The sequence below is a fragment of the Phaethon aethereus genome (assembly GCF_964289735.1).
Source record: "Phaethon aethereus genome assembly, contig: HAP1_SCAFFOLD_433, whole genome shotgun sequence".
Classification (NCBI taxonomy): domain Eukaryota; kingdom Metazoa; phylum Chordata; class Aves; order Phaethontiformes; family Phaethontidae; genus Phaethon; species Phaethon aethereus.
This window is the reverse complement of record NW_028114077.1, coordinates 1-64,769: the sequence shown is the minus strand read 5'-3', so window position 1 is coordinate 64,769 and position 64,769 is coordinate 1. Positions and strand designations below refer to the sequence as shown.

The 64,769-nt window shown below is 56.3% G+C and overlaps 11 protein-coding genes across 11 annotated transcripts; 5 read left to right on the top strand and 6 right to left on the bottom strand.

Moving 5' to 3' along the window:
• Window positions 1–10: 10 nt before the first annotated feature.
• LOC309416299 (feather keratin Cos2-3-like) lies at window positions 11–5,282 on the bottom strand. The gene has a single exon (XM_082015867.1). The coding sequence runs from the start codon at window positions 4,636–4,638 to the stop codon at window positions 4,306–4,308; it is 333 nt and encodes a 110-aa protein (XP_081871993.1). The 5' UTR covers window positions 4,639–5,282; the 3' UTR covers window positions 11–4,305.
• Window positions 5,283–9,880: 4,598 nt separating this feature from the next.
• LOC309416301 (feather keratin Cos2-3-like) lies at window positions 9,881–10,825 on the bottom strand. Its single transcript, XM_082015869.1, has one exon. The coding sequence runs from the start codon at window positions 10,406–10,408 to the stop codon at window positions 10,076–10,078; it is 333 nt and encodes a 110-aa protein (XP_081871995.1). The 5' UTR covers window positions 10,409–10,825; the 3' UTR covers window positions 9,881–10,075.
• A 3,085-nt stretch (window positions 10,826–13,910) lies between these two features.
• On the top strand, window positions 13,911–15,577 carry LOC309416291 (feather keratin Cos2-3-like). Its single transcript, XM_082015860.1, has one exon. The coding sequence runs from the start codon at window positions 14,498–14,500 to the stop codon at window positions 14,828–14,830; it is 333 nt and encodes a 110-aa protein (XP_081871986.1). The 5' UTR covers window positions 13,911–14,497; the 3' UTR covers window positions 14,831–15,577.
• A 15,147-nt stretch (window positions 15,578–30,724) lies between these two features.
• Window positions 30,725–31,405, bottom strand: LOC309416293 (feather keratin 1-like). The gene has a single exon (XM_082015862.1). It carries the CDS (start codon window positions 31,202–31,204, stop codon window positions 30,827–30,829), a length of 378 nt encoding a protein of 125 aa, XP_081871988.1. The 5' UTR covers window positions 31,205–31,405; the 3' UTR covers window positions 30,725–30,826.
• Window positions 31,406–35,459: 4,054 nt separating this feature from the next.
• Window positions 35,460–36,422, top strand: LOC309416294 (feather keratin 1-like). Its single transcript, XM_082015863.1, has one exon. The coding sequence runs from the start codon at window positions 36,000–36,002 to the stop codon at window positions 36,312–36,314; it is 315 nt and encodes a 104-aa protein (XP_081871989.1). The 5' UTR covers window positions 35,460–35,999; the 3' UTR covers window positions 36,315–36,422.
• Window positions 36,423–40,063: 3,641 nt separating this feature from the next.
• Window positions 40,064–40,564, bottom strand: LOC309416302 (feather keratin 1-like). The gene has a single exon (XM_082015870.1). The coding sequence runs from the start codon at window positions 40,484–40,486 to the stop codon at window positions 40,172–40,174; it is 315 nt and encodes a 104-aa protein (XP_081871996.1). The 5' UTR covers window positions 40,487–40,564; the 3' UTR covers window positions 40,064–40,171.
• A 4,516-nt stretch (window positions 40,565–45,080) lies between these two features.
• Window positions 45,081–45,761, top strand: LOC309416297 (feather keratin 1-like). Its single transcript, XM_082015865.1, has one exon. The coding sequence runs from the start codon at window positions 45,282–45,284 to the stop codon at window positions 45,657–45,659; it is 378 nt and encodes a 125-aa protein (XP_081871991.1). The 5' UTR covers window positions 45,081–45,281; the 3' UTR covers window positions 45,660–45,761.
• Window positions 45,762–49,197: 3,436 nt separating this feature from the next.
• On the bottom strand, window positions 49,198–50,038 carry LOC309416300 (feather keratin 1-like). The gene has a single exon (XM_082015868.1). It carries the CDS (start codon window positions 49,539–49,541, stop codon window positions 49,227–49,229), a length of 315 nt encoding a protein of 104 aa, XP_081871994.1. The 5' UTR covers window positions 49,542–50,038; the 3' UTR covers window positions 49,198–49,226.
• A 4,097-nt stretch (window positions 50,039–54,135) lies between these two features.
• On the top strand, window positions 54,136–54,714 carry LOC309416298 (feather keratin 1-like; the record flags this gene model as incomplete). Its single annotated transcript, XM_082015866.1, has 1 exon — window positions 54,136–54,714. The coding sequence occupies exon 1, from the start codon at window positions 54,337–54,339 to the stop codon at window positions 54,712–54,714; it is 378 nt and encodes a 125-aa protein (XP_081871992.1). The 5' UTR covers window positions 54,136–54,336.
• A 3,458-nt stretch (window positions 54,715–58,172) lies between these two features.
• Window positions 58,173–59,432, bottom strand: LOC309416292 (feather keratin 1-like). The gene has a single exon (XM_082015861.1). It carries the CDS (start codon window positions 58,593–58,595, stop codon window positions 58,281–58,283), a length of 315 nt encoding a protein of 104 aa, XP_081871987.1. The 5' UTR covers window positions 58,596–59,432; the 3' UTR covers window positions 58,173–58,280.
• A 3,757-nt stretch (window positions 59,433–63,189) lies between these two features.
• Window positions 63,190–63,870, top strand: LOC309416296 (feather keratin 1-like). The gene has a single exon (XM_082015864.1). It carries the CDS (start codon window positions 63,391–63,393, stop codon window positions 63,766–63,768), a length of 378 nt encoding a protein of 125 aa, XP_081871990.1. The 5' UTR covers window positions 63,190–63,390; the 3' UTR covers window positions 63,769–63,870.
• The last annotated feature ends 899 nt before the right edge of the window (window positions 63,871–64,769 follow it).

Sequence of the window (64,769 nt, the reverse complement as noted above, 5' to 3'; positions counted from 1 at the left end):
ATGAGGGACAACTCCTCTACTCCGAGGCTGGCCGAGCCCGGCAGACGTTGCCCAGGCAGTCTGTGGAGTCTCCGTCCTTGGAGATATTCAGAACCACACCAGGCAGTGTCCTGACATCAACCTGCTCTGCTTGACCCTGCGCTGAGCAGGAGGGCTGGCCCTGACTAGCTCCAGAGGCGCCTTCCAGCCCCATCGATTCTTGGATTCTGGGCCTCGGTGATCGGCCCCTCATTGATCCTGATGCTCAAGATGCCACTGGGCTTCCTACCTGTGGAGGAGATGATACGCTCCTTTGTCAGCCGTGTGGCCCGGCTCTTCTTGCTTCCACCAGAGCGCCTGCGCTGAGATCTTCCTGCTCGCACTCGTGGCCTACGACTGATCTGTGGCCATGTGCCAGCCCCGGGGATCCCCAGTGTCACGCGAGAAGGTCAGTGCCACTGTGGCGGCAGGCCGGAGGGCTGGGGCCACTCTCCCCTTCTTGGCACACCAGTGCCCGTTTGCCCAGCCTCCGCCCCAATGTCAGTCACTCCTGCTTCTGGGAGGTGCTGCCGGAGCTGGCCTGTGCTCAGAGCTGCTGGACTGGTGCGCTCCTTGTCTCCAACAGTGGCACCAATTCCCTGCTCTGCTACCTGGCCTTGTGGGGCTCCTGTGGGGTGATTCAGCTCTCCACCTGGCAGCTCATACCAGAAGAGAGACGCGAGGCACTTGCCACTTGGCTGTGGTTGTGCTGTTCCTTGGGCCATGGTCCCTGATCTTCACCCGCCCCACTACCAGCCTCTCCCGGGACAGGGGAATGTCCGTCTTCCCACAGTGCTGGTGCTGCCTCTGCTCAACGCACTGATCTGGAGCCCAAAAAAGCCGGAGGTGAAGGAAGCAGTAAGAAAGCTGGGAAGCAGAGAGGTATTTGCCAGGATGTACAAGGCTGGTGGAAGGACTGGGAGTGTGCCATCGGGGCAAGTTGCTTCCAGGAGCAGGGGCGGTGGGATGGAGAAGGAGGGGTTGCAGCGACAGTGGAGAAGGATCTACACACTGGATGGGAAACATGCATAGGATAAAAGGAAGGGCAGGGCAGTGCAGGGCAGGGAGGGGCAGGGCAGGGAAGGGCAGGGCAGGGAAGGGCAGGGAAGGGCAGCGCAGGGAAGGCAAGGCAAGGCAAGGCAAGGCGAGGCAAGGCAAGGCAAAGCGAGGCAAGGCAAAGCGAGGAAAAGTCAATCGAGGCAAGGCAACGCAGGGCAAGCGGAGACGTAGAGCTCTTTTGATGGATGTCGTTCATGAGTCGTTCTCCGTCTGCAGGGATTGCTTGGCTTTTCCTGGCACAATGCCCATGTGTAACACCTATACGTGGAATGACTCTGATGAAACAAGTAATTTGCAGGCAGTATGTGCGATTGCCTTGATCACAGCGTACATGGCTTCCGTGGCAAAGAGATGGCTGCTCTGCATGGGTAGGGTGGTGCAACCCAGCTTGGGCTTCCTTGGGACGTGATTGTCAGTGGTGGGGCTGTGTGGGCACCTCACGCTTACAGTCAGTGGGACCACTTGGTGAGCAATGTCCATCCCACTCTAAAGGACTGCTCCCAAGGCACGAGAGCTGTGAAGGTGCTTGCCAGCTGCTGTCCAGAGACAGGGCGCTCTGCTTGAAATGGCAGCCCCTCCAATTTGTGGGGGTGGCAACTGGGTAGTTATGGTATGAAAAGGCATGGAGAGGTCACAAAGAGGAGGCGCTATTCTGTTGGGGGATCGTTGCTAAAATCCATGGCTGATCAGTTATGCGGAACAGACAGCTGTTCCCTGTGGGACATGGTTGACAATCTTTCTACCACTCGCAGTGTGCTGCCTTCTCCTCCTCCACACAAAATGTACCCGGTGCCATGAGTGGTGGCTTGCGCCCAGTGGCCTTCTCTCAGGTAAGAAAGACAGGCTTACCGTGTGGGCACAAAGCCCTGGGAGGATGGAAGCAGAGCTGAATGTGCCGAGAAGTGCTGGATGGAGAGGGCGAGGTGAGGATTGGGATTGGCGTCACCACGCAGGGGAAAAGCAGCACTGCTCGGCGTGAATGTGTGCTCTGACAAAGACGCCGCCCTGTCGCTGGCTGTGCGCGGGCTGGCCAGAGAAGTTGCCCGGGGAGCCTTTGGCCCTGCTGGCGATGGCTGCGAGGGTTGTGTCCCCGTCCGCCTCCTTTGTCTCCTTCTGCCTGAGCACTGCAGTTCCAGTTCTGGGAACTGCCAGCAGGTTCCTACCTGCCTGTCTTAGGTGCACGGCCCCCCTTGGGCAGCCTGGCCTGGAGTTTTACAAGCGGCAGCAGTCTACGAGCGCGTGTGGGTGCCTGCGAGGATGTTCAGGGCCCTTGGCACCCAGAGGATTTTGAAAGGCCGAGCTGCGGCTTGGCTGCCCCAGTTGGAGGCTCAGAGCGCTGGAAAACCTGGTTCTGGCACCGGGGAGCCTGGCGCCCAGCAGAGGGGGCCGCTTGATTCCCTGAGTTTGGCCCGGCCAGTGCTTTAACCGCCAGGCAGTGTGAGTAGAAAGGCTCCCTGGGGCAGAGGTGTGGGATCCCAGACAGCCCTCAGAGCGTTTTGTTGCACCCTTTGGAACCTTGAGGTTTGGAGGCGGCTTTGAGCTGGCAGCGGGAGGAGAGCACACGAGCTGGCAAGCTTCAGCTCCCACTTGCCTGGGAGCTCCCTGGGCACTCTGTTGAGCGGAGAGCGTGACACAGTCCAGGTTTTCCCAGCGGCAGCCTTGGTGGGACTGGCGGAGGCTGGTGACGCAGGGGTGTCAGGCTGGGCAGGAGCAGGGTGGCGGGTCGGTGGGACTGGCAGCGCTGGAGGGGGAAGAGGAGAGTCCTGACCCTCTGGCAAAACCAGGAGCTCTCCTTCCTGGGGGGTGGAGGCCGCAGATGGCACGTGGCAGAGGATGGGAGATGTGTTGTGAGCAACGGGCGTGAAACGGGGAGCAAGACTCCACACATCTCTCTTGCAGACAACGCAAATCCTCCTGTGTACTGTTTCTGCATGCATGCCTAGAGAGACTCAGAGAGTGAGCTGTTCAGGAAACAGACCACACCTGCACTTAGAAACTCCGCCTCTTCCAGCTGTGCTGGACGAAATGCTGGCAGCCTGACTGGGGATAGACCAGATCCCCACAAGACCGAAGAAGAAGGTTAAGTCAGCGCAGGGAGAGCTGAAACGCTGCGGGAGCAACAGCTTGTAGTAGGAAGCCACAAAGGGAGGTGGGCGAGGCATAGCCCTCCTCTCCTCCTCGGCTGAGGGAGAGAGAGGTTGTAGCTGGAGGTGTCTTGTTGCCAGAGGTGTCTTGTTGCCAGAGGTGCACCCGGGAGAGATGGCAGGGAGGAGCACAGGGGCGTGTGAGGAGCAACCTGTCATGCAACCACCAGCACCACCAGCACCACTACCCCTGCGACAGAGACAGGGGCCCTCCTGAAGCAAGAGCCGCCTGCCAGGGAGAGCGCACGGGTGCGGCTGGGTGCAGCAGCAGCTCCCAGTGCCGCTGCCATCCCCAGCGCAGCTGGGGAGATGGACTCCTCACGCGGGCACTGGTTGGGCTCCTCATCACCTGCAGGACGTGCTGCAAGGCTGAGCAGGGCGTTTGTGTGCGGGGATGCAGCGAGGCAGGCCCTGACGGCTGCTGGCTCTGCGGGAGCCGGGGACATGTTCCTCAGCTGCAAGGGACAGCGTCTTGAAAGGAGCCCACCGGCTGTGTCTCAGCCTGCCCTTCCTGCGGGAATGCCGATGGCTCTCCTTTGTGCCTGCAAGATGTCCCCAGAGCGACACCTTTCTCTCTGGCAGCTGGGGAGAGCGTCCCGAGAGAGAAGGACCACGCAGAGGCCCAGGCTGGGATGCAGCAGAACTTTAATGAGTGGAAAGAGGGAAAGGAGGCCCTCTGCGTGGGGGCCATGGGGCAGGGAGCACCAGGGGTACCTAGGAGTCTTTGCCCCTTGGCCAGGGTGCAGTTTGCACCGGGCGTCTGCCGGCCTGGCTGCCCGCCCGCCCGCCCCTGAGAGGGAGAGCAGCAGCGGGTCCTTCCTCGGCTGGGGCTTAGCAGGGGCTCACAGCCCAGGGGAGCAGCAGACAACAGAGAGAGGAGAGAGAAAGAAGAGAGGGAGAAACAGGCAAGTTAGACAAGGGCCATGTCTTCAGAGAGCCCAGGCGCGCCTCTTCCTGCCTTCCTTTGCAGGTGGAGCCATGGATGCTCAGCCCCCCTGAAAGCGATTGCCAGGAGCTCCGTGCTCAGTCCGTTAGCGTCTTCCGGGTTCCTGGGGGTCCTTCTGTGGGGCCGCCTGCGGCAGCTTTAGCAGGGGAGGCATGTTCTGCCGCAGTAGCGGCTGCCGATGCAGGAGAGGTCACAGCAGCCGGAGTTGATGGGCACTCCCTGACAGCTGAGGATGCTGCCAACGGCAGCGGAGGTGGACGATCCCACAACGGTGTTCTGCGGGAAGGAGCTGAGGATGGGGCCGGGCAGGGTCACCACCACGGGGGAGGGCTCGATGACGACGGTGGAGTTCTGGCACTGCCTGACACAGGGCTCGTTGCAGCTGTTGGCCAGCGGCGTCGGGCAGCAGGGCTGGCAGGGCTGGCAGGGCTGGCAGGGCTGGCAGGGCAGGCACTGGTTGTAGCAGGACATGTCTCGGGGCTGGAGGTGCACCTGGGGGAGAGGGCAGGGAGGAGCACGGGGGCACGTGAGGAGCAGCGTGTCCACCCGCCTCGAGGGAGCCAAGGCACAGGCTGTGCAGGGAGGCCCACGCGCCTCTTTGCCTGTCCCCCCGGGCACCGAGCACAGCGAGGCAGGCCCAGGAGAGCTCTTTCCTAGCCAAGAGCCCAAGAGTCCCCTCAGCCCAGACCCAGCCCCTCTCCACGCCAGACCTTCTCCCCGCTCCCCCTGACAGGACAGGCAGCCCCAAGCCCCAGTATAGCGCAGAGCTTCCAACTCACTTGCTTCCGCAGGAGAAGGAGAAGAAGGGGCGCGAAGCGGATGGGAGAGTGAAGAGCTGCAATGGCTTTTATACTGGTGCTGCACTGCCCCAGGTCCAGAGGAAGCCTCTGTGGAAGCAATAATTTTCCGAGAAGCTCATCTGAAATGCAAAACATGCCAGCTAATGATACGGGCTGTGTGTTGGTTTCCTGCACGGCTGCCTTTTCATTTCCTTGTTTGGCCGTACCCGCTCCCCCTTGAAGGCTCCTTTTCGGTGCTGGGGTGGGAGGCCCAAGGATTTCTGGGACAGGAGCGCATCGGTGCCAGCAGAGGATGAGTCCCAAGTGCCGGAGGGATTGCGTGCAGGCTGGGGACATTGGCCTGGGGCACTCGAGTGGGCTGGTTTGCAGCCCCATTGGCAGGAAGGGCCCTGATGCTCCTGGCCCTGCTATCCTCGCCTGGGTGCCAAGGGGCTCCCGAGTGGGATGATGTGCCACGTTGTCCCCTTTCTCCCACCCTCCAAGCTCTCTGATGGTCACTGGCCGTTGCCTCTGCCGGCAGGTGGTCAGAGCTGCCGCTTTTGACACTCTTCCTCCTAAGGCCGCTCTGAGGAGGCCTTGGTGCGCCTGTTGGGCCTCCTCCACCCTCTGGGCTCTCTGTGCCGGTCCCCTGCTGATGCCAACATTACCAGTGTGTCTGGGGCCTTGTGCTGCCCCAGGGTGCTCCAGTCCTGCCCCGCAAAGGGGCTTCCCCGTGCCTTCTGGGGCGAGTCCACCGTTGCCCATGCGTAGGCAGGGGTGCTTGCTGACTTGCCCTTGCGTGCATACTGGGGCAGTGCAAAAGGAAATTCCACACGGGCATGAGGGACAACTCCTCTACTCCGAGGCTGGCCGAGCCCGGCAGACGTTGCCCAGGCAGTCTGTGGAGTCTCCGTCCTTGGAGATATTCAGAACCACACCAGGCAGTGTCCTGACATCAACCTGCTCTGCTTGACCCTGCGCTGAGCAGGAGGGCTGGCCCTGACTAGCTCCAGAGGCGCCTTCCAGCCCCATCGATTCTTGGATTCTGGGCCTCGGTGATCGGCCCCTCATTGATCCTGATGCTCAAGATGCCACTGGGCTTCCTACCTGTGGAGGAGATGATACGCTCCTTTGTCAGCCGTGTGGCCCGGCTCTTCTTGCTTCCACCAGAGCGCCTGCGCTGAGATCTTCCTGCTCGCACTCGTGGCCTACGACTGATCTGTGGCCATGTGCCAGCCCCGGGGATCCCCAGTGTCACGCGAGAAGGTCAGTGCCACTGTGGCGGCAGGCTGGAGGGCTGGGGCCACTCTCCCCTTCTTGGCACACCAGTGCCCGTTTGCCCAGCCTCCGCCCCAATGTCAGTCACTCCTGCTTCTGGGAGGTGCTGCCGGAGCTGGCCTGTGCTCAGAGCTGCTGGACTGGTGCGCTCCTTGTCTCCAACAGTGGCACCAATTCCCTGCTCTGCTACCTGGCCTTGTGGGGCTCCTGTGGGGTGATTCAGCTCTCCACCTGGCAGCTCATACCAGAAGAGAGACGCGAGGCACTTGCCACTTGGCTGTGGTTGTGCTGTTCCTTGGGCCATGGTCCCTGATCTTCACCCGCCCCACTACCAGCCTCTCCCGGGACAGGGGAATGTCCGTCTTCCCACAGTGCTGGTGCTGCCTCTGCTCAACGCACTGATCTGGAGCCCAAAAAAGCCGGAGGTGAAGGAAGCAGTAAGAAAGCTGGGAAGCAGAGAGGTATTTGCCAGGATGTACAAGGCTGGTGGAAGGACTGGGAGTGTGCCATCGGGGCAAGTTGCTTCCAGGAGCAGGGGCGGTGGGATGGAGAAGGAGGGGTTGCAGCGACAGTGGAGAAGGATCTACACACTGGATGGGAAACATGCATAGGATAAAAGGAAGGGCAGGGCAGGGCAGGGCAGGGAGGGGCAGGGCAGGGCAGGGAAGGGCAGGGAAGGGCAGCGCAGGGAAGGCAAGGCAAGGCAAGGCGAGGCAAGGCAAGGCAAAGCGAGGCAAGGCAAAGCGAGGAAAAGTCAATCGAGGCAAGGCAACGCAGGGCAAGCGGAGACGTAGAGCTCTTTTGATGGATGTCGTTCATGAGTCGTTCTCCGTCTGCAGGGATTGCTTGGCTTTTCCTGACACAATGCCCATGTGTAACACCTATACGTGGAATGACTCTGATGAAACAAGTAATTTGCAGGCAGTATGTGCGATTGCCTTGATCACAGCGTACATGGCTTCCGTGGCAAAGAGATGGCTGCTCTGCATGGGTAGGGTGGTGCAACCCAGCTTGGGCTTCCTTGGGACGTGATTGTCAGTGGTGGGGCTGTGTGGGCACCTCACGCTTACAGTCAGTGGGACCACTTGGTGAGCAATGTCCATCCCACTCTAAAGGACTGTTCCCAAGGCACGAGAGCTGTGAAGGTGCTTGCCAGCTGCTGTCCAGAGACAGGGCGCTCTGCTTGAAATGGCAGCCCCTCCAATTTGTGGGGGTGGCAACTGGGTAGTTATGGTATGAAAAGGCATGGAGAGGTCACAAAGAGGAGGCGCTATTCTGTTGGGGGATCGTTGCTAAAATCCATGGCTGATCAGTTATGCGGAACAGACAGCTGTTCCCTGTGGGACATGGTTGACAATCTTTCTACCACTCGCAGTGTGCTGCCTTCTCCTCCTCCACACAAAATGTACCCGGTGCCATGAGTGGTGGCTTGCGCCCAGTGGCCTTCTCTCAGGTAAGAAAGACAGGCTTACCGTGTGGGCACAAAGCCCTGGGAGGATGGAAGCAGAGCTGAATGTGCCGAGAAGTGCTGGATGGAGAGGGCGAGGTGAGGATTGGGATTGGCGTCACCACGCAGGGGAAAAGCAGCACTGCTCGGCGTGAATGTGTGCTCTGACAAAGACGCCGCCCTGTCGCTGGCTGTGCGCGGGCTGGCCAGAGAAGTTGCCCGGGGAGCCTTTGGCCCTGCTGGCGATGGCTGCGAGGGTTGTGTCCCCGTCCGCCTCCTTTGTCTCCTTCTGCCTGAGCACTGCAGTTCCAGTTCTGGGAACTGCCAGCAGGTTCCTACCTGCCTGTCTTAGGTGCACGGCCCCCCTTGGGCAGCCTGGCCTGGAGTTTTACAAGCGGCAGCAGTCTACGAGCGCGTGTGGGTGCCTGCGAGGATGTTCAGGGCCCTTGGCACCCAGAGGATTTTGAAAGGCCGAGCTGCGGCTTGGCTGCCCCAGTTGGAGGCTCAGAGCGCTGGAAAACCTGGTTCTGGCACCGGGGAGCCTGGCGCCCAGCAGAGGGGGCCGCTTGATTCCCTGAGTTTGGCCCGGCCAGTGCTTTAACCGCCAGGCAGTGTGAGTAGAAAGGCTCCCTGGGGCAGAGGTGTGGGATCCCAGACAGCCCTCAGAGCGTTTTGTTGCACCCTTTGGAACCTTGAGGTTTGGAGGCGGCTTTGAGCTGGCAGCGGGAGGAGAGCACACGAGCTGGCAAGCTTCAGCTCCCACTTGCCTGGGAGCTCCCTGGGCACTCTGTTGAGCGGAGAGCGTGACACAGTCCAGGTTTTCCCAGCGGCAGCCTTGGTGGGACTGGCGGAGGCTGGTGACGCAGGGGTGTCAGGCTGGGCAGGAGCAGGGTGGCGGGTCGGTGGGACTGGCAGCGCTGGAGGGGGAAGAGGAGAGTCCTGACCCTCTGGCAAAACCAGGAGCTCTCCTTCCTGGGGGGTGGAGGCCGCAGATGGCACGTGGCAGAGGATGGGAGATGTGTTGTGAGCAACGGGCGTGAAACGGGGAGCAAGACTCCACACATCTCTCTTGCAGACAACGCAAATCCTCCTGTGTACTGTTTCTGCATGCATGCCTAGAGAGACTCAGAGAGTGAGCTGTTCAGGAAACAGACCACACCTGCACTTAGAAACTCCGCCTCTTCCAGCTGTGCTGGACGAAATGCTGGCAGCCTGACTGGGGATAGACCAGATCCCCACAAGACCGAAGAAGAAGGTTAAGTCAGCGCAGGGAGAGCTGAAACGCTGCGGGAGCAACAGCTTGTAGTAGGAAGCCACAAAGGGAGGTGGGCGAGGCATAGCCCTCCTCTCCTCCTCGGCTGAGGGAGAGAGAGGTTGTAGCTGGAGGTGTCTTGTTGCCAGAGGTGTCTTGTTGCCAGAGGTGCACCCGGGAGAGATGGCAGGGAGGAGCACAGGGGCGTGTGAGGAGCAACCTGTCATGCAACCACCAGCACCACCAGCACCACTACCCCTGCGACAGAGACAGGGGCCCTCCTGAAGCAAGAGCCGCCTGCCAGGGAGAGCGCACGGGTGCGGCTGGGTGCAGCAGCAGCTCCCAGTGCCGCTGCCATCCCCAGCGCAGCTGGGGAGATGGACTCCTCACGCGGGCACTGGTTGGGCTCCTCATCACCTGCAGGACGTGCTGCAAGGCTGAGCAGGGCGTTTGTGTGCGGGGATGCAGCGAGGCAGGCCCTGACAGCTGCTGGCTCTGCGGGAGCCGGGGACATGTTCCTCAGCTGCAAGGGACAGCGTCTTGAAAGGAGCCCACCGGCTGTGTCTCAGCCTGCCCTTCCTGCGGGAATGCCGATGGCTCTCCTTTGTGCCTGCAAGATGTCCCCAGAGCGACACCTTTCTCTCTGGCAGCTGGGGAGAGCGTCCCGAGAGAGAAGGACCACGCAGAGGCCCAGGCTGGGATGCAGCAGAACTTTAATGAGTGGAAAGAGGGAAAGGAGGCCCTCTGCGTGGGGGCCATGGGGCAGGGAGCACCAGGGGTACCTAGGAGTCTTTGCCCCTTGGCCAGGGTGCAGTTTGCACCGGGCGTCTGCCGGCCTGGCTGCCCGCCCGCCCGCCCCTGAGAGGGAGAGCAGCAGCAGGTCCTTCCTCGGCTGGGGCTTAGCAGGGACTCACAGCCCAGGGGAGCAGCAGACAACAGAGAGAGGAGAGAGAAAGAAGAGAGGGAGAAACAGGCAAGTTAGACAAGGGCCATGTCTTCAGAGAGCCCAGGCGCGCCTCTTCCTGCCTTCCTTTGCAGGTGGAGCCATGGATGCTCAGCCCCCCTGAAAGCGATTGCCAGGAGCTCCGTGCTCAGTCCGTTAGCGTCTTCCGGGTTCCTGGGGGTCCTTCTGTGGGGCCGCCTGCGGCAGCTTTAGCAGGGGAGGCATGTTCTGCCGCAGTAGCGGCTGCCGATGCAGGAGAGGTCACAGCAGCCGGAGTTGATGGGCACTCCCTGACAGCTGAGGATGCTGCCAACGGCAGCGGAGGTGGACGATCCCACAACGGTGTTCTGCGGGAAGGAGCTGAGGATGGGGCCGGGCAGGGTCACCACCACGGGGGAGGGCTCGATGACGACGGTGGAGTTCTGGCACTGCCTGACACAGGGCTCGTTGCAGCTGTTGGCCAGCGGCGTCGGGCAGCAGGGCTGGCAGGGCTGGCAGGGCTGGCAGGGCTGGCAGGGCAGGCACTGGTTGTAGCAGGACATGTCTCGGGGCTGGAGGTGCACCTGGGGGAGAGGGCAGGGAGGAGCACGGGGGCACGTGAGGAGCAGCGTGTCCACCCGCCTCGAGGGAGCCAAGGCACAGGCTGTGCAGGGAGGCCCACGCGCCTCTTTGCCTGTCCCCCCGGGCACCGAGCACAGCGAGGCAGGCCCAGGAGAGCTCTTTCCTAGCCAAGAGCCCAAGAGTCCCCTCAGCCCAGACTCAGCCCCTCTCCACGCCAGACCTTCTCCCCGCTCCCCCTGACAGGACAGGCAGCCCCAAGCCCCAGTATAGCGCAGAGCTTCCAACTCACTTGCTTCCGCAGGAGAAGGAGAAGAAGGGGCGCGAAGCGGATGGGAGAGTGAAGAGCTGCAATGGCTTTTATACTGGTGCTGCACTGCCCCAGGTCCAGAGGAAGCCTCTGTGGAAGCAATAATTTTCCGAGAAGCTCATCTGAAATGCAAAACATGCCAGCTAATGATACGGGCTGTGTGTTGGTTTCCTGCATGGCTGCCTTTTCATTTCCTTGTTTGGCCGTACCCGCTCCCCCTTGAAGGCTCCTTTTCGGTGCTGGGGTGGGAGGCCCAAGGATTTTTGGGACAGGAGCGCATCGGTGCCAGCAGAGGACGAGTCCCAAGTGCCGGAGGGATTGCGTGCAGGCTGGGGACATTGGCCTGGGGCACTCGAGTGGGCTGGTTTGCAGCCCCATTGGCAGGAAGGGCCCTGATGCTCCTGGCCCTGCTATCCTCGCCTGGGTGCCAAGGGGCTCCCGAGTGGGATGATGTGCCACGTTGTCCCCTTTCTCCCACCCTCCAAGCTCTCTGATGGTCACTGGCCGTTGCCTCTGCCGGCGGGTGGTCAGAGCTGCCGCTTTTGACACTCTTCCTCCTAAGGCCGCTCTGAGGAGGCCTTGGTGCACCTGTTGGGCCTCCTCCACCCTCTGGGCTCTCTGTGCCGGTCCCCTGCTGATGCCAACACCACCAGTGTGTCTGGGGCCTTGTGCTGCCCCAGGGTGCTCCAGTCCTGCCCCGCAAAGGGGCTTCCCCGTGCCTTCTGGGGCGAGTCCACCGTTGCCCATGCGTAGGCAGGGGTGCTTGCTGACTTGCCCTTGCGTGCATACTGGGGCAGTGCAAAAGGAAATTCCACACGGGCATGAGGGACAACTCCTCTACTCCGAGGCTGGCCGAGCCCGGCAGACGTTGCCCAGGCAGTCTGTGGAGTCTCCGTCCTTGGAGATATTCAGAACCACACCGGGCAGTGTCCTGAGATCAACCTGCTCTGCTTGACCCTGCGCTGAGCAGGAGGGCTGGCCCTGACTAGCTCCAGAGGCGCCTTCCAGCCCCATCGATTCTTGGATTCTGGGCCTCGGTGATCGGCCCCTCATTGATCCTGATGCTCAAGATGCCACTGGGCTTCCTACCTGTGGAGGAGATGATACGCTCCTTTGTCAGCCGTGTGGCCCGGCTCTTCTTGCTTCCACCAGAGCGCCTGCGCTGAGATCTTCCTGCTCGCACTCGTGGCCTACGACTGATCTGTGGCCATGTGCCAGCCCCGGGGATCCCCAGTGTCACGCGAGAAGGTCAGTGCCACTGTGGCGGCAGGCCGGAGGGCTGGGGCCACTCTCCCCTTCTTGGCACACCAGTGCCCGTTTGCCCAGCCTCCGCCCCAATGTCAGTCACTCCTGCTTCTGGGAGGTGCTGCCGGAGCTGGCCTGTGCTCAGAGCTGCTGGACTGGTGCGCTCCTTGTCTCCAACAGTGGCACCAATTCCCTGCTCTGCTACCTGGCCTTGTGGGGCTCCTGTGGGGTGATTCAGCTCTCCACCTGGCAGCTCATACCAGAAGAGAGACGCGAGGCACTTGCCACTTGGCTGTGGTTGTGCTGTTCCTTGGGCCATGGTCCCTGATCTTCACCCGCCCCACTACCAGCCTCTCCCGGGACAGGGGAATGTCCGTCTTCCCACAGTGCTGGTGCTGCCTCTGCTCAACGCACTGATCTGGAGCCCAAAAAAGCCGGAGGTGAAGGAAGCAGTAAGAAAGCTGGGAAGCAGAGAGGTATTTGCCAGGATGTACAAGGCTGGTGGAAGGACTGGGAGTGTGCCATCGGGGCAAGTTGCTTCCAGGAGCAGGGGCGGTGGGATGGAGAAGGAGGGGTTGCAGCGACAGTGGAGAAGGATCTACACACTGGATGGGAAACATGCATAGGATAAAAGGAAGGGCAGGGCAGGGCAGGGCAGGGCAGGGCAGGGCAGGGAGGGGCAGGGTAGGGAAGGGCAGGGCAGGGAAGGGCAGGGAAGGGCAGCGCAGGGAAGGCAAGGCAAGGCAAGGCAAGGCGAGGCAAGGCAAGGCAAAGCGAGGCAAGGCAAAGCGAGGAAAAGTCAATCGAGGCAAGGCAACGCAGGGCAAGCGGAGACGTAGAGCTCTTTTGATGGATGTCGTTCATGAGTCGTTCTCCGTCTGCAGGGATTGCTTGGCTTTTCCTGGCACAATGCCCATGTGTAACACCTATACGTGGAATGACTCTGATGAAACAAGTAATTTGCAGGCAGTATGTGCGATTGCCTTGATCACAGCGTACATGGCTTCCGTGGCAAAGAGATGGCTGCTCTGCATGGGTAGGGTGGTGCAACCCAGCTTGGGCTTCCTTGGGACGTGATTGTCAGTGGTGGGGCTGTGTGGGCACCTCACGCTTACAGTCAGTGGGACCACTTGGTGAGCAATGTCCATCCCACTCTAAAGGACTGCTCCCAAGGCACGAGAGCTGTGAAGGTGCTTGCCAGCTGCTGCACAGAGACAGGGCGCTCTGCTTGAAATGGCAGCCCCTCCAATTTGTGGGGGTGGCAACTGGGTAGTTATGGTATGAAAAGGCATGGAGAGGTCACGAAGAGGAGGAGCTATTCTTACCTGAGAGAAGGCGACTGGGCGCAAGCCACCACTCATGGCACGGGGTGCATTTTGTGTGGAGGAGGAAAAGGCAGCACACTGCGAGTGGTAGAAAGATTGTCAACCATGTCCCACAGGGAACAGCTGTCTGTACTGCATAACTGATCAGCCATGGATTTTAGCAATGATCCCCCAACAGAATAGCACGTGGGGAGCACCCTGGGGCAGCACAAGGCCCCAGACACACTGGTGGTGTTGGCATCAGCAGGGGACCGGCACAGAGAGCCCAGAGGGTGGAGGAGGCCCAACAGGTGCACCAAGGCCTCCTCAGAGCGGCCTTAGGCGGAAGAGTGTCAAAAGCGGCAGCTCTGACCTGGCAGATGGTCAGTGACCATCAGAGAGCTTGGAGGGTGGGAGAAAGGGGACAACGTGGCACATCATCCCACTCGGGAGCCCCTTGGCACCCAGGCGAGGATAGCAGGGCCAGGAGCATCAGGGCCCTTCCTGCCAATGGGGCTGCAAACCAGCCCACTCGAGTGCCCCAGGCCAATGTCCCCAGCCGGCACGCAATCCCTCCGGCACTTGGGGCTCGTCCTCTGCTGGCACCGATGCGCTCCTGTCCCAAAAATCCTTGGGCCTCCCACCCCAGCACCGAAAAGGAGCCTTCAAGGGGGAGCGGGTACGGCCAAACAAGGAAATGAAAAGGCAGCCGTGCAGGAAACCAACACACAGCCCGTATCATTAGCTGGCATGTTTTGCATTTCAGATGAGCTTCTCGGAAAATTATTGCTTCCACAGAGGCTTCCTCTGGACCTGGGGCAGTGCAGCACCAGTATAAAAGCCATTGCAGCTCTTCACTCTCCCATCCGCTTCGCGCCCCTTCTTCTCCTTCTCCTGCGGAAGCAAGTGAGTTGGAAGCTCTGCGCTATACTGGGGCTTGGGGCTGCCTGTCCTGTCAGGGGGAGCGGGGAGAAGGTCTGGCGTGGAGAGGGGCTGAGTCTGGGCTGAGGGGACTCTTGGGCTCTTGGCTAGGAAAGAGCTCTCCTGGGCCTGCCTCGCTGTGCTCGGTGCCCGGGGGGACAGGCAAAGAGGCGCGTGGGCCTCCCTGCACAGCCTGTGCCTTGGCTCCCTCGAGGCGGGTGGACACGCTGCTCCTCACGTGCCCCCGTGCTCCTCCCTGCCCTCTCCCCCAGGTGCACCTCCAGCCCCGAGACATGTCCTGCTACAACCAGTGCCTGCCCTGCCAGCCCTGCCAGCCCTGCCAGCCCTGCCAGCCCTGCTGCCCGACGCCGCTGGCCAACAGCTGCAACGAGCCCTGTGTCAGGCAGTGCCAGAACTCCACCGTCGTCATCGAGCCCTCCCCCGTGGTGGTGACCCTGCCCGGCCCCATCCTCAGCTCCTTCCCGCAGAACACCGTTGTGGGATCGTCCACCTCCGCTGCCGTTGGCAGCATCCTCAGCTGTCAGGGAGTTCCCATCAACTCCGGCTGCTGTGACCTCTCCTGCATCGGCAGCCGCTACTGCGGCAGAACATGCCTCCCCTGCTAAAGCTGCCGCAGGCGGCCCCACAGAAGGACCCCCAGGAACCCGGAAGACGCTAACGGACTGAGCACGGAGCTCCTGGCAATCGCTTTCAGGGGGGCTGAGCATCCATGGCTCCACCTGCAAAGGAAGGCAGGAAGAGGCGCGCCTGGGCTCTCTGAAGACATGGCCCTTGTCTAACTTGCCTGTTTCTCCCTCTCTTCTTTCTCTCTCCTCTCTCTGTTGTCTGCTGCTCCCCTGGGCTGTGAGCCCCTGCTAAGCCCCAGCCGAGGAAGGACCCGCTGCTGCTCTCCCTCTCAGGGGCGGGCGGGCGGGCAGCCAGGCCGGCAGACGCCCGGTGCAAACTGCACCCTGGCCAAGGGGCAAAGACTCCTAGGTACCCCTGGTGCTCCCTGCCCCATGGCCCCCACGCAGAGGGCCTCCTTTCCCTCTTTCCACTCATTAAAGTTCTGCTGCATCCCAGCCTGGGCCTCTGCGTGGTCCTTCTCTCTCGGGACGCTCTCCCCAGCTGCCAGAGAGAAAGGTGTCGCTCTGGGGACATCTTGCAGGCACAAAGGAGAGCCATCGGCATTCCCGCAGGAAGGGCAGGCTGAGACACAGCCGGTGGGCTCCTTTCAAGACGCTGTCCCTTGCAGCTGAGGAACATGTCCCCGGCTCCCGCAGAGCCAGCAGCCGTCAGGGCCTGCCTCGCTGCATCCCCGCACACAAACGCCCTGCTCAGCCTTGCAGCACGTCCTGCAGGTGATGAGGAGCCCAACCAGTGCCCGCGTGAGGTGTCCATCTCCCCAGCTGCGCTGGGGATGGCAGCAGCACTGGGAGCTGCTGCTGCACCCAGCCGCACCCGTGCGCTCTCCCTGGCAGGCGGCTCTTGCTTCAGGAGGGCCCCTGTCTCTGTCGCAGGGGTAGTGGTGCTGGTGGTGCTGGTGGTTGCATGGCAGGTTGCTCCTCACACGCCCCTGTGCTCTTCCCTGCCATCTCCCTGCTCTTTCCTCACAAGGTTTCTCTCACTGTCGCTTCCATGCCCCAGCATTTCAACTTCCTTTCTCAGGAAACCCCCCAGATGGATAATGCAGCCAACCAGATCTTCAGGTCTGGAAATTACTTTCCCCCAGTTGTTAATTCACTGGATGCTAAGGTCAGGCGAGAGGTTCAGCCCATCCTTAGCCTCCATGCTCTCACGTAATCTGCGGTGATGTGACTTCTTGTGTTTTACTCAAAAACTTCTTTGCCTCAGTCTTTACCTGCAATCTCTCTTCCCAAAGTTTTCAAGTCTATGTACTGCAAGACAGGGACTGTAGGAGCAAAGTCGCTCCCCTGCACGAGAAGATCAGTTCTGAGACCCTCTTAGGAACTGAATATACATAAGTCTATGGGACTTGATGAGAAGGATCTGAGAGTCCTGAGGGTATTGGCTGATTTAGTTGCCGAGCCACTCTCCATGATATCTGAAAAATCATGGAAGTCAGGTTGTGGTCCCAAATATGGTTTCTTTCACTCAGTGTGCAGAGAGGCAAAAAACACACAGAGTCAGCATATTTGTTTTTATTCCAAATCTGTGCGTACTTGGGTGCTAGGTTGCAGGTCCACAGAGCTAGCGCACTTTGGTTAACACATGGAAAATATTTATACATTTTAGGAACAGTTATCAATATTTTTTAAAAGTTGGCTCAGTCACCCTTTTTCCCATTGGTTCTTGCAAGCCTCTTCTCCACTTAAATTCACGGCGTCCTTTTTTACTGTGCATGCTCAGTGAGGATGGGGCTTCCGTGAGTAGGAGGCTTTCCCTACCCAAGGTCGGGTTTCTATTATGTTAATACTATGTTTATTAGATGTTAATATAGCTCACTCAAAGTTCAGTAACTGTGTTCCCTTTATGGTTATCTTGTTCCTTCCCTCAAGGTTGTGCCTCACTAACTACTCACAGAGACTAAACAATACCCCTAGCTTCATTCCTCACATACTTTCAAGAAAGTGAAGTCCCTGGTGACTGGAAAAAGGGAAACATTGCACCCATTTTTAAAAAGGGTAGCAAGGAGGACCTTGGGAACAACCGACCTGTCAATCTCACCTCAATGCTGATCATGGAACAGATCCTCCTAGAAGTTATGCGAAGGTACATGGAGGACAGGGAGGTGATTCAAGACAGCCCCATGGCTTCAACAAGGGCAAGTCCTGCCTGAGCAACTAAGTGGCCTTCTGTGGTGGAAGTGACCACACCAATGGACAAGGGAAGAGCTACCGATGTCATCTATCTGCAATTCTGCAAGGCCTTTGACACAGTCCCCCACAACATCCTTCTCTCTAAATTGGAGAGATATGGATTTGATGGGTGGACTGTTCGGTGGATGAGGAATTGGTTGTATGGTTGCATCCAGAGACTAGCGATCAATGGCTCAACATCCAGATGGAGATTGGTGACAAGTGGTGTCCCTCAGGAATCCATACAGGAACCAGTACTGTTTCATATCTTCCACAATGACATAGACAGTGGGATCAAATGCACCCTCAGCAAGTTTGCTGATGACACCAACCTGAGTGGTGCGGTTGACATGCCTGAGGGACAGGATGTCATCCAGGGGGACCTGGACAACCTCAAGGAATGGGCCCATGTGAACCTCATGAGGTTCAACAAGGACAAGTGCAGGCTCCTGCACCTGGGTTGGGGAAACCCCCAGTATCAGCACAGGCTGAGGAATGAAGGGATGGAGAGCAACCCTGCTGAGAAGGACCTAGATGAACGAAAAGCTGGACATGAGCCAGCAATGTGTGCTCACACCCCAGAAGGCCAACCGTTATCCTGGGCTATATCCAAAGAAACGTGGCCAGCAGGGCAAGGGAGGGGATTCTGTCTCTCTGCCCCACTCTGGTGAGACCCCTCCTGCAATGCTGCATCCAGCTCTGGAGCCTTCAGCACAGGAAAGACTTGGACCTGTTATAAAGCAACCAAGATTTAATCTGTATATGCGTATATGTGGATGTAGCTGAGGTACATTCTTTGCCTGGGAACAAGCTGGACGTCCTTCAGTTAGTCAGGACTGGATAATGAAGGAATTTCTAATCTTGATTTTGCCTCAGATTTGTGCTTCAAGGTGGGAACATCCCAAAGCATGAGCAAACTAACTGTGTGGTTAAACAGTATGTTTAGAATAGTCAGCCAAAAGCATGCTGAACCTTGAGTGAACTATCCTAATTAACATATAATTAACATATAGTTGGCATCATAGAAACCTGTCCTTGGCAGGGAAAGCCCCCTACTCACAAAAGCCCCTTCCTCACTCAGCATGTGTATTAAAAAAGGACACTGTGACTTTAAGTGGAGACAAGGCTTACAAGATCCAATGGGAACAAGCCAATTTTAAAAAATACTGATAACTGTTGGTAGAAATGTATAAATATTTTACATGTGTTAATCAAGCTGTGCTAGTTTTGTGGGCCTCCCACCTAGGACCCGGCTCTGCGCAGATTTGGAATAAAGCCGTATCTCGTCTCTGTGTGTGAAATTGGCTTATTGCACAGTGGGTAAAGAATCCGCCTTTTTGGACAACAGACCTGTTGGAGCACGTCCAGAGGAGGCCACAAAAATGACCAGAGGGGTGGAACCCCTCTCCTGTGAAAAAAGACTGAGAGAGTTGGGGTTGTTCAGCCTGAAGAAGAGAAGGCTCCAGGGAGACCTTATTGCAGCCTTCCAAGACTTAAAGGGGGCTTATCAGAAAGATAAGGACAGAGTTTTTAGCAGGGCCTGTTGCGATAGGACAAGAGGTAACGGTTTTAAACTAAAAGAAGGTAGATTTAGACTAGATATAATGAAGACATGTTTTAGAATGAGGTTGCAGAGAGGTTGTAGATGTCCCATCCCAGGAAACATTCAAGGTCAAGTTGGACTGGGCTCTGAGCAACGTGATCTAGTTGAAGATGTCCCTGCTCATGGCAGAGGGTTGGACTAGATGACCTGTAAAGGTCCCTTCCAACCCAAACTATTCCATGGTTCTATGATTCTATGATTTTATGATTCTAAGATTCTATGAATCTCCTTCTCATGGGCAGCTTTCCACATCTGTCTGATGGTATGTTACCAGGTTGAGCTCTCCACTAGAGCTTTGGAAACTGGTCCCAACAGAAAACAACAGGGCAGGTGGAACCTCGGGAGGAAGGACAGGAGAATGCTTCAATGTATCTAAACAGTGTTTGCAGTCAGTATAGTGAACAGGCCCTCCAGACACAATCACAAAGCCACACAGCTCCTCCAGGAATCAGAGGTTGAACAGTAGTGTTTCCCAAACTGTTTAGAATCAGGTAATTCATGGGAAACACTATGGGAACATTAGATATTATTTCTCTGAATTTGATCTTGGTTGTTCAGAGTCATCTCTGTGGCTGCATCAATAATTCAATACCCACAAACCAAACCCGCAACTTTCCAAGTGCTTGCGTTCTAGATGGTCACACAGCTGCATATGAGCTACACTTCGCAGTCCTTTGGAATCCCAAAAGATCTGCTCACTGGGAATTGTTGCAGGAATGTGATTGTTTGGGCTATTACTTCACACTTTATAGATTGTTGGAGCCGGGCCGATAGCATAGATCCCTGCAGCAAGTTGGGCTGGCCAGGGCCCCATGACCCCCTGCTTCCCCACAGATAACACAGCAGATTCAAGCCAGTTTTCAGCTGCATTTGGTTCATTTCTACAATTCAGTTTCACTGAAGCTCTGTTAAGGTGATGTGGCTTCCCTATTATTGACAATATTTACATATTCTTTTTTGTTAAACTTGAAAAAAAAATCAACTTTCTCTCTCAAATCAAGGTAGTAATTAAATGATGGGTACCCCTCAGATATCCACGGTCACCTGGGTACAAAATTCCTGAAGGCACCACTGGCCTCAAAATAGGGGCTCAAGCACAGAGGGTGTCACAGACCAGACAAGGTCCCCATTATGGTCTTCCATCCATGGTCTGGGGAAAAACCACCATCTCTCTTCATCAACACAGGTACTGACTACCTTCTCACACTGCCCAGACACCAAGGCTCTGCCTGCCTCCCACCAAGACCTGCAGCACCAGCACCTGAGTGAGTCACCAGTGCCCATTCAGCTCCATCTCCTCACCCTGCCCATGTTCCCCAGGATTCCCCACTCCTTCCTTGCCCCACAGGTAGTCACCTGGCTCAAGCACCAGTCCTGCCAGAGGGACACAGCAGCACAGGATGCTCCTGCTGTTTGCTGAGCCTCTTGACTGCTCTTTTCTTCAATTATAAGCAGATTGTCACAGGGGTTTTCAAATACGCTAGGAAACCTAGAGATCTGTGTGCAGTTGCAGGGCAACTTGTTGGGACCATGGAGACATGATGGAATGGCTTGCTTGACTGCAGTGTTGCAATAGGGGGATACAGGCAGGGAAGACAAGGAGGTGGACTTGCTCCTTCTGTGAGAGAGCAGCTGGAGTGCATGGAGCTCTGCCTGCAGATGGATGAGGAACCAACTGAGTGCTTATTAAAGAACAGACCAGTACTGTAGTGTGTGTCTGCACCTGAACAGCAAGAACAAGTGGGTGAGGCCCTCTACAGACAGCTAGAAGTAGCCTCATATTCACAGGTCCTGGTCTTCATGGGTGAATTCAACCATCCCAATATCTGCTGAAGGAACAACACAACAGGGCACAAGCAATCCAGGAGGTTCATGGAGGGCACCAATGACAACTTCCTGACCCAATGATAGAGCAACCAATGAGGAGAGGTGCTCAGCTGGACCTCACACTCACTAATAAGGAGGGTCTTGTTGGGGATGTGAAAGTTGAAAGCAGCCTTGGATGCAGTGACATTGAAATGGTGGCTTTAAGGATCCTGCAAAGAGGGAGCAGGGCAAAAAAGCAGGAAGAAAACCTTGGATTTCAGGAGAGCAGACTTTAGTCTTTCAGAGATCTGCTCAGAAAAGGCCCATGGGATAAGGCCCTGGAGGGAAGAGGCTTGTTAATATTCAAAGATCATCTCCTCCAAGCTCAAAAGCAGTGCATCCCAAGTACATAAGTGGCAAAAGAAAGGGTACAGAAAATGTCGGTCAGCTGACGAATGGGTCAGAGGTCCTGGTGACACAGGACTCGAATTTCTTCTTCATCTCAGTTTTTACTTGCAAGACCAATCTTCAAGAATCCCAAGCCCCACAGAGACCATGAAGAAAGTCTGGAGTAAAGAAGACATACCCTCGGTAGAAGAGGATCAGGTTTGACAGTAGTTAGGCAACTGGACATACATAAAGCCATGGGCCCTGATGGGACATAGCCACGAGTGCTGTGGGAGTTGGTTGATGTCATTGTGAGGCCACTCTCAATAATTTTTGAATTATCATAGTGATTGGGAGAGGTGTCTGAGGAATGGAAGAAAGCAAGTGTCACTCTCATCTTGAAAAAGGCCAAGAAGGAGGGCGGGGGGGCCTCTCCAGAATACCCATGGAAGGAAAGGGCTATATCTGGCATGGTGTCTCCAGTGGAGTCCTCACCTGTCTAGCTAAAAATGCCTGTTCTTCTGCACATGCCTGCTTGGCCATTGGGGATTTCATGGGCTTTGCCCTGCTGGAGTTTTACACCATCCTCTGGGGTCCCCAGTTTTCTGGAGACCTATTTTTTGCGGAAATAAAGATCTTCACTATTTCTGCCAGTTGTCACATTCCACTGGTGTCTGCAAATACTGTTCTGCACCATGCCATGGAGGCTGGTTGTGTCCTGTTATGGTAGGACAAACTTCAACCTCAGCAAGGATCCCGTCTCCATCAGGGTCTTTAGGGTTGCCACAAACCCAGAGGTGATAAGGACATCTTATTCCATGGGTGAAAGAATGAGGGGTTGGCAGAGAAAGGATGAGGGATACCTCCCACACAACAGGGAGTACATGGTGTAGTCATTGGTGTGCTCCACTGAGTGGTGTGGATGGCACAGCCCTGCACCCTGCAGCAGGAAAGGGATCTGATCACAAGAAAGAAAAAGAGGATTTACGATCTTAGATCCTTTCAGATATTGGGAAACCCAGGTTGTATAGTATTGGATAGACCTCCAGTCAGGGCATGGCAGAGAATGCAGATACTATCCATTGAGATATTTCTGACCTCTTTTAGGATTTTCTTGGAAGAAAACAATTCTAGTCATCATTTCTACTCTCTGCTGTTTAACCTCTTCATTAGTGACCTGGACAATGGTATAGAGTGCACTCACAGCAGGTCTGCAGATGACACACAAAACTGTGAGGGGTAGTACCATTGTGCTACCATTCAGAAGAGCCTTGACAGGCTGGAGAAATCAACAGACAAGAGTCATGCAGTTCAACGAAGGGAAATGCAAAATCCTGCACCTGGGGAGGAATAATCCTATTCACTTGTACAGGCTGGGGCTGACAACCTGATAAGCAGTTTTGGAGAAAAGGACATAAGGGTCCTGGTGATGGACACCACATTGGACATAAGCCAGCAATGAACTCTTGTAAATAAAGAAGGCAAATATTTTAGCTAAAATTTTGCAGACCTTTTTTGGGAATGAATGAATGGGTGGCCAAATTACATGGATGACTGCAGTTAGATAGGTGGCTAGGACAAACTGAGTTACCATCTCTGTGAATCATCCAGCCTTTTCATAACTCTGAGGAGTTGTAAGAGCAGATCTGGTCCCTCTCCTCTCACTAAACTGACATAAGTATCTTTCTGTGCTATTTTGATTCTATTTTAGTTTTCTTAACTATCTGGGCAAAATAAATTATTGGAGGGAAGGCCTGGTGTTATAGACATGCTTCCTATGCTTCAACAAGCAGAAAGAAATTATTTTTCCAGACAGATAAAGTGCTATTAGTTTCAACTAATGTGAATTGGCCATAAGGAAGCAGGAGCAAGTGAGCTCTCTATCCATTGCTGTTGTCACAGAAATAAATGGAATACAAGAAGCAGCAGGTTATTACCACAGCTATAGGGGAGAGCAGACAGCAGCAGTGGCAGACTCTGCTGATGTGAAATCTCCTCAAATGGGGCAGTTACAGTTTATACACCTTAGGGTTATACAACCCATTCTTCACCAAAACTGTGTCAGATAATAAGTGTATGGCAAATAACAGTGTTTGAAATCCTTCAGATAAGGAGGCTCTAGACAGTACTTCCTTTTACAAATAATCCTCTCCATTATTGAAATCATGATGACTGGTAAGACCATTAGCTGCAAATGTTTCTTAATTAGTGAGGTCTGGAAAGGCCTATGAAATATTAACTACTTTGCTTCCACACTGTCTATTGACAAGGTATATTGCGGGTCTAAGCTTGCAGTGAAGCCACACGCCCATGTCCAAGGACCCCACATATAATTCATGTGGCCACAGGGGGACATTTAGAATTAGGTGAGTCATGGCTGTGACTCTGTCAACTACATTAACATATTGACTTTATGCAACAAGATTTTGGTAGCAGGGGGGCTACAGGGATGGCTTCTGTGTGGAGACACCAGAAGCTGACCCCAGGTCAGACAGAGCCAGTTACAGCTGGCTCCAAAACAGACCCACCGCTGGACAAAGCTGAGCCTGTCAGCAACACTGGTAGTGCCTTTGTGACAACATATTTAAGAAGGGGTAAAAAAAGTTGTGCAACACCAGACAGGAGAGAGAAGTGAGAATATGTGAGAGAAACAACTCCGCAGACCCCAAGGCCAGAGCAGGAGGGGCAGGAGGGCTCCAGGCGCCAGAGCAGAGGGTCCCCGGCAGCCCCCGGGGAAGCCCATGGTGAGGCCAGCTGTGCCCCTGCGGCCATGGAGCTCCACGGGGGAGCAGATCTGCACCCACACCCGGGGAGGGCCCCACGCCAGAGCAGGGGGTTGCCCGAAGGAGGCCATGACCCCGTGGGCAGCCCATGCTGGGGCCGGTTCCTGGCAGGACCTGCAATTTCGTGGAGGATAAGCCCACACCGGAGCAGGTTTTCTGGCAGGACCTGTGGTCCTGCAGGGGACACACGCTGGAGCAGTCTGATCCCAAACAACTGCACCCCTTGGAAAAGACCCATGCTGGAGCAGTTCACGACGAACTGCAGCACATGGGAAGAACCCATATTGCAGAAGTTCATGGAGGACTGTCCTGTGGGACCCCACACTGGATCTGGGGAATAGTGTGAGGAGGAAGGAGCGGCAGAGACAATGCATAATGAACTGATCGCAACCCCCATTCCCTGTCCCCTGTGCCACTTGAGGGAGAGTAGTACAGAAATCCAGAGTGAAGCTGAGCCTGGGAAGAAGAGGCAGGTGGGGGGAAAGTGTTTTTAGATCTGTTTTGATTTCTCATTAGCCTATTCTGATTTGATTGGCAATAAATTAAATTAATTTCCCCAAGTTCAATCCATTTTGCCCGTGATGGTAATTGCTGAGTGATCTCCCTGTCCTTATCTCAACCCATGAAACTTTTCGTCATATTTTGTGTCCCTGTCCAGCTGAGGAGGGGAGGTGATAGAGCAGTTTGGTGGGCACCTGGCAGCCAGCCCAGGTAACTCACCACTGAACAGAGGGCTGACTAGGTGAGACAAAGACGTCTGTACTGTGAACATCTACCCTTCCACAGATGGACTTGCTCCTGTCTTGTGCACCTAGTGGGAAAAACAAAGCCACACATAGGGAAGGATTCATCACTCTTGACCACCATGATACATCCCTAGTCACTGGAACAAAACAGAACCTTTCAGCTGCTCTGCTTTTGAAGCTCTGAAATACCTCTGGCCATTGCCTCTTCACACCAAGGAGAGAGAAGACCACTTGAGCTGAGGGCTCATCACTGGTAACAGGGAGCTGGGCTGATCCCTAATGGGACTTCTGCTCATGTGATGAGACAGTGTTCTTCGCTCAGGAACACTCCCAGAGACCTTGGCATATGCCCAGAAATTGCCAGTTCTGAACCGACAGAAATTTAAGCAGCTCTGACAGTTTGTCTGTGAGTAAGGCAATGTAAAACGTATTCATCCAATGTAGGCCCCTGAAAATGAGCTTTCTCTTCTGCCCAGGAAGAGTATTTTCACAGATTAAATTAGTCAGTGGAAATCCTGGATTTGAGGATAGCTGGGCCACTGTGAGAATGATGCCCTGCCCCGATCACATGGCACCCAAAGACTTCCTGCAACTGCTCCACTACAGCGACTCCCAGAGGGTTTCTGATGGTTGGGACTGTGGATCCTGCTGTCCAGCACTTCAAGAAGTGCCCTGGGATCTCAAGAGGTCATTTACCTGCTTCTAGTGAGTTGCAAATGGCCACTGCATTACACAACCATCATAAACACCAGGGCATGCCTCTGCATGGTCACATCTTGTTAGGACATTGGTCCTGTCTTTATCTCAACCTCTATAGTATTCAGGGTCAGGATGCCAGTCTGGCATCCCAATGTCATCAGTCACTTCTTCTGGGACAGCATCCCCTTGATGGAGCTGATATGTGCTAGCCTTTCTACACACTTCAGAATATGTTGCAAAAGGAGCCCATAAGGTTAACTGGTGAGCCACAACCCCTGTTGATCCCTCTCTATCCCACAACTACTTGATCCTAGGGAAGCAGCAAGAACCAGCTCTTTCACTCCTGACTGCGCAGGAAAGGGCTGGTGATGCCAAAGGCAACCTCTTTCAGCCCCATATGCCCTGCCTGGGTGCTGCACCCCAGGGACTGTGGGCTGCAGTGATAAGGGCCGCAGTGACTGTGGGATCGCAGCGATAAGGAGGTGCCAATAAAAAAGCAGCCCTATTTCTTCACAATGTGTGGGTATCTTTTACTTATGGTAACAGTAAGAAGTGAGACAAATGACCCCTGTAAAGAACCAGGATCAGCTGGGGGTGGCATGGTTCCCAGGGTTGTCTGCAGCCCAAGGTAGCCCAGAACAATCAGATTAATTTTTTCTTTTTTCCTTTCCTTTCCTTTCCTTTCCTTTCCTTTCCTTTCCTTTCCTTTCCTTTCCTTTCCTTTCCTTTCCTTTCCTTTCCTTTCCTTTCCTTTCCTTTCCTTTCCTTTCCTTTCCTTTCCTTTCCTTTCCTTTCCTTTCCTTTCCTTTCCTTTCCTTTCCTTTCCTTTCCTTTCCTTTCCTTTCCTTTCCTTTCCTTTCCTTTCCTTTCCTTTCCTTTCCTTTCCTTTCTCCTTTCCTTTCTCCTTTCCTTTCTCCTTTCCTTTCTCCTTTCCTTTCCTTTCTCCTTTCCTTTCTCCTTTCCTTTCCTTTCTCCTTTCCTTTCCTTTTTCCTTTCCTTTCCTTTCATTTCCTTTCCTTTCCTTTCATTTCTTTTCCTTTCCTCCCCAAAACCTGGAGGCTGGAAGAGAGCTGTAGCCAATCCTGCCATCTCCAGAGCTGTCCCGGGATAAGAAAAGACACCTGCTCTATGGAAAGCTTGCATTACACGCCTTCTTTTGTCCTGGTGCTCAGCTATGGCACCCTCTATCCCTGCCCCAAGGCAAAGTGCCAGAGAGAAGGAGCCCAGGGCTCAGCTCCAGGCTGCCAAAGCCCTTTCCAAGGGGAAGCTGCTCTCTGGGGCAGCAGAGCTGCCAGGCTGGGCTCTGTGCACCTTGTGAACATGTGTACTATGGTGTTTTACAGAATGCTGGCCTCTCCAACTAAGGGGCCAAAAGCAGCGGCATAAACAGGCCATGTGTCCAGCAGAGGGGTGGGACTTGCGGGGCAAGAGGATATGAGTCGACCCAGAGGATGGGATTCCACCCATAGAACAGGACTTTCATAGGAAGTTGGGGATGTGGCACCTGTGACTTATTGTGGATAAAATTTGCCCTTATACTGCCAACCTGCTCCAGTGTTTTACTCCCTAGTATTAAAGACAGAATTACCATGACAATGAAGCATAGTAAAAAGCTGGATGGTTTCTTTTCTGGACAGAACCTTCTGTCCCAGGTGGAGTATTTTGTTGTCTCCCTCCACATGGCTCAATGGCTGTGTCAGCATAACCACCCATGACAGCAGATTTATCTTGCCGCTTGTGGCTGCAAGCTGCACAGCCAAAACAAACAAGCCATCACAAAGACATCCAAATTATTCTAGACACAGGGAAACACTCTGTGCTTGGCTCTCTTACAAATGCACAGGTACTTGCTATAAGTGTCTGCAGGGAGCTGCTTCTGAATAATGGGAAAATGCTCTGAAACCTTGGATCATGTGTGGGTTTCTGCCTGTTTTCTCAAGGTACTCTTACTGCTGAAAAAGAGAAGACAGAGAGGAAAAAGGCATTTCCTTCCTAATCTTGAAAACAACCTTCTTCTTTTTGCTTTTCTCCATCTATGCCTCTCTCTCTTACTGTCTCTTCTGAGGAACCTGGGACCAATGTTTATAGATGTTGTACTGGGTTTACATGGAAAGGTTTTGCTAGTGAAGGGAAAAAGAAGTGAGCGGGAAGAGGGGGACTTCTGTGAAAAAACACCAGAACCTGCCCCCATTTTGGATAAAGCCAGTTTCAGCCGGCTCTGAGATTGACCTGCCACTAGCCAAAGCTAGGTCAATCCATGACATTGGTAACATCCCTGTGATAACATATTTAAGAATGGGTAAAAAATGTTGTGCAACACTTGAAAGAGGGAAGTGAGCAAATGTGAGAGAAACAACCTTGCCAACACCTAGGTCAGTGGAGAAGGAGGGGGAGGAGGTGCTCCAGGCACCCACACTGGAGGAGTCTGTTCCTGAAAAACTGCACCCCTTGGAAAGAAGACAGGCTGGAGCAGTTTGTGAAAAACTGCAGCCCATGGGAAGGACACATATTGGTGAAGTCTGTAGAGGACTGTCTCCCATGGGAAGGACCCCATGCTGGAGCAAGGGAACAACCTGAGGAGGAAGGAATGGCAGAGATGAAGTGTTATGACCTGACCACAACTATTCCCCACACCCTTGCACAGCTCAGGGCAGTGAAGGAGGAGATAAAAGAGTCAGGAGTGAAGTTGAACCTGAGAAGAAGGGGGGCGGGGGGAAAGTGGGTTTGTATTTGTTTTATTTCTCACTATCCTACTCTTATTTATTAGCATTAAATTATTTTCCCTAAGATGAGTCTGTTTTGACTGTGAGTGTAACTGGTAAGTAATCTCCCTGGCCTTTTCTCAATCCACAAGCTTTTTCATCATATTTTCTCCCCCTATACTGTTGAGTAGGCGGAGAGATAGAGCAGCTTTGTGGGCACCTGGTAGCAGCCAATATTAAACAAGTATAGATGTGTATCACTCTGGGAGATCTCTGTTGTCCTGCAGATGTGAATTTTTCCTTTTACAACACAGGTACATCAATCTTCTGCAGGGATAGAAGGAAATTGAAAGTTCTTTTCCTGGTAACAGTATTAGGATATGCCAGTCTCTCTTGTGGCTGATGCATGCAATGCAGCATGCTGTGGCTACCACTTTTTTCCTACATGTCAACACCTCTAGGGCTTGCTATTCCCTCCCTTCCAGCTCTGCTTTCTGAGTACTCAGGGACCCAGGAGAAGCCCAAGATCACAGGGAATGGGAAGTGGGATGTAACTTTCACAGCAGCTCCCGATTCTCTCACTCTGATGGAGGCATCCTAGTCCCAGTACTCAAGGGCCAGGCACTACAGGCTGTTCCCTAGGGCTCTGGGCAGCAGCAGACCTGGGATCTGGAGCAGGGGCACAGCACAGCTCCCCTACCAGGCCATCCTACAAGAGGTGATGGACATTATTGTACTGTAGGATCCACATTGAGCCGAGAGCTCTGAGCTTCTGACACAAATCACCATCCATCTTTCTGTCTCCAGCCTGCCAGTTCTTGCTGCAGAGTCAGGAACACGTGGCCTTCTCCAGGATCAGCTGGATTGTGGAGCCTTTCCCTCTGCAGTCACTGACCCCACTTTTTCCAGATTCTATGGGAAAAACCACTGTCAGTCAGCAGAAGGGACTAGTCATGGTGAAGGAAAGACGCACCTTCCAGACCATCTGCTCTTACCAGATATGCCACTTTGGTGCCATGCTCTGTTACCAGTAGAGGGGATGCCAAACCCTGCATCTGCTATGGTATAACACATGTATTGTATTGTCCCAAGCAGAGCAGACAACTCACCACATGGCTGAACACCAACAGGTAAACACAAACTCAAGTGGCTGGAGGAATTTGAGGTCTCTGTTGCCAGTTTGTGCCTCTGTGCTGTCCATGACACCCTGACACAGGGAGCTTCCTTGGCTGGACAAAAACCTGGTTTGGGAAAGAGAGGGGTTGTTCCTGTGCAAGGCTGAGCTCTGGGGCCAGCTCTCCCCTGGTTATGCTATTTCACCTCCACAGCCAGACATACCCAGTCAATGAAACTCTTTCTGAAAGAGGCCACTTTTCAAAGGATGGACAAAGTGGTGAGAAAGCCTCCATGGTGGAAATTTTCTCTCTTCATATCCCAGGTCAGGACCACACTCACTGGAGGCTACACAGAGCTATTTTGACCTCATCTCACTTCATGGTTCAAAGGGCTGAAAGAAACTGGTAAAGGCTCCTTCAAGTCCACAGTCCTGTTTCAAAAAATTTTTGGTCTCTCCAGAGGACTTTTTCCCACAATACAGACAGGAAGGATGATGTAGGGATCACTCTGCACGGCTCGACCTTAAGGAGAAGGAGCTGCAGCATTGAGAAGCTGGTAAACAGCTAGATATCTGCACGGCTCGGCCTTGAGAGGAGGGAGCTGTGGCACTGGGAAGCTGGTAAACAGCTGGACATCGGCAGGGCTCGGCCTTGAGGAGAAGGAGCTGTGGTAAACAGCTAAGAAGAAGCACTGTATAAGAAAAACAGGATGGAACCCGGACCACGTAGCAGGAAACACAAGTAGGAGGAGTATGATAATGCAATCTTTAGAGCTAAGCCAATGATTGTAAGACAAGTATGCATAAGGTAGAACTTAGTGTATAAATATGTGTAAGGTTTTGCAATAAAGTTGAAGCTTGCCTTATCACTCATATTGAGTCGACTGCTTGCCTTCCCTCGCTCGTCGCATCCCATCGTTGGAAGTGTTCCATGTCAGGTTTGACAGAACTTTGAGTAACGTGATTTAGCAACGGAGATCCCTGCCCATTGCAGGCAGACTGGACTGGATGATCTTTAAAGGTCTCTTCCAACCAAAACCATTCTATGACTCTATCATAATATGGCTCTATGAGAAGGCAGACCACCGCACTGTGTTCCACGGGCTTCTCCTTCTCTTCAGACCAAGTTCCCAACCAAGAGCGACCCTTGGACAATACTTAGTTACGATGGGTTCTCCTGGCCTCTCCTGGAAAGCTAGTGCCCCTGTCTTGTCGATACCACATTCCTTCGCGATTACTTGCATCACAGTGTTGAGCGTACTGAGGAGCATGAAGAGGTGTGCACAACAAAGCGGACGGTAGCCACTGAACAATGTAGGGTAATTCCATCCAGACCCGAAGAGGCAGACAAATCTAGAAACGAGAAGATCACCCGATGCAACACTAAGCATACTCAATGTAAGCCCCTGTTGACAACCAGTGCAAAACCATCCCCAAAAACCCCCTCCCAGAACCACCGCTGAGCAACAAGCCTCTGCTTGAGCATCTTGGGACAGCATCTGCAAGGGAAAAGATGACACAGAGGCAGGGTCTGGGATGCAACAGAACTTTAATGAGTCAAAAGAGGGAAATGAGGTCAGCCCGAGTGGCGGTCCCAGTGCAGGGAGCAGCAGGGGCAGACAGGAATCTGCACGCCATGGCTGTGGCTGATATTCCACCAGGTGTCCATGTGCCTGCCCTACAGAGGGAGCAGGGCCGGCAGGTCCTCCCTAGGCTGGCTTTGTGGGGCTCCCCACCCAGGGGAGCACAAGAGAACAAGGGCACGGGAGGGAAAGGAGAGAGCTGGAAATGGGAAAGGCAGGCATGGGCCGTTCTTTTGGAGAGCCCAGGCTGGCCCCGTCCTTTTGCAAGGGGTGTTGGCGTTGCTCAGCTCCTCTGGACGCAGCAAGCCGATGATGCGTCCCCAGTCCGGTACCATGCTGTGGGTCCCTGGCGGCCTTCCCCAGCGCCACGGCCAGCAGCTTTAGCAGGGGAGGCACCTCCTGCCGCAGTAGCGGCTGCCGAAGCCGGAGAGGCCAAAGCCCCCGGAGGAGATGGGCACTCCCTCAGAGCTGAGGATGCTGCCAACGGCAGCGGAGGTGGAGGATCCCACGGCGGTGCTCTGCGGGAAGGAGCTGAGGATGGGGCCGGGCAGGGTCACCACCACGGGGGAGGGCTGGATGACGACGGTGGAGTCCTGGCACTGCCTGACACAGGGCTCGTTGCAGCTGTTGGCCAGCGGGGTCGGGCCGCAGGGCTGGCAGGGCTGGCAGGGCAGGCACGGGCTGTAGCAGGACATGTCTCGGGGCTGGAGGTGCACCTGGGAGAGAGGGCAGGGGAAAGCAGAGCATGAGGAGTGCATAAGGAGCGGTCTGTCACCCCAACACAAGGGAGAAAAGCCACGAGCTAGAGAAGCGAGATGGAGGATATTTAGGGCGGCCCACGGGCTTCTCTTTCCCTTCAGCCCAGAAGAACCCTATCAATAGCAACCACAGCCAGGGAGATCCCTGCCTAGCCCATAGCTCAGGAGACACCTCAGCCAAGGCCCAACTTCTCTCCAAGCCACGCCATCTACCCCTTCCTTCTGACATTACAAGCAGCCCTTGAGCCCGCACAGGACAAAAAGGCAAGTTTGTGCTGAGAAATCCTGGAGGAGGACGAGGCGAAGCACAAGGAGGGAGAGGAGAAAGGGCTTCAGGCTCACCTTGTTCCCAAGGAGATGGAGGCGAGAGGAGTGGATGAGAGAGTGAGGAGAAGGGCCCGCTTTTATACTGCTGCTGCACCGCCCCAGGCCCACAGTCACTGCACGCCGGCAGCAATTTTCCAACAGACTCACCTCCAAAGCAAAATATCTGACCTAATGGCACGGGTCGTGTTTTGGTTTCCGTCAGCACTGCCATTTCATTTCCTCGTTTCTGACATGACCATTAGGCCTCAGAGCCTCCTTTCAAGTATCGAGATGAAAGGCCCAAGCATTTCCCAGGTAGGAACACATCAGTACAGGCAGAAGATGTGCTCCAAGTGCTGGAGGGCTCTGTGCAGCTGCGGGGCATGGGTCTGGGGAAATCTGATGGGGTTGTTTTCCCCTCCCTTTGCAGGAAGGTGCACATAACCTCCTAACACTGCAGTCCTCTCCTGCTTGTGTCTCTTTGGTAAAGCCGCCCCCTCTCATAGCAGTCTCCGGGGGTCCCCAGCCAGTGGAATCAGCAGCCTTGTGGCAGGAGAATGTTGCCCTCCCGAACCCTGTGATTCCTCAACAAGCCCTGTGGAGTCGGGTCCCTCCTCACTACCAGAGGGGTGTGTTGAGGCTCGCGGCAGCACCGTGTTCCTCCCATTCTCATCACACCACCATGCACTTTGGTCGCACGCTTTGGACCGCGAGCAGCAGGTGACACATTTCCAGAACATGCTGACTGTCCTGAGAGCCCCCTGAGATGTGGGAGTGCCGGCAAGAAGGTCATGCCTAGGGCAACGGCTGTTGGGGCTGCCTGGAGCTGTGTACTGGGGTACAGCCCAGTGCTCAGAGACGGTTTTCCGGGGCAGGGCTGGAGCTGCCCTGGCCGCAGGGCAATTCACCCTTCGTGGGACACAGGCCTGCACACAGCACGCACTCCCAGCTTGGCCTCACGCCAAAAGGCTGACACACGGCCAATCCAAAATTAGAGTGTGACTCGCCGTGGGTAGGGAGAGTCTATCCCAGGAAGCTTGCTACTGAGGGCATTCCCTTGCCCTCCTGGGACGCGTCCCAGCTGCCTCCCTGTCTGCAGGGCAGGGAAGTGCATCACCTCCTCCATGTAGTCTGAGAGCTGGTTTTGTACCCAGGGCCCTGCTGAGCACATCCCCTCCCTGAGCATCCTCCGGCACGTGGCAATGCAGGGTCCTGCCAGCCTTCCCTCCTCGCGGAGCTGGGGGAAGTTTCCTTGCCTCCCCAATGGTGCTGGGCTGTACTCCAAGCTGCAGCGGCTTCTGGCGTGTGGGAAAGGAGGTGCGCTTATGCCCCAGTGCCCGGGAGAAGACGTATCACATGGGACCCAGGGATGAGTTCCCGCCAGAGCAGGGAGATGTTTTCTGCGACCCTTTCTTTCCCTCTTTCCCTGAGAATTCAGGAGAGCTCCTCACCACAGACGGGGCTCTTTGGCCAGGAAGATGAGGCCTGTGCGTCCATTCCCTTCCACCCTCAAAGTATCTGCTTGTTCTCCTGCGTATTGCCTGGACCTTTCTTGCTTTTGGACCACGAGATGCCTGAGGCGCTGCCAGCTTTTCTGAGCTCCTTGGCCCTTCTCAGCTGCTTCCATGGCATCCTACCTACCAGCTGCCTGAACAGGCGGAAGTCAGCGTGCCTGAAGTCCAGCGACTGTACTCTGCTACTCGCTTTCCTCCCTGCCGTCAGGGCTTCAACACAAAGTTTCTCAGGTGTGATAGCCACGGCTTCCCTTGACTCCAATGTTCCCAACACAGTTCTTCCCTCTCAGGGCCAGCTGTGCAGCACCCGTTTTTACCCATGACAGATTCGCAGGATCCTTGAGGTTGGAAGGGACCTCTGGAGACCGTCTAGCCCAACGCCCCTGCTCAAAGCACGGTCAGCCTTTGGAGGATGCTCAGGGACAAGACCCGTCAAGCTCCAAAAACCTGCAAGGATCGAGAATCCACAACCTCTCTGGGCAAACACAGCCGGCGCTTCACCACTCTCACACTAACAAAGCCTTTTCTTATGTTTCCCTGGAATTTCCCGTATTTCAGTATGTGCCTGTTACCCCTTGTCCCTTCCCTGGATAGGACTCAGGACACTCTCGCTCTATGTTCTTCACTCCCTCCGATCCACTCTTTTACCCAAAGCTACGAAGCGTGCCCTGGGGCCTTCTCTCCTGCAGGGTGAACAACCCCACCTGTCGCAGCCCTTCCTGCCGCAGGGGCTCCAGGCATTGCACGGGCTCCGTGGCCTTGCTGGACTCGCACCAGTATGGCCGTGCATCTCTCATACTGAGGAGCCACGAACTGGACAGCAGTTGTGGTCTCAGCAGCATGCAGCCAGGAAGAGGGATCACCCTCTGCCATCTGATAGCAAACCCCTTCCTAACGCAGCCCAGGATGCTGTCGGATGCCATTTCCCCAAAGGTGCGGGCTGCCTCACGATGTCCTTCAGCACCCACGGCCTCTGCTGCAAAGCTCTTTGGCAGCCCATCGGCCCCAGCCTGTAGTGGTGCGGAGGTTCTTCCTCGCCCGCTGCAGGACTCTGCATAGAGGGGTTAAACACTATTGGCCCCAGTAGAGACCCCTGCAATGCACCAGGGGTGAGTGCCTGCCAGCTGCACTTCGTGCCACGCATCACAATCCTCGGAGACCAGCAGCCATGCCAGATTTCAGTCCCCGGCACTGCCCTCTTTGCCAGCCTCTATCTTCTCTGTTGGTCTGCAAGGATGGGGAAGCAGACGGCATCAAGAGCCTTCGTTAGATGAGATGAACAACATTTGCTGCACTTCCCTCACCCACCGCAGCCAGGCACGACATCAAAGGCGGCCATGAGGTTGGTCGGGCCTGCTTTCCCCTCCATAAATCCATGCGGACCACTCACAATCACCTTCTTGTCCTTTCGTCTTGGCAAAGGATGATTTGCTCCACCACCTTTGCAGGGATCGAGGTGAGGCTGACCGGCCTGTCGTTCCCCAGCTCCTCTTTCATGCCCTTTATGAAGACAGGAGGCCCGCTGGCTTTCTCCCAGTCCTCAGAGGCATTCTGTGACTGCCAAAGGACTTTCAAAGGGCGCTGAGAGCGGCCTTGCAGGGACACCAGCCAACGCCCTTGCATGCATGGCGTCAGGTTACCTGCACTCATGTCAGTCCAATCGGTTTGAATGTTTTCCAGACCTGATCCTCCTCTCCCGAGGATAGGTCTTTCCTGCTCCAGACTTCTCCAAGGAATGGCAGGAGCCCGATCTCTCTACAGGAAATCCTGGCAGTAAAGACCAACGTCAAGAACCTTTGGAGTACCTCCATCTTTCCCGTCAGCCCTGCCCTCCACAAAGCTGCTTCGTGCAGTGCTGCGGCTCTCTTTGACCAAGCCTCGCCACTGACCTACCCGGAAGAAGACTTTCCTGGCTGGTGCCCTGCACGTGCTTTGGCTGATTTAACGCCAGGTGAGCTTTGCCTTTTCGCACCCCAACCCTGCATACCCTGACAAGCCTGGCAAACCTTCTCCCCCTTAGCTAAGGGCATCAAGAGGAAAACAGCTGAAACCGCTTGAAACGGAGATGCAACGGCCAGTGACCATTGGAGCGAGCTGAGAGACAGGGAGGAGAGAGAAGCATGTGGCACGTCCTCAGAAAGAGAAGCCTTTGGGTGCTCTGCCGATGCGTGCGGTGCGGGGCAGAGCTGGGCCTCTTCCTGCAAAGGCAGCTGCAAACAATCGCACTTCACTGCCCCAAGCCAACATCCCCTGCCTGCACGGGACCCCTCCTGCACGTGGGGGCATATCCTCCACCTGCATGGACTAGATCTTAATCGGGACATCCTCGGGCCTCTCATCCCAGCACATGAAAGGAGCCTGCATGGCAGGCCAAGCATGTCAGAAATGAGGAAATGAAATGGCAGCGCTGACGGAAACCAAAACAAGACCCGTGCCATTAGGTAGGGTATTTTGCTTTGGAGGTGAGTCTGTTGGAAAATTGCTGCCAGCGTGCAGTGACTGTGGGCCTGGGGCGGTGCAGCAGGAGTATAAAAGCGGGGCCTTCTCCTCACTCTCTCATCCACTCCTCTCGCCTCCATCTCCTTGGGAACAAGGTGAGCCTGAAGGCATTTTTCCTCCTGCTCCTTTTGGACTTCCCAGACCATACCTGCCCCTTTGTCCATGCTCCTGGAACTGCTTGTTGTGAGAGCGGGAAGGGAGTAGAAGGTGTGGCATGGGGAGAGGCTGGGTCTTAGCTGATATGAGTCCTGAGCTATGGGCTAGGTAAAGGTCTGCCCTGGGCTTGGTAACTCTTGGAGGGGATCATCTGGGCTAAAGGAAAGAGAAGCCCGTGGGCCTCCCTCCACAGCCTCCATCTCTCTTCTCCAGCTTCTGCCTTTCTCCCTCATGGTGGGCCTACAGGCTTCTCCTCGTACACCCCTCATGCTCTGCTTTCCCCTGCTCTCTTCCCGCAGGTGCACCTCCAGCCCCGAGACATGTCCTGCTACAGCCCGTGCCTGCCCTGCCAGCCCTGCCAGCCCTGCGGCCCGACCCCGCTGGCCAACAGCTGCAATGAGCCCTGTGTCAGGCAGTGCCAGGACTCCACCGTCGTCATCCAGCCCTCCCCCGTGGTGGTGACCCTGCCCGGCCCCATCCTCAGCTCCTTCCCGCAGAGCACCGCCGTGGGATCCTCCACCTCCGCTGCCGTTGGCAGCATCCTCAGCTCTGAGGGAGTGCCCATCTCCTCCGGGGGCTTTGGCCTCTCCGGCTTCGGCAGCCGCTACTGCGGCAGGAGGTGCCTCCCCTGCTAAAGCTGCTGGCCGTGGCGCTGGGGAAGGCCGCCAGGGACCCACAGCATGGTACCGGACTGGGGACGCATCATCGGCTTGCTGCGTCCAGAGGAGCTGAGCAACGCCAACACCCCTTGCAAAAGGACGAGGCCAGCCTGGGCTCTCCAAAAGCACGGCCCATGCCTGCCTTTCCCATTTCCAGCTCTCTCCTTTCCCTCCCGTGCCCTTGTTCTCTTGTGCTCCCCTGGGTGGGGAGCCCCACAAAGCCAGCCTAGGGAGGACTTGCCGGCCCTGCTCCGTCTGTGGGGCAGGCACATGGACACCTGGCGGAATATCAGCCCCAGCCATGGCGTGCAGATTCCTGTCTGCCCCTGCTGCTCCCTGCACTGGGACCGCCACTCGGGCTGACCTCTTTTCCCTCTTTTGACTCATTAAAGTTCTGATGCACCCCAGCCCGTGCCTTTGTCTCATCCCTTCCCCTGCAGACGCTCTCCCACGATACGCAGGGGAAGAGGGGTGTTGCTCAGCAGTGGTTCTGGGAGGGGGTTGTTGGAGATGGCTTTGCAGGGACTGTTAACACGGGCTTGCTTTGCCTATTCTTAGTCATGCATTGGGTGACCCTCTGCTTTCTACACCTCTCTGCCTCTTCTGGGCCTGGATAGAATGACCCGATGCTGGTCAATGACCACAGATAGCTCCTCCAGAGGTGATTCGAGGTCTCCCGCCAAAGCATTCTCTTCTCCATGCTCAACACGCCCTGCGTCCACAACCCCTCCTCCCCAACCAAGTGCTCCAGCCTTCTCAGCACCCTGCCCACCCACGGCTGGACTCACACCGCTTGATCAAGGTCTTTCTTGCATTACAGCCCAAAACTTGACACAGCATGCCAGATGCCGTCAGGCAAGCACTGAGCAGACTGGGATCGTCCCTCCCATTGATCTCCTGGGTACGCTCTCGCTCATACAGTCCAGGTTGTTGATGACAGTCCTTGCTGTCCAGGAACAGTGCTGGGAGTTGCACCTGTTTTGATGCGGTTACCGCAAGCACCGTTTCCTGGCCCTGCTTTTGGGCTGCAACTTCTCAGCGGTTGAAGGATGTGTGGGGACACAGGGCTGGTTCCTACCAAGCCAGCTTCCGATCAGGACTCTGAGTGGCCACGTATCATTGTGCCCATCTCTGTCCTGCAGCGCTTCACTAGCTCCCCTCTGTCGGCTGCAAGTCTCTCCGCAGCCTTTGCTGCTGGTCTACGCACTGCTTTGGAGAGCTCTTGGACAGCCCTGAGACACTCAGTCTGCAGACGCTGCCTCTCTTCCTTCCCCGAGTCTCTCCCTGCCCTTCCGCCCTCCAGAAACATTCCCACGAAACCCTAGGCACAGACAGGGAAGGAGCAGGTCAAGGAGGACATGCACTGCCCATGAGCCTGTGTGGTGTATTGACCCCAGCCAGAACTAAGCACCCACTGGCCCTTCTCCCTCGCCGTGCTTTCCCGCTGGGATGGGGGCAGAACTGGAAGAGCAAGAGTGTGAAATACCCATGGGTCAACATCAGGGCTGCCGAAGAGGGGAAAGGGCAAAAGAGAAAAAAACAAGTGATGCAAAGGCAATCACGCACTATTTAGCACCAGCAGACCAATGCCCAGCGGGCCTCCGACGAAGGGTTACTTTGGAAAGACTGACCACAGTTTTATTGCTGATCAGGATGCTAAATGGCATGGAACAACCCTTTGGTCTCTTCACGATCAGTCCACGATCCTTAACTGAGTTCAGCAGTTGCCATGCACCCCTTCCGCAGCACGTGCACCAAGGCTAAGAGGGCACAGCTGGGCAGAGGCTCAGCAAAGCCGGGCCTGATGGCCAGGGGCTCTGGTGGGGTCATGGATGCCTTCCTCGCCTGCAACTGACAGTGCCCCATGGGCACTCTGGCTGCACCCAAGGCGTTAGAGTCAACGGCTCAAGGTCCAAGTGGGGGATACCAGTGATGACTGGTGTCCCTCAGGGGTCCGTACTGGCACCAATACTGTTGCATATCCTCCTCAGTGACATACATCGTGGGATTGAGTGCATCCCCAGCAAGTTTGTGCGTGACGCCACGCTGAGGGGCGTAACTGATACGCTTGATGGAAGGGATGCTGTCCGGAGGGATCTTGACAGGCTTGAAGAATGGACCCATGTGAAACTCTCATAAGAAGGCAGTTAAACAAGGTCACGTGCAAGGGCCTGCACCTGGGCTGGGGCAAAATAAATGCAGACTGCAGGATAAACGGTTGAGAGCAGCCCTGCAGAGAAGGACTTGGGGATACTGGAGGTTGAAAGATTGGACATGAGCCAGCAGCGTGCACTTGCAGCCCAGAAAGCCAGTCGTGCCTGGGCTGCATCAAAAGGAAGCATGGCCAGCAGGTCGAGGGAGGTGATTCTTTGCTTCTGGTCCGCTCTTGTTAGACCCCACCTGGAGCACTGCATCCAGTCTGAGGTCCCCAGTACAAAAAAGACATGGACCTCTTAGAGCAGCTCCAGAGAAGAGCTACAGAAACAAGCAGAGGGCTGCATCAGCCCTCCTAGGTAGAAAGGCTGAAGAAGCTGGCGTTGTTCAGCCTGGAGAAGGGAAGGCTCTGTCGGGGGAGACCTTACTGCAGCCTTTCAATATCTAAAGGGGACTTATAAGTCGGAAGCCGGAGAGAGATTTTTATCAAGACCTGTAGTGATAGGACAAGGAGCAACAGTTTTAAACCGAAACAGGGTAGATTTAAACTAGATATTAGGAAGGCATTTTTTACAACAAGGGTAGCGTATCACTGGAAGAGGTTGCCCAGAGACTGATGGGACGTCCCATCGTTGCAAGTGTTCCAGGTCAGGTTTGACAGAACTTTGAGTAACGTGATGTAGCAACGGAGATCCCTGCCCATTGCAGGCAGACTGGACTGGATGATCTTTAAGGGTCTCTTCCAACCAAAACCATTCTATGACTCTATCATAATACGGCTCTATGAGAAGGCAGACCACCGCACTGTGTTCCACGGGCTTCTCCTTCTCTTCAGACCAAAAGTTCCCCAACAAGAGCGACCCTTGGACAATACTTAGTTACGATGGGTTCTCCTGGCCTCTCCTGGAAAGCTAGTGCCTCTGTCTTGGCAATACAACATTCCTTCGCGATTACTTGCATCACAGTGTTGAGCGTACTGAGGAGCATGAAGAGGTGTGCACAACAAAGCGGACGGTAGCCACTGAACAATGTAGGGTAATTCCATCCAGACCCGAAGAGGCAGACAAATCTAGAAACGAGAAGATCACCCGATGCAACACTAAGCATACTCAATGTAAGCCCCTGTTGACAATCAGTGCAAAACCATCCCCAAAAACCCCCTCCCAGAACCACCGCTGAGCAACAAGCCTCTGCTTCAGCATCTTGGGACAGCATCTGCAAGGGAAAAGACGACACAGAGGCAGGGTCTGGGATGCAACAGAACTTTAATGAGTCAAAAGAGGGAAATGAGGTCAGCCTGAGTGGCGGTCCCAGCGCAGGGGGCAGCAGGGGCAGACAGGAATCTGCACCCCATGGCTGTGGCTGATATTCCGCCAGGTGTCCATGTGCCTGCCCTACAGAGGGAGCAGGGCTGGCAGGTCCTCCCTAGGCTGGCTTTGTGGGGCTCCCCACCCAGGGGAGCACAAGAGAACAAGGGCACGGGAGGGAAAGGAGAGAGCTGGAAATGGGAAAGGCAGGCATGGGCCGTTCTTTTGGAGAGCCCAGGCTGGCCCCGTCCTTTTGCAAGGGGTGTTGGCGTTGCTCAGCTCCTCTGGACGCAGCAAGCCGATGATGCGTCCCCAGTCCGGTACCATGCTGTGGGTCCCTGGCGGCCTTCCCCAGCGCCACGGCCAGCAGCTTTAGCAGGGGAGGCACCTCCTGCCGCAGTAGCGGCTGCCGAAGCCGGAGAGGCCAAAGCCCCCGGAGGAGATGGGCACTCCCTCAGAGCTGAGGATGCTGCCAACGGCAGCGGAGGTGGAGGATCCCACGGCGGTGCTCTGCGGGAAGGAGCTGAGGATGGGGCCGGGCAGGGTCACCACCACGGGGGAGGGCTGGATGACGACGGTGGAGTCCTGGCACTGCCTGACACAGGGCTCATTGCAGCTGTTGGCCAGCGGGGTCGGGCCGCAGGGCTGGCAGGGCTGGCAGGGCAGGCACGGGCTGTAGCAGGACATGTCTCGGGGCTGGAGGTGCACCTGCGGGAAGAGAGCAGGGGAAAGCAGAGCATGAGGGGTGTACGAGGAGAAGCCTGTAGGCCCACCATGAGGGAGAAAGGCAGAAGCTGGAGAAGAGAGATAGAGGCTGTGGAGGGAGGCCCACGGGCTTCTCTTTCCTTTAGCCCAGATGATCCCCTCCAAGAGTTACCAAGCCCAGGGCAGACCTTTACCTAGCCCATAGCTCAGGACTCATATCAGCTAAGACCCAGCCTCTCCCCATGCCACACCTTCTACTCCCTTCCCGCTCTCACAACAAGCAGTTCCAGGAGCATGGACAAAGGGGCAGGTATGGTCTGGGAAGTCCAAAAGGAGCAGGAGGAAAAATGCCTTCAGGCTCACCTTGTTCCCAAGGAGATGGAGGCGAGAGGAGTGGATGAGAGAGTGAGGAGAAGGCCCCGCTTTTATACTCCTGCTGCACCGCCCCAGGCCCACAGTCACTGCACGCTGGCAGCAATTTTCCAACAGACTCACCTCCAAAGCAAAATACCCTACCTAATGGCACGGGTCGTGTTTTGGTTTCCGTCAGCGCTGCCATTTCATTTCCTCATTTCTGACATGCTTGGCCTGCCATGCAGGCTCCTTTCATGTGCTGGGATGAGAGGCCCGAGGATGTCCCGATTAAGATCTAGTCCGTGCAGGTGGAGGATATGCCCCCACGTGCAGGAGGGGTCCCGTGCAGGCAGGGGATGTTGGCTTGGGGCAGTGAAGTGCGATTGTTTGCAGCTGCCTTTGCAGGAAGAGGCCCAGCTCTGCCCCGCACCGCACGCATCGGCAGAGCACCCAAAGGCTTCTCTTTCTGAGGACGTGCCACATGCTTCTCTCTCCTCCCTGTCTCTCAGCTCGCTCCAATGGTCACTGGCCGTTGCATCTCCGTTTCAAGCGGTTTCAGCTGTTTTCCTCTTGATGCCCTTAGCTAAGGGGGAGAAGGTTTGCCAGGCTTGTCAGGGTATGCAGGGTTGGGGTGCGAAAAGGCAAAGCTCACCTGGCGTTAAATCAGCCAAAGCACGTGCAGGGCACCAGCCAGGAAAGTCTTCTTCCGGGTAGGTCAGTGGCGAGGCTTGGTCAAAGAGAGCCGCAGCACTGCACGAAGCAGCTTTGTGGAGGGCAGGGCTGACGGGAAAGATGGAGGTACTCCAAAGGTTCTTGACGTTGGTCTTTACTGCCAGGATTTCCTGTAGAGAGATCGGGCTCCTGCCATTCCTTGGAGAAGTCTGGAGCAGGAAAGACCTATCCTCGGGAGAGGAGGATCAGGTCTGGAAAACATTCAAACCGATTGGACTGACATGAGTGCAGGCAACCTGATGCCATGCCCGCAAGGGCGTTGGCTGGTGTCCCTGCAAGGCCGCTCTCAGCGCCCTTTGAAAGTCCTTTGGCAGTCACAGAATGCCTCTGAGGACTGGGAGAAAGCCAGCGGGCCTCCTGTCTTCATAAAGGGCATGAAAGAGGAGCTGGGGAATGACAGGCCGGTCAGCCTCACCTCGATCCCTGCAAAGGTGGTGGAGCAAATCATCCTTTGCCAAGACGAAAGGACAAGAAGGTGATTGTGAGTGGTCCGCATGGATTTATGGAGGGGAAAGCAGGCCCGACCAACCTCATGGCCGCCTTTGATGTCGTGCCTGGCTGCGGTGGGTGAGGGAAGTGCAGCAAATGTTGTTCATCTCATCTAACGAAGGCTCTTGATGCCGTCTGCTTCCCCATCCTTGCAGACCAACAGAGAAGATAGAGGCTGGCAAAGAGGGCAGTGCCGGGGACTGAAATCTGGCATGGCTGCTGGTCTCCGAGGATTGTGATGCGTGGCACGAAGTGCAGCTGGCAGGCACTCACCCCTGGTGCATTGCAGGGGTCTCTACTGGGGCCAATAGTGTTTAACCCCTCTATGCAGAGTCCTGCAGCGGGCGAGGAAGAACCTCCGCACCACTACAGGCTGGGGCCGATGGGCTTCCAAAGAGCTTTGCAGCAGAGGCCGTGGGTGCTGAAGGACATCGTGAGGCAGCCCGCACCTTTGGGGAAATGGCATCCGACAGCATCCTGGGCTGCGTTAGGAAGGGGTTTGCTATCAGATGGCAGAGGGTGATCCCTCTTCCTGGCTGCACGCTGCTGAGACCACAACTGCTGTCCAGTTCGTGGCTCCTCAGTATGAGAGATGCACGGCCATACTGGTGCGAGTCCAGCAAGGCCACGGAGCCCGTGCAATGCCTGGAGCCCCTGCGGCAGGAGGGGCTGCGACAGGTGGGGTTGTTCACCCTGCAGGAGAGAAGGCCCCAGGGCACGCTTCGTAGCTTTGGGTAAAAGAGTGGATCGGAGGGAGTGAAGAACATAGAGCGAGAGTGTCCTGAGTCCTATCCAGGGAAGGGACAAGGGGTAACAGGCACATACTGAAATACGGGAAATTCCAGGGAAACATAAGAAAAGGCTTTGTTAGTGTGAGAGTGGTGAAGCGCCGGCTGTGTTTGCCCAGAGAGGTTGTGGATTCTCGATCCTTGCAGGTTTTTGGAGCTTGACGGGTCTTGTCCCTGAGCATCCTCCAAAGGCTGACCGTGCTTTGAGCAGGGGCGTTGGGCTAGACGGTCTCCAGAGGTCCCTTCCAACCTCAAGGATCCTGCGAATCTGTCATGGGTAAAAACGGGTGCTGCACAGCTGGCCCTGAGAGGGAAGAACTGTGTTGGGAACATTGGAGTCAAGGGAAGCCGTGGCTATCACACCTGAGAAACTTTGTGTTGAAGCCCTGACGGCAGGGAGGAAAGCGAGTAGCAGAGTACAGTCGCTGGACTTCAGGCACGCTGACTTCCGCCTGTTCAGGCAGCTGGTAGGTAGGATGCCATGGAAGCAGCTGAGAAGGGCCAAGGAGCTCAGAAAAGCTGGCAGCGCCTCAGGCATCTCGTGGTCCAAGAGCAAGAAAGGTCCAGGCAATACGCAGGAGAACAAGCAGATACTTTGAGGGTGGAAGGGAATGGACGCACAGGCCTCATCTTCCTGGCCAAAGAGCCCCGTCTGCGGTGAGGAGCTCTCCTGAATTCTCAGGGAAAGAGGGAAAGAAAGGGTCGCAGAAAACATCTCCCTGCTCTGGCGGGAACTCATCCCTGGGTCCCATGTGATACGTCTTCTCCCGGGCACTGGGGCATAAGCGCACCTCCTTTCCCACACGCCAGAAGCCGCTGCAGCTTGGAGTACAGCCCAGCACCATTGGGGAGGCAAGGAAACTTCCCCCAGCTCCGCGAGGAGGGAAGGCTGGCAGGACCCTGCATTGCCACGTGCCGGAGGATGCTCAGGGAGGGGATGTGCTCAGCAGGGCCCTGGGTACAAAACCAGCTCTCAGACTACATGGAGGAGGTGATGCACTTCCCTGCCCTGCAGACAGGGAGGCAGCTGGGACGCGTCCCAGGAGGGCAAGGGAATGCCCTCAGTAGCAAGCTTCCTGGGATAGACTCTCCCTACCCACGGCGAGTCACACTCTAATTTTGGATTGGCCGTGTGTCAGCCTTTTGGCGTGAGGCCAAGCTGGGAGTGCGTGCTGTGTGCAGGCCTGTGTCCCACGAAGGGTGAATTGCCCTGCGGCCAGGGCAGCTCCAGCCCTGCCCCAGAAAACCGTCTCTGAGCACTGGGCTGTACCCCAGTACACAGCTCCAGGCAGCCCCAACAGCCGTTGCCCTAGGCATGACCTTCTTGCCGGCACTCCCACATCTCAGGGGGCTCTCAGGACAGTCAGCATGTTCTGGAAATGTGTCACCTGCTGCTCGCGGTCCAAAGCGTGCGACCAAAGTGCATGGTGGTGTGATGAGAATGGGAGGAACACGGTGCTGCCGCGAGCCTCAACACACCCCTCTGGTAGTGAGGAGGGACCCGACTCCACAGGGCTTGTTGAGGAATCACAGGGTTCGGGAGGGCAACATTCTCCTGCCACAAGGCTGCTGATTGCACTGGCTGGGGACCCCCGGAGACTGCTATGAGAGGGGGCGGCTTTACCAAAGAGACACAAGCAGGAGAGGACTGCAGTGTTAGGAGGTTATGTGCACCTTCCTGCAAAGGGAGGGGAAAACAACCCCATTAGATTTCCCCAGACCCATGCCCCGCAGCTGCACAGACCCCTCCAGCACTTGGAGCACATCTTCTGCCTGTACTGATGTGTTCCTACCGGGGAAATGCTTGGGCCTTTCATCTCGATACTTGAAAGGAGGCTCTGAGGCCTAATGGTCATGTCAGAAACGAGGAAATGAAATGGCAGCGCTGACGGAAACCAAAACACGACCCGTGCCATTAGGTCAGATATTTTGCTTTGGAGGTGAGTCTGTTGGAAAATTGCTGCCGGTGTGCAGCGACTGTGGGCCTGGGGCGGTGCAGCAGCAGTATAAAAGCGGGCCCTTCTCCTCACTCTCTCATCCACTCCTCTCGCCTCCATCTCCTTGGGAACAAGGTGAGCCTGAAGCCCTTTCTCCTCTCCCTCCTTGTGCTTCGCCTCGTCCTCCTCCAGGATTTCTCAGCACAAACTTGCCTTTTTGTCCTGTGCGGGCTCAAGGGCTGCTTGTAATGTCAGAAGGAAGGGGTAGATGGCGTGGCTTGGAGAGAAGTTGGGCCTTGGCTGAGGTGTCTCCTGAGCTATGGGCTAGGCAGGGATCTCCCTGGCTGTGGTTGCTATTGATAGGGTTCTTCTGGGCTGAAGGGAAAGAGAAGCCCGTGGGCCGCCCTAAATATCCTCCATCTCGCTTCTCTAGCTCGTGGCTTTTCTCCCTTGTGTTGGGGTGACAGACCGCTCCTTATGCACTCCTCATGCTCTGCTTTCCCCTGCCCTCTCTCCCAGGTGCACCTCCAGCCCCGAGACATGTCCTGCTACAGCCCGTGCCTGCCCTGCCAGCCCTGCCAGCCCTGCGGCCCGACCCCGCTGGCCAACAGCTGCAACGAGCCCTGTGTCAGGCAGTGCCAGGACTCCACCGTCGTCATCCAGCCCTCCCCCGTGGTGGTGACCCTGCCCGGCCCCATCCTCAGCTCCTTCCCGCAGAGCACCGCCGTGGGATCCTCCACCTCCGCTGCCGTTGGCAGCATCCTCAGCTCTGAGGGAGTGCCCATCTCCTCCGGGGGCTTTGGCCTCTCCGGCTTCGGCAGCCGCTACTGCGGCAGGAGGTGCCTCCCCTGCTAAAGCTGCTGGCCGTGGCGCTGGGGAAGGCCGCCAGGGACCCACAGCATGGTACCGGACTGGGGACGCATCATCGGCTTGCTGCGTCCAGAGGAGCTGAGCAACGCCAACACCCCTTGCAAAAGGACGGGGCCAGCCTGGGCTCTCCAAAAGAACGGCCCATGCCTGCCTTTCCCATTTCCAGCTCTCTCCTTTCCCTCCCGTGCCCTTGTTCTCTTGTGCTCCCCTGGGTGGGGAGCCCCACAAAGCCAGCCTAGGGAGGACCTGCCGGCCCTGCTCCCTCTGTAGGGCAGGCACATGGACACCTGGCGGAATATCAGCCCCAGCCATGGGGTGCAGATTCCTGTCTGCCCCTGCTGCCCCCTGCGCTGGGACCGCCACTCGGGCTGACCTCATTTCCCTCTTTTGACTCATTAAAGTTCTGTTGCATCCCAGACCCTGCCTCTGTGTCATCTTTTCCCTTGCAGATGCTGTCCCAAGATGCTCAGTCAGAGGCTTGTTGCTCAGTGGTGGTTCTGGGAGGGGGTTTTTGGGGATGGTTTTGCACTGATTGTCAACAGGGGCTTACATTGAGTATGCTTAGTGTTGCATCGGGTGATCTTCTCGTTTCTAGATTTGTCTGCCTCTTCGGGTCTGGATGGAATTACCCTACATTGTTCAGTGGCTACCGTCCGCTTTGTTGTGCACACCTCTTCATGCTCCTCAGTACGCTCAACACTGTGATGCAAGTAATCGCGAAGGAATGTGGTATCGACAAGACAGGGGCACTAGCTTTCCAGGAGAGGCCAGGAGAACCCATCGTAACTAAGTATTGTCCAAGGGTCGCTCTTGTTGGGGAACTTTTGGTCTGAAGAGAAGGAGAAGCCCGTGGAACACAGTGCGGTGGTCTGCCTTCTCATAGAGCCGTATTATGATAGAGTCATAGAATGGTTTTGGTTGGAAGAGACCCTTAAAGATCATCCAGTCCAGTCTGCCTGCAATGGGCAGGGATCTCCGTTGCTACATCACGTTACTCAAAGTTCTGTCAAACCTGACCTGGAACACTTGCAATGATGGGACGTCCCATCAGTCTCTGGGCAACCTCTTCCAGTGATACGCTACCCTTGTTGTAAAAAATGCCTTCCTAATATCTAGTTTAAATCTACCCTGTTTCGGTTTAAAACTGTTGCTCCTTGTCCTATCACTACAGGTCTTGATAAAAATCTCTCTCCGGCTTCCGACTTATAAGTCCCCTTTAGATATTGAAAGGCTGCAGTAAGGTCTCCCCCGACAGAGCCTTCCCTTCTCCAGGCTGAACAACGCCAGCTTCTTCAGCCTTTCTACCTAGGAGGGCTGATGCAGCCCTCTGCTTGTTTCTGTAGCTCTTCTCTGGAGCTGCTCTAAGAGGTCCATGTCTTTTTTGTACTGGGGACCTCAGACTGGACGCAGTGCTCCAGGTGGGGTCTAACAAGAGCGGACCAGAAGCAAAGAATCACCTCCCTCGACCTGCTGGCCATGCTTCCTTTTGATGCAGCCCAGGCACGACTGGCTTTCTGGGCTGCAAGTGCACGCTGCTGGCTCATGTCCAATCTTTCAACCTCCAGTATCCCCAAGTCCTTCTCTGCAGGGCTGCTCTCAACCGTTTATCCTGCAGTCTGCATTTATTTTGCCCCAGCCCAGGTGCAGGCCCTTGCACGTGACCTTGTTTAACTGCCTTCTTATGAGAGTTTCACATGGGTCCATTCTTCAAGCCTGTCAAGATCCCTCCGGACAGCATCCCTTCCATCAAGCGTATCAGTTACGCCCCGCAGCGTGGCGTCACGCACAAACTTGCTGGGGATGCACTCAATCCCACGATGTATGTCACTGAGGAGGATATGCAACAGTATTGGTGTCAGTACGGACCCCTGAGGGACACCAGTCATCACTGGTGTCCCCCACTTGGACCTTGAGCCGTTGACTCTAACGCCTTGGGTGCAGCCAGAGTGCTGCACTAAATAGTGCGTGATTGCCTTTGCATCACTTGTTTTTTTCTCTTTTGCCCTTTCCCCTCTTCGGCAGCCCTGATGTTGACCCATGGGTATTTCACACTCTTGCTCTTCCAGTTCTGCCCCCATCCCACCGGGAAAGCACGGCGAGGGAGAAGGGCCAGTGGGTGCTTAGTTCTGGCTGGGGTCAATACACCACACAGGCTCATGGGCAGTGCATGTCCTCCTTGACCTGCTCCTTCCCTGTCTGTGCCTAGGGTTTCGTGGGAATGTTTCTGGAGGGCGGAAGGGCAGGGAGAGACTCGGGGAAGGAAGAGAGGCAGCGTCTGCAGACTGAGTGTCTCAGGGCTGTCCAAGAGCTCTCCAAAGCAGTGCGTAGACCAGCAGCAAAGGCTGCGGAGAGACTTGCAGCCGACAGAGGGGAGCTAGTGAAGTGCTGCAGGACAGAGATGGGCACAATGATACGTGGCCACTCAGAGTCCTGATCGGAAGCTGGCTTGGTAGGAACCAGCCCTGTGTCCCCACACATCCTTCAACCGCTGAGAAGTTGCAGCCCAAAAGCAGGGCCAGGAAACGGTGCTTGCGGTAACCGCATCAAAACAGGTGCAACTCCCAGCACTGTTCCTGGACAGCAAGGACTGTCATCAACAACCTGGACTGTATGAGCGAGAGCGTACCCAGGAGATCAATGGGAGGGACGATCCCAGTCTGCTCAGTGCTTGCCTGACGGCATCTGGCATGCTGTGTCAAGTTTTGGGCTGTAACGCAAGAAAGACCTTGATCAAGCAGTGTGAGTCCAGCCGTGGGTGGGCAGGGTGCTGAGAAGGCTGGAGCACTTGGTTGGGGAGGAGGGGTTGTGGACGCAGGGCGTGTTGAGCATGGAGAAGAGAATGCTTTGGCGGGAGACCTCGAATCACCTCTGGAGGAGCTATCTGTGGTCATTGACCAGCATCGGGTCATTCTATCCAGGCCCAGAAGAGGCAGAGAGGTGTAGAAAGCAGAGGGTCACCCAATGCATGACTAAGAATAGGCAAAGCAAGCCCGTGTTAACAGTCCCTGCAAAGCCATCTCCAACAACCCCCTCCCAGAACCACTGCTGAGCAACACCCCTCTTCCCCTGCGTATCGTGGGAGAGCGTCTGCAGGGGAAGGGATGAGACAAAGGCACGGGCTGGGGGTGCATCAGAACTTTAATGAGTCAAAAGAGGGAAAAGAGGTCAGCCCGAGTGGCGGTCCCAGTGCAGGGAGCAGCAGGGGCAGACAGGAATCTGCACGCCATGGCTGGGGCTGATATTGCGCCAGGTGTCCATGTGCCTGCCCCACAGACGGAGCAGGGCCGGCAAGTCCTCCCTAGGCTGGCTTTGTGGGGCTCCCCACCCAGGGGAGCACAAGAGAACAAGGGCACGAGAGGGAAAGGAGAGAGCTGGAAATGGGAAAGGCAGGCATGGGCCGTGCTTTTGGAGAGCCCAGGCTGGCCTCGTCCTTTTGCAAGGGGTGTTGGCGTTGCTCAGCTCCTCTGGACGCAGCAAGCCGATGATGCGTCCCCAGTCCGGCACCATGCTGTGGGTCCCTGGCGGCCTTCCCCAGCGCCACGGCCAGCAGCTTTAGCAGGGGAGGCACCTCCTGCCGCAGTAGCGGCTGCCGAAGCCGGAGAGGCCAAAGCCCCCGGAGGAGATGGGCACTCCCTCAGAGCTGAGGATGCTGCCAACGGCAGCGGAGGTGGAGGATCCCACGGCGGTGCTCTGCGGGAAGGAGCTGAGGATGGGGCCGGGCAGGGTCACCACCACGGGGGAGGGCTGGATGACGACGGTGGAGTCCTGGCACTGCCTGACACAGGGCTCATTGCAGCTGTTGGCCAGCGGGGTCGGGCCGCAGGGCTGGCAGGGCTGGCAGGGCAGGCACGGGCTGTAGCAGGACATGTCTCGGGGCTGGAGGTGCACCTGCGGGAAGAGAGCAGGGGAAAGCAGAGCATGAGGGGTGTACGAGGAGAAGCCTGTAGGCCCACCATGAGGGAGAAAGGCAGAAGCTGGAGAAGAGAGATGGAGGCTGTGGAGGGAGGCCCACGGGCTTCTCTTTCCTTTAGCCCAGATGATCCCCTCCAAGAGTTACCAAGCCCAGGGCAGACCTTTACCTAGCCCATAGCTCAGGACTCATATCAGCTAAGACCCAGCCTCTCCCCATGCCACACCTTCTACTCCCTTCCCGCTCTCACAACAAGCAGTTCCAGGAGCATGGACAAAGGGGCAGGTATGGTCTGGGAAGTCCAAAAGGAGCAGGAGGAAAAATGCCTTCAGGCTCACCTTGTTCCCAAGGAGATGGAGGCGAGAGGAGTGGATGAGAGAGTGAGGAGAAGGCCCCGCTTTTATACTCCTGCTGCACCGCCCCAGGCCCACAGTCACTGCACGCTGGCAGCAATTTTCCAACAGACTCACCTCCAAAGCAAAATACCCTACCTGATGGCACGGGTCGTGTTTTGGTTTCCGTCAGCGCTGCCATTTCATTTCCTCATTTCTGACATGCTTGGCCTGCCATGCAGGCTCCTTTCATGTGCTGGGATGAGAGGCCCGAGGATGTCCCGATTAAGATCTAGTCCGTGCAGGTGGAGGATATGCCCCCACGTGCAGGAGGGGTCCCGTGCAGGCAGGGGATGTTGGCTTGGGGCAGTGAAGTGCGATTGTTTGCAGCTGCCTTTGCAGGAAGAGGCCCAGCTCTGCCCCGCACCGCACGCATCGGCAGAGCACCCAAAGGCTTCTCTTTCTGAGGACGTGCCACATGCTTCTCTCTCCTCCCTGTCTCTCAGCTCGCTCCAATGGTCACTGGCCGTTGCATCTCCGTTTCAAGCGGTTTCAGCTGTTTTCCTCTTGATGCCCTTAGCTAAGGGGGAGAAGGTTTGCCAGGCTTGTCAGGGTATGCAGGGTTGGGGTGCGAAAAGGCAAAGCTCACCTGGCGTTAAATCAGCCAAAGCACGTGCAGGGCACCAGCCAGGAAAGTCTTCTTCCGGGTAGGTCAGTGGCGAGGCTTGGTCAAAGAGAGCCGCAGCACTGCACGAAGCAGCTTTGTGGAGGGCAGGGCTGACGGGAAAGATGGAGGTACTCCAAAGGTTCTTGACGTTGGTCTTTACTGCCAGGATTTCCTGTAGAGAGATCGGGCTCCTGCCATTCCTTGGAGAAGTCTGGAGCAGGAAAGACCTATCCTCGGGAGAGGAGGATCAGGTCTGGAAAACATTCAAACCGATTGGACTGACATGAGTGCAGGCAACCTGATGCCATGCCCGCAAGGGCGTTGGCTGGTGTCCCTGCAAGGCCGCTCTCAGCGCCCTTTGAAAGTCCTTTGGCAGTCACAGAATGCCTCTGAGGACTGGGAGAAAGCCAGCGGGCCTCCTGTCTTCATAAAGGGCATGAAAGAGGAGCTGGGGAATGACAGGCCGGTCAGCCTCACCTCGATCCCTGCAAAGGTGGTGGAGCAAATCATCCTTTGCCAAGACGAAAGGACAAGAAGGTGATTGTGAGTGGTCCGCATGGATTTATGGAGGGGAAAGCAGGCCCGACCAACCTCATGGCCGCCTTTGATGTCGTGCCTGGCTGCGGTGGGTGAGGGAAGTGCAGCAAATGTTGTTCATCTCATCTAACGAAGGCTCTTGATGCCGTCTGCTTCCCCATCCTTGCAGACCAACAGAGAAGATAGAGGCTGGCAAAGAGGGCAGTGCCGGGGACTGAAATCTGGCATGGCTGCTGGTCTCCGAGGATTGTGATGCGTGGCACGAAGTGCAGCTGGCAGGCACTCACCCCTGGTGCATTGCAGGGGTCTCTACTGGGGCCAATAGTGTTTAACCCCTCTATGCAGAGTCCTGCAGCAGGCGAGGAAGAACCTCCGCACCACTACAGGCTGGGGCCGATGGGCTTCCAAAGAGCTTTGCAGCAGAGGCCGTGGGTGCTGAAGGACATCGTGAGGCAGCCCGCACCTTTGGGGAAATGGCATCCGACAGCATCCTGGGCTGCGTTAGGAAGGGGTTTGCTATCAGATGGCAGAGGGTGATCCCTCTTCCTGGCTGCACGCTGCTGAGACCACAACTGCTGTCCAGTTCGTGGCTCCTCAGTATGAGAGATGCACGGCCATACTGGTGCGAGTCCAGCAAGGCCACGGAGCCCGTGCAATGCCTGGAGCCCCTGCGGCAGGAGGGGCTGCGACAGGTGGGGTTGTTCACCCTGCAGGAGAGAAGGCCCCAGGGCACGCTTCGTAGCTTTGGGTAAAAGAGTGGATCGGAGGGAGTGAAGAACATAGAGCGAGAGTGTCCTGAGTCCTATCCAGGGAAGGGACAAGGGGTAACAGGCACATACTGAAATACGGGAAATTCCAGGGAAACATAAGAAAAGGCTTTGTTAGTGTGAGAGTGGTGAAGCGCCGGCTGTGTTTGCCCAGAGAGGTTGTGGATTCTCGATCCTTGCAGGTTTTTGGAGCTTGACGGGTCTTGTCCCTGAGCATCCTCCAAAGGCTGACTGTGCTTTGAGCAGGGGCGTTGGGCTAGACGGTCTCCAGAGGTCCCTTCCAACCTCAAGGATCCTGCGAATCTGTCATGGGTAAAAACGGGTGCTGCACAGCTGGCCCTGAGAGGGAAGAACTGTGTTGGGAACATTGGAGTCAAGGGAAGCCGTGGCTATCACACCTGAGAAACTTTGTGTTGAAGCCCTGACGGCAGGGAGGAAAGCGAGTAGCAGAGTACAGTCGTTGGACTTCAGGCACGCTGACTTCCGCCTGTTCAGGCAGCTGGTAGGTAGGATGCCATGGAAGCAGCTGAGAAGGGCCAAGGAGCTCAGAAAAGCTGGCAGCGCCTCAGGCATCTCGTGGTCCAAAAGCAAGAAAGGTCCAGGCAATACGCAGGAGAACAAGCAGATACTTTGAGGGTGGAAGGGAATGGACGCACAGGCCTCATCTTCCTGGCCAAAGAGCCCCGTCTGCGGTGAGGAGCTCTCCTGAATTCTCAGGGAAAGAGGGAAAGAAAGGGTCGCAGAAAACATCTCCCTGCTCTGGCGGGAACTCATCCCTGGGTCCCATGTGATACGTCTTCTCCCGGGCACTGGGGCATAAGCGCACCTCCTTTCCCACATGCCAGAAGCCGCTGCAGCTTGGAGTACAGCCCAGCACCATTGGGGAGGCAAGGAAACTTCCCCCAGCTCCGCGAGGAGGGAAGGCTGGCAGGACCCTGCATTGCCACGTGCCGGAGGATGCTCAGGGAGGGGATGTGCTCAGCAGGGCCCTGGGTACAAAACCAGCTCTCAGACTACATGGAGGAGGTGATGCACTTCCCTGCCCTGCAGACAGGGAGGCAGCTGGGACGCGTCCCAGGAGGGCAAGGGAATGCCCTCAGTAGCAAGCTTCCTGGGATAGACTCTCCCTACCCACGGCGAGTCACACTCTAATTTTGGATTGGCCGTGTGTCAGCCTTTTGGCGTGAGGCCAAGCTGGGAGTGCGTGCTGTGTGCAGGCCTGTGTCCCACGAAGGGTGAATTGCCCTGCGGCCAGGGCAGCTCCAGCCCTGCCCCGGAAAACCGTCTCTGAGCACTGGGCTGTACCCCAGTACACAGCTCCAGGCAGCCCCAACAGCCGTTGCCCTAGGCATGACCTTCTTGCCGGCACTCCCACATCTCAGGGGGCTCTCAGGACAGTCAGCATGTTCTGGAAATGTGTCACCTGCTGCTCGCGGTCCAAAGCGTGCGACCAAAGTGCATGGTGGTGTGATGAGAATGGGAGGAACACGGTGCTGCCGCGAGCCTCAACACACCCCTCTGGTAGTGAGGAGGGACCCGACTCCACAGGGCTTGTTGAGGAATCACAGGGTTCGGGAGGGCAACATTCTCCTGCCACAAGGCTGCTGATTGCACTGGCTGGGGACCCCCGGAGACTGCTATGAGAGGGGGCGGCTTTACCAAAGAGACACAAGCAGGAGAGGACTGCAGTGTTAGGAGGTTATGTGCACCTTCCTGCAAAGGGAGGGGAAAACAACCCCATCAGATTTCCCCAGACCCATGCCCCGCAGCTGCACAGAGCCCTCCAGCACTTGGAGCACATCTTCTGCCTGTACTGATGTGTTCCTACCTGGGAAATGCTTGGGCCTTTCATCTCGATACTTGAAAGGAGGCTCTGAGGCCTAATGGTCATGTCAGAAACGAGGAAATGAAATGGCAGCGCTGACGGAAACCAAAACACGACCCGTGCCATTAGGTCAGATATTTTGCTTTGGAGGTGAGTCTGTTGGAAAATTGCTGCCGGCGTGCAGCGACTGTGGGCCTGGGGCGGTGCAGCAGCAGTATAAAAGCGGGCCCTTCTCCTCACTCTCTCATCCACTCCTCTCGCCTCCATCTCCTTGGGAACAAGGTGAGCCTGAAGCCCTTTCTCCTCTCCCTCCTTGTGCTTCGCCTCGTCCTCCTCCAGGATTTCTCAGCACAAACTTGCCTTTTTGTCCTGTGCGGGCTCAAGGGCTGCTTGTAATGTCAGAAGGAAGGGGTAGATGGCGTGGCTTGGAGAGAAGTTGGGCCTTGGCTGAGGTGTCTCCTGAGCTATGGGCTAGGCAGGGATCTCCCTGGCTGTGGTTGCTATTGATAGGGTTCTTCTGGGCTGAAGGGAAAGAGAAGCCCGTGGGCCGCCCTAAATATCCTCCATCTCGCTTCTCTAGCTCGTGGCTTTTCTCCCTTGTGTTGGGGTGACAGACCGCTCCTTATGCACTCCTCATGCTCTGCTTTCCCCTGCCCTCTCTCCCAGGTGCACCTCCAGCCCCGAGACATGTCCTGCTACAGCCCGTGCCTGCCCTGCCAGCCCTGCCAGCCCTGCGGCCCGACCCCGCTGGCCAACAGCTGCAACGAGCCCTGTGTCAGGCAGTGCCAGGACTCCACCGTCGTCATCCAGCCCTCCCCCGTGGTGGTGACCCTGCCCGGCCCCATCCTCAGCTCCTTCCCGCAGAGCACCGCCGTGGGATCCTCCACCTCCGCTGCCGTTGGCAGCATCCTCAGCTCTGAGGGAGTGCCCATCTCCTCCGGGGGCTTTGGCCTCTCTGGCTTCGGCAGCCGCTACTGCGGCAGGAGGTGCCTCCCCTGCTAAAGCTGCTGGCCGTGGCGCTGGGGAAGGCCGCCAGGGACCCACAGCATGGTACCGGACTGGGGACGCATCATCGGCTTGCTGCGTCCAGAGGAGCTGAGCAACGCCAACACCCCTTGCAAAAGGACGGGGCCAGCCTGGGCTCTCCAAAAGCACGGCCCATGCCTGCCTTTCCCATTTCCAGCTCTCTCCTTTCCCTCCCGTGCCCTTGTTCTCTTGTGCTCCCCTGGGTGGGGAGCCCCACAAAGCCAGCCTAGGGAGGACCTGCCGGCCCTGCTCCCTCTGTAGGGCAGGCACATGGACACCTGGCGGAATATCAGCCACAGCCATGGGGTGCAGATTCCTGTCTGCCCCTGCTGCCCCCTGCGCTGGGACCGCCACTCGGGCTGACCTCATTTCCCTCTTTTGACTCATTAAAGTTCTGTTGCATCCCAGACCCTGCCTCTGTGTCATCTTTTCCCTTGCAGATGCTGTCCCAAGATGCTCAGTCAGAGGCTTGTTGCTCAGTGGTGGTTCTGGGAGGGGGTTTTTGGGGATGGTTTTGCACTGATTGTCAACAGGGGCTTACATTGAGTATGCTTAGTGTTGCATCGGGTGATCTTCTCGTTTCTAGATTTGTCTGCCTCTTCGGGTCTGGATGGAATTACCCTACATTGTTCAGTGGCTACCGTCCGCTTTGTTGTGCACACCTCTTCATGCTCCTCAGTACGCTCAACACTGTGATGCAAGTAATCGCGAAGGAATGTGGTATCGACAAGACAGGGGCACTAGCTTTCCAGGAGAGGCCAGGAGAACCCATCGTAACTAAGTATTGTCCAAGGGTCGCTCTTGTTGGGGAACTTTTGGTCTGAAGAGAAGGAGAAGCCCGTGGAACACAGTGCGGTGGTCTGCCTTCTCATAGAGCCGTATTATGATAGAGTCATAGAATGGTTTTGGTTGGAAGAGACCCTTAAAGATCATCCAGTCCAGTCTGCCTGCAATGGGCAGGGATCTCCGTTGCTACATCCCGTTACTCAAAGTTCTGTCAAACCTGACCTGGAACACTTGCAACGATGGGACGTCCCATCAGTCTCTGGGCAACCTCTTCCAGTGATACGCTACCCTTGTTGTAAAAAATGCCTTCCTAATATCTAGTTTAAATCTACCCTGTTTCGGTTTAAAACTGTTGCTCCTTGTCCTATCACTACAGGTCTTGATAAAAATCTCTCTCCGGCTTCCGACTTATAAGTCCCCTTTAGATATTGAAAGGCTGCAGTAAGGTCTCCCCCGACAGAGCCTTCCCTTCTCCAGGCTGAACAACGCCAGCTTCTTCAGCCTTTCTACCTAGGAGGGCTGATGCAGCCCTCTGCTTGTTTCTGTAGCTCTTCTCTGGAGCTGCTCTAAGAGGTCCATGTCTTTTTTGTACTGGGGACCTCAGACTGGACGCAGTGCTCCAGGTGGGGTCTAACAAGAGCGGACCAGAAGCAAAGAATCACCTCCCTCGACCTGCTGGCCATGCTTCCTTTTGATGCAGCCCAGGCACGACTGGTTTTCTGGGCTGCAAGTGCACGCTGCTGGCTCATGTCCAATCTTTCAACCTCCAGTATCCCCAAGTCCTTCTCTGCAGGGCTGCTCTCAACCGTTTATCCTGCAGTCTGCATTTATTTTGCCCCAGCCCAGGTGCAGGCCCTTGCACGTGACCTTGTTTAACTGCCTTCTTATGAGAGTTTCACATGGGTCCATTCTTCAAGCCTGTCAAGATCCCTCCGGACAGCATCCCTTCCATCAAGCGTATCAGTTACGCCCCGCAGCGTGGCGTCACGCACAAACTTGCTGGGGATGCACTCAATCCCACGATGTATGTCACTGAGGAGGATATGCAACAGTATTGGTGTCAGTACGGACCCCTGAGGGACACCAGTCATCACTGGTGTCCCCCACTTGGACCTTGAGCCGTTGACTCTAACGCCTTGGGTGCAGCCAGAGTGCTGCACTAAATAGTGCGTGATTGCCTTTGCATCACTTGTTTTTTTCTCTTTTGCCCTTTCCCCTCTTCGGCAGCCCTGATGTTGACCCATGGGTATTTCACACTCTTGCTCTTCCAGTTCTGCCCCCATCCCACCGGGAAAGCACGGCGAGGGAGAAGGGCCAGTGGGTGCTTAGTTCTGGCTGGGGTCAATACACCACACAGGCTCATGGGCAGTGCATGTCCTCCTTGACCTGCTCCTTCCCTGTCTGTGCCTAGGGTTTCGTGGGAATGTTTCTGGAGGGCGGAAGGGCAGGGAGAGACTCGGGGGAGGAAGAGAGGCAGCGTCTGCAGACTGAGTGTCTCAGGGCTGTCCAAGAGCTCTCCAAAGCAGTGCGTAGACCAGCAGCAAAGGCTGCGGAGAGACTTGCAGCCGACAGAGGGGAGCTAGTGAAGTGCTGCAGGACAGAGATGGGCACAATGATACGTGGCCACTCAGAGTCCTGATCGGAAGCTGGCTTGGTAGGAACCAGCCCTGTGTCCCCACACATCCTTCAACCGCTGAGAAGTTGCAGCCCAAAAGCAGGGCCAGGAAACGGTGCTTGCGGTAACCGCATCAAAACAGGTGCAACTCCCAGCACTGTTCCTGGACAGCAAGGACTGTCATCAACAACCTGGACTGTATGAGCGAGAGCGTACCCAGGAGATCAATGGGAGGGACGATCCCAGTCTGCTCAGTGCTTGCCTGACGGCATCTGGCATGCTGTGTCAAGTTTTGGGCTGTAACGCAAGAAAGACCTTGATCAAGCAGTGTGAGTCCAGCCGTGGGTGGGCAGGGTGCTGAGAAGGCTGGAGCACTTGGTTGGGGAGGAGGGGTTGTGGACGCAGGGCGTGTTGAGCATGGAGAAGAGAATGCTTTGGCGGGAGACCTCGAATCACCTCTGGAGGAGCTATCTGTGGTCATTGACCAGCATCGGGTCATTCTATCCAGGCCCAGAAGAGGCAGAGAGGTGTAGAAAGCAGAGGGTCACCCAATGCATGACTAAGAATAGGCAAAGCAAGCCCGTGTTAACAGTCCCTGCAAAGCCATCTCCAACAACCCCCTCCCAGAACCACTGCTGAGCAACACCCCTCTTCCCCTGCGTATCGTGGGAGAGCGTCTGCAGGGGAAGGGATGAGACAAAGGCACGGGCTGGGGTGCATCAGAACTTTAATGAGTCAAAAGAGGGAAAAGAGGTCAGCCCGAGTGGCGGTCCCAGTGCAGGGAGCAGCAGGGGCAGACAGGAATCTGCACGCCATGGCTGGGGCTGATATTGCGCCAGGTGTCCATGTGCCTGCCCCACAGACGGAGCAGGGCCGGCAAGTCCTCCCTAGGCTGGCTTTGTGGGGCTACCCACCCAGGGGAGCACAAGAGAACAAGGGCACGGGAGGGAAAGGAGAGAGCTGGAAATGGGAAAGGCAGGCATGGGCCGTGCTTTTGGAGAGCCCAGGCTGGCCTCGTCCTTTTGCAAGGGGTGTTGGCGTTGCTCAGCTCCTCTGGACGCAGCAAGCCGATGATGCGTCCCCAGTCCGGTACCATGCTGTGGGTCCCTGGCGGCCTTCCCCAGCGCCACGGCCAGCAGCTTTAGCAGGGGAGGCACCTCCTGCCGCAGTAGCGGCTGCCGAAGCCGGAGAGGCCAAAGCCCCCGGAGGAGATGGGCACTCCCTCAGAGCTGAGGATGCTGCCAACGGCAGCGGAGGTGGAGGATCCCACGGCGGTGCTCTGCGGGAAGGAGCTGAGGATGGGGCCGGGCAGGGTCACCACCACGGGGGAGGGCTGGATGACGACGGTGGAGTCCTGGCACTGCCTGACACAGGGCTCGTTGCAGCTGTTGGCCAGCGGGGTCGGGCCGCAGGGCTGGCAGGGCTGGCAGGGCAGGCACGGGCTGTAGCAGGACATGTCTCGGGGCTGGAGGTGCACCTGCGGGAAGAGAGCAGGGGAAAGCAGAGCATGAGGGGTGTACGAGGAGAAGCCTGTAGGCCCACCATGAGGGAGAAAGGCAGAAGCTGGAGAAGAGAGATGGAGGCTGTGGAGGGAGGCCCACGGGCTTCTCTTTCCTTTAGCCCAGATGATCCCCTCCAAGAGTTACCAAGCCCAGGGCAGACCTTTACCTAGCCCATAGCTCAGGACTCATATCAGCTAAGACCCAGCCTCTCCCCATGCCACACCTTCTACTCCCTTCCCGCTCTCACAACAAGCAGTTCCAGGAGCATGGACAAAGGGGCAGGTATGGTCTGGGAAGTCCAAAAGGAGCAGGAGGAAAAATGCCTTCAGGCTCACCTTGTTCCCAAGGAGATGGAGGCGAGAGGAGTGGATGAGAGAGTGAGGAGAAGGCCCCGCTTTTATACTCCTGCTGCACCGCCCCAGGCCCACAGTCACTGCACGCTGGCAGCAATTTTCCAACAGACTCACCTCCAAAGCAAAATACCCTACCTAATGGCACGGGTCGTGTTTTGGTTTCCGTCAGCGCTGCCATTTCATTTCCTCATTTCTGACATGCTTGGCCTGCCATGCAGGCTCCTTTCATGTGCTGGGATGAGAGGCCCGAGGATGTCCCGATTAAGATCTAGTCCGTGCAGGTGGAGGATATGCCCCCACGTGCAGGAGGGGTCCCGTGCAGGCAGGGGATGTTGGCTTGGGGCAGTGAAGTGCGATTGTTTGCAGCTGCCTTTGCAGGAAGAGGCCCAGCTCTGCCCCGCACCGCACGCATCGGCAGAGCACCCAAAGGCTTCTCTTTCTGAGGACGTGCCACATGCTTCTCTCTCCTCCCTGTCTCTCAGCTCGCTCCAATGGTCACTGGCCGTTGCATCTCCGTTTCAAGCGGTTTCAGCTGTTTTCCTCTTGATGCCCTTAGCTAAGGGGGAGAAGGTTTGCCAGGCTTGTCAGGGTATGCAGGGTTGGGGTGCGAAAAGGCAAAGCTCACCTGGCGTTAAATCAGCCAAAGCACGTGCAGGGCACCAGCCAGGAAAGTCTTCTTCCGGGTAGGTCAGTGGCGAGGCTTGGTCAAAGAGAGCCGCAGCACTGCACGAAGCAGCTTTGTGGAGGGCAGGGCTGACGGGAAAGATGGAGGTACTCCAAAGGTTCTTGACGTTGGTCTTTACTGCCAGGATTTCCTGTAGAGAGATCGGGCTCCTGCCATTCCTTGGAGAAGTCTGGAGCAGGAAAGACCTATCCTCGGGAGAGGAGGATCAGGTCTGGAAAACATTCAAACCGATTGGACTGACATGAGTGCAGGCAACCTGATGCCATGCCCGCAAGGGCGTTAGCTGGTGTCCCTGCAAGGCTGCTCTCAGCGCCCTTTGAAAGTCCTTTGGCAGTCACAGAATGCCTCTGAGGACTGGGAGAAAGCCAGCGGGCCTCCTGTCTTCATAAAGGGCATGAAAGAGGAGCTGGGGAATGACAGGCCGGTCAGCCTCACCTCGATCCCTGCAAAGGTGGTGGAGCAAATCATCCTTTGCCAAGACGAAAGGACAAGAAGGTGATTGTGAGTGGTCCGCATGGATTTATGGAGGGGAAAGCAGGCCCGACCAACCTCATGGCCGCCTTTGATGTCGTGCCTGGCTGCGGTGGGTGAGGGAAGTGCAGCAAATGTTGTTCATCTCATCTAACGAAGGCTCTTGATGCCGTCTGCTTCCCCATCCTTGCAGACCAACAGAGAAGATAGAGGCTGGCAAAGAGGGCAGTGCCGGGGACTGAAATCTGGCATGGCTGCTGGTCTCCGAGGATTGTGATGCGTGGCACGAAGTGCAGCTGGCAGGCACTCACCCCTGGTGCATTGCAGGGGTCTCTACTGGGGCCAATAGTGTTTAACCCCTCTATGCAGAGTCCTGCAGCGGGCGAGGAAGAACCTCCGCACCACTACAGGCTGGGGCCGATGGGCTTCCAAAGAGCTTTGCAGCAGAGGCCGTGGGTGCTGAAGGACATCGTGAGGCAGCCCGCACCTTTGGGGAAATGGCATCCGACAGCATCCTGGGCTGCGTTAGGAAGGGGTTTGCTATCAGATGGCAGAGGGTGATCCCTCTTCCTGGCTGCACGCTGCTGAGACCACAACTGCTGTCCAGTTCGTGGCTCCTCAGTATGAGAGATGCACGGCCATACTGGTGCGAGTCCAGCAAGGCCACGGAGCCCGTGCAATGCCTGGAGCCCCTGCGGCAGGAGGGGCTGCGACAGGTGGGGTTGTTCACCCTGCAGGAGAGAAGGCCCCAGGGCACGCTTCGTAGCTTTGGGTAAAAGAGTGGATCGGAGGGAGTGAAGAACATAGAGCGAGAGTGTCCTGAGTCCTATCCAGGGAAGGGACAAGGGGTAACAGGCACATACTGAAATACGGGAAATTCCAGGGAAACATAAGAAAAGGCTTTGTTAGTGTGAGAGTGGTGAAGCGCCGGCTGTGTTTGCCCAGAGAGGTTGTGGATTCTCGATCCTTGCAGGTTTTTGGAGCTTGACGGGTCTTGTCCCTGAGCATCCTCCAAAGGCTGACCGTGCTTTGAGCAGGGGCGTTGGGCTAGACGGTCTCCAGAGGTCCCTTCCAACCTCAAGGATCCTGCGAATCTGTCATGGGTAAAAACGGGTGCTGCACAGCTGGCCCTGAGAGGGAAGAACTGTGTTGGGAACATTGGAGTCAAGGGAAGCCGTGGCTATCACACCTGAGAAACTTTGTGTTGAAGCCCTGACGGCAGGGAGGAAAGCGAGTAGCAGAGTACAGTCGCTGGACTTCAGGCACGCTGACTTCCGCCTGTTCAGGCAGCTGGTAGGTAGGATGCCATGGAAGCAGCTGAGAAGGGCCAAGGAGCTCAGAAAAGCTGGCAGCGCCTCAGGCATCTCGTGGTCCAAGAGCAAGAAAGGTCCAGGCAATACGCAGGAGAACAAGCAGATACTTTGAGGGTGGAAGGGAATGGACGCACAGGCCTCATCTTCCTGGCCAAAGAGCCCCGTCTGCGGTGAGGAGCTCTCCTGAATTCTCAGGGAAAGAGGGAAAGAAAGGGTCGCAGAAAACATCTCCCTGCTCTGGCGGGAACTCATCCCTGGGTCCCATGTGATACGTCTTCTCCCGGGCACTGGGGCATAAGCGCACCTCCTTTCCCACACGCCAGAAGCCGCTGCAGCTTGGAGTACAGCCCAGCACCATTGGGGAGGCAAGGAAACTTCCCCCAGCTCCGCGAGGAGGGAAGGCTGGCAGGACCCTGCATTGCCACGTGCCGGAGGATGCTCAGGGAGGGGATGTGCTCAGCAGGGCCCTGGGTACAAAACCAGCTCTCAGACTACATGGAGGAGGTGATGCACTTCCCTGCCCTGCAGACAGGGAGGCAGCTGGGACGCGTCCCAGGAGGGCAAGGGAATGCCCTCAGTAGCAAGCTTCCTGGGATAGACTCTCCCTACCCACGGCGAGTCACACTCTAATTTTGGATTGGCCGTGTGTCAGCCTTTTGGCGTGAGGCCAAGCTGGGAGTGCGTGCTGTGTGCAGGCCTGTGTCCCACGAAGGGTGAATTGCCCTGCGGCCAGGGCAGCTCCAGCCCTGCCCCGGAAAACCGTCTCTGAGCACTGGGCTGTACCCCAGTACACAGCTCCAGGCAGCCCCAACAGCCGTTGCCCTAGGCATGACCTTCTTGCCGGCACTCCCACATCTCAGGGGGCTCTCAGGACAGTCAGCATGTTCTGGAAATGTGTCACCTGCTGCTCGCGGTCCAAAGCGTGCGACCAAAGTGCATGGTGGTGTGATGAGAATGGGAGGAACACGGTGCTGCCGCGAGCCTCAACACACCCCTCTGGTAGTGAGGAGGGACCCGACTCCACAGGGCTTGTTGAGGAATCACAGGGTTCGGGAGGGCAACATTCTCCTGCCACAAGGCTGCTGATTGCACTGGCTGGGGACCCCCGGAGACTGCTATGAGAGGGGGCGGCTTTACCAAAGAGACACAAGCAGGAGAGGACTGCAGTGTTAGGAGGTTATGTGCACCTTCCTGCAAAGGGAGGGGAAAACAACCCCATCAGATTTCCCCAGACCCATGCCCCCAGGCTGCACAGAGCCCTCCAGCACTTGGAGCACATCTTCTGCCTGTACTGATGTGTTCCTACCGGGGAAATGCTTGGGCCTTTCATCTCGATACTTGAAAGGAGGCTCTGAGGCCTAATGGTCATGTCAGAAACGAGGAAATGAAATGGCAGCGCTGACGGAAACCAAAACACGACCCGTGCCATTAGGTCAGATATTTTGCTTTGGAGGTGAGTCTGTTGGAAAATTGCTGCCGGCGTGCAGCGACTGTGGGCCTGGGGCGGTGCAGCAGCAGTATAAAAGCGGGCCCTTCTCCTCACTCTCTCATCCACTCCTCTCGCCTCCATCTCCTTGGGAACAAGGTGAGCCTGAAGCCCTTTCTCCTCTCCCTCCTTGTGCTTCGCCTCGTCCTCCTCCAGGATTTCTCAGCACAAACTTGCCTTTTTGTCCTGTGCGGGCTCAAGGGCTGCTTGTAATGTCAGAAGGAAGGGGTAGATGGCGTGGCTTGGAGAGAAGTTGGGCCTTGGCTGAGGTGTCTCCTGAGCTATGGGCTAGGCAGGGATCTCCCTGGCTGTGGTTGCTATTGATAGGGTTCTTCTGGGCTGAAGGGAAAGAGAAGCCCGTGGGCCGCCCTAAATATCCTCCATCTCGCTTCTCTAGCTCGTGGCTTTTCTCCCTTGTGTTGGGGTGACAGACCGCTCCTTATGCACTCCTCATGCTCTGCTTTCCCCTGCCCTCTCTCCCAGGTGCACCTCCAGCCCCGAGACATGTCCTGCTACAGCCCGTGCCTGCCCTGCCAGCCCTGCCAGCCCTGCGGCCCGACCCCGCTGGCCAACAGCTGCAACGAGCCCTGTGTCAGGCAGTGCCAGGACTCCACCGTCGTCATCCAGCCCTCCCCCGTGGTGGTGACCCTGCCCGGCCCCATCCTCAGCTCCTTCCCGCAGAGCACCGCCGTGGGATCCTCCACCTCCGCTGCCGTTGGCAGCATCCTCAGCTCTGAGGGAGTGCCCATCTCCTCCGGGGGCTTTGGCCTCTCCGGCTTCGGCAGCCGCTACTGCGGCAGGAGGTGCCTCCCCTGCTAAAGCTGCTGGCCGTGGCGCTGGGGAAGGCCGCCAGGGACCCACAGCATGGTACCGGACTGGGGACGCATCATCGGCTTGCTGCGTCCAGAGGAGCTGAGCAACGCCAACACCCCTTGCAAAAGGACGGGGCCAGCCTGGGCTCTCCAAAAGAACGGCCCATGCCTGCCTTTCCCATTTCCAGCTCTCTCCTTTCCCTCCCGTGCCCTTGTTCTCTTGTGCTCCCCTGGGTGGGGAGCCCCACAAAGCCAGCCTAGGGAGGACCTGCCGGCCCTGCTCCCTCTGTAGGGCAGGCACATGGACACCTGGCGGAATATCAGCCCCAGCCATGGGGTGCAGATTCCTGTCTGCCCCTGCTGCCCCCTGCGCTGGGACCGCCACTCGGGCTGACCTCATTTCCCTCTTTTGACTCATTAAGTTCTGTTGCATCCAGACCCCTGCCTCTGTGTCATCTTTTCCCTTGCAGATGCTGTCCCAAGATGCTCAGTCAGAGGCTTGTTGCTCAGTGGTGGTTCTGGAGGGGGTTTTTGGGGATGGTTTTGCACTGATTGTCAACAGGGGCTTACATTGAGTATGCTTAGTGTTGCATCGGGTGATCTTCTCGTTTCTAGATTTGTCTGCCTCTTCGGGTCTGGATGGAATTACCCTACATTGTTCAGTGGCTACCGTCCGCTTTGTTGTGCACACCTCTTCATGCTCCTCAGTACGCTCAACACTGTGATGCAAGTAATCGCGAAGGAATGTGGTATCGACAAGACAGGGGCACTAGCTTTCCAGAGAGGCCAGGAGAACCCATCGTAACTAAGTATTGTCCAAGGGTCGCTCTTGTTGGGGAACTTTGGTCTGAAGAGAAGGAGAAGCCCGTGGAACACAGTGCGGTGGTCTGCCTTCTCATAGAGCCGTATTATGATAGAGGTCATAGAATGGTTTTGGTTGGAAGAGACCCTTAAAGATCATCCAGTCCAGTCTGCCTGCAATGGGCAGGGATCTCCGTTGCTACATCA

Excerpts from the sequence above, each read along its gene's own strand:
- LOC309416299 (XM_082015867.1), bottom strand. The coding sequence starts at position 4,638 with ATGTCCTGCTACAACCAGTGCCTGCCCTGCCAGCCCTGCCAGCCCTGC.
- LOC309416301 (XM_082015869.1), bottom strand. The coding sequence starts at position 10,408 with ATGTCCTGCTACAACCAGTGCCTGCCCTGCCAGCCCTGCCAGCCCTGC.
- LOC309416291 (XM_082015860.1), top strand. The coding sequence starts at position 14,498 with ATGTCCTGCTACAACCAGTGCCTGCCCTGCCAGCCCTGCCAGCCCTGC.
- LOC309416293 (XM_082015862.1), bottom strand. The coding sequence starts at position 31,204 with ATGCACTCCTCATGCTCTGCTTTCCCCTGCCCTCTCTCCCAGGTGCAC.
- LOC309416294 (XM_082015863.1), top strand. The coding sequence starts at position 36,000 with ATGTCCTGCTACAGCCCGTGCCTGCCCTGCCAGCCCTGCCAGCCCTGC.
- LOC309416302 (XM_082015870.1), bottom strand. The coding sequence starts at position 40,486 with ATGTCCTGCTACAGCCCGTGCCTGCCCTGCCAGCCCTGCCAGCCCTGC.
- LOC309416297 (XM_082015865.1), top strand. The coding sequence starts at position 45,282 with ATGCACTCCTCATGCTCTGCTTTCCCCTGCCCTCTCTCCCAGGTGCAC.
- LOC309416300 (XM_082015868.1), bottom strand. The coding sequence starts at position 49,541 with ATGTCCTGCTACAGCCCGTGCCTGCCCTGCCAGCCCTGCCAGCCCTGC.
- LOC309416292 (XM_082015861.1), bottom strand. The coding sequence starts at position 58,595 with ATGTCCTGCTACAGCCCGTGCCTGCCCTGCCAGCCCTGCCAGCCCTGC.
- LOC309416296 (XM_082015864.1), top strand. The coding sequence starts at position 63,391 with ATGCACTCCTCATGCTCTGCTTTCCCCTGCCCTCTCTCCCAGGTGCAC.